This window comes from Vipera berus, assembly GCF_964194415.1.
Source record: "Vipera berus genome assembly, chromosome: 3".
NCBI classification, from domain to species: Eukaryota; Metazoa; Chordata; class Lepidosauria; order Squamata; family Viperidae; genus Vipera; species Vipera berus.
In genome coordinates, this window is record NC_138204.1 from 195,086,094 (window position 1) to 195,158,182 (window position 72,089).

General features: G+C 38.3%; 1 protein-coding gene across 1 annotated transcript; it reads right to left on the reverse strand.

Moving 5' to 3' along the window:
• Positions 1-230: 230 nt before the first annotated feature.
• LRP12 (LDL receptor related protein 12) lies at positions 231-37,120 on the reverse strand. The gene is made up of 7 exons (XM_081323518.1): positions 36,781-37,120; positions 17,609-17,665; positions 11,288-11,423; positions 8,239-8,441; positions 5,605-6,703; positions 4,701-4,833; positions 231-2,784 (listed from the first exon to the last, which is right to left on the reverse strand). Exons 1-7 carry the CDS (start codon positions 36,857-36,859, stop codon positions 1,924-1,926), a joined length of 2,568 nt encoding a protein of 855 aa, XP_081179644.1. The 5' UTR covers positions 36,860-37,120; the 3' UTR covers positions 231-1,923.
• Positions 37,121-72,089: the final 34,969 nt, after the last annotated feature.

Consider the following 72,089-nt stretch of genomic DNA (forward strand, 5'->3'; position numbering starts at 1 on the left):
ATCCACATTTTCTCAATTTTCTCATTTACTGAGAAAATATATCATTCAATCATATGATAACATCAAAATTTTCAACTTACTGAAAAATGATCGCACTTTCCAGTTTAATTTTATATACAAATCTTTCTACTTGTGTTTTCTTAAAAAACACTAGCAGAAAACAGATATTTTGGTTTTTCTTTAAAAAGTATCTCAATACATGACAAGTTATTTTTAATGTAATATATCTTAAAACATGAGGGTTGTTTTGATAGCATAACAAGAATTCCACAAGTCTTTAAACATGCTTTAAACTGACATTCAGTAATGTATGTAAAATTTAATAAATAGGACACAATCATACACAAATACATTTTTCATAATAAATCAGTAAGCCTACTTAGACTGCCCAAGTATAAATATAACAGCAATTCACAACCTTTATCTTCTCAAAAGATTCATTTCTTGGTATCATCAAGAAGTAACAACTACCAACTGACCATTAAACTGGAAACTCTTTTTTTTCTATTGCTGATATATTTTGCACTAACAATGGGATGTAATAAAATAAAAACCTAGAACTTTTTGTTGTTTTAAAGCAAGTGCTGATACTACACAAACTAGTTTTTAAATACAGTGAATAAATAGGAAGTTAGTAAAGCAAATTCAATTGTATCAACAAACCAAGGAAAGTTAGAACCCAAGAACAGAGTTATGGAAATATATATTCATTGTTGCATTAAGAGGCTAATATTTAAAGTTATAGTGCATGTGCACTAATTCCTTAGAGACCTTAATACAGGTTTAGTGCAAATCCCTTCAGACTGAACAAATTTAAACTCTATTAGGGAAAGATCCATTGAAGTTTTCTAAGGTTATGTGTACCTATTTCAGCTTCTAAAAAACACATTATATACAAGAATCAAATGCATATTTATCTGCTTTAAGTATCTATCTACAAAGATAGATGAAAATTTTCTTTGAATTTTTACACCTTATTTGGTTGTACCATTCTAGACCAACTTATTAAAGTTAATGTTACAAAACGTTAATGCTACAAAACATTTTTTTGCCATCAGTTTCTGCCATTTCAACATTTACAAGAAAAAGAAAAAATAAATACAGTGTAGTGGGGAAAATCCATCCTTTGGGGGGGGGTAGTTAACTAGAGAACATTCAGTAATTTGACAATATAAACCACAAGAGGAAAAAATAAGAATACTTTCAGCAACAATTGGCATTTAGTATATTGTATTAAATTAAATTGGCAATTTACACTGGATTTGATTTTAACATGAAATAAATATTACGTACAAAACAGTCTGACAAATGGGAATGAATGGTAGGCAGCCAAAAGTGTGGAAGAGCAGCCATGTTCCTACTGTAAATTACACAATGTTAAAACTATCTGAAACCAAGGACCACTTCCTAGATAGCTCTATTCTTCTTTCTTCCAGAAAGCATGAGTAAGGAACTGGTGATAGAGGCATGCTTTTACAACACTGAACGTGCACACGTACAGGTATGCCAGAAACTTGCATGCTGCAAAATTCCACCAAGTTCACAGGGTTGGTGATATGTTTTATAAATTTGAGACAACCTACTCTCTGTCAACTCCTTGCACAGGCTTTAAGGAGTCTAGTAGAAAAAGCAGTACTAGGAAAAGCTCTCAAGAAAAAAGACCCTTAAAGGGTAATAGTTAACAACAGCAACAACAAAACAACCATCCTAGCAACAAACATACATTATGTATGCAGACTGGTAACAATCTTTCTTTGTTGCAACAGATTCATTCAGTCATGCACAATCAAATTTGGAAGTCATGTGAGTTGCCCTGGAATCTTTTTGAAACAAAAATCTATTTTTTTTCCTTAAAGAAGAAGTACAAAAACCAATCACCATACTGCTCCAACTTGCAGACACTTCCACTCATTCAATTAATACTTAACAGAGTAACAAAGCCTCATCATCGCTACTTTCATTTTTCAACACAACTTCTAAGCACGAGTCAGGTATCTGAGCAGTGTGTACTACTCCACAGCGCTCACAGGGGCCATCTCGATTAGAGGACTGTACTCCACTATGTGTTGCACTGTATGGCTGTCGAAGCCCTTGTCCCTGATCTGAAGTGAGATCAAGCAGAGGTTGTGAAGAATCATTCACATCGAAGTCCGATGCTACATCAGAAACTGGAATTAGCATTTCAACATCGTCATCTTCATCTCTTCCTTCACCTATTCCATTATCAAGCTGTCTCAAAGGGCTTTGGTTCTGATTAACTGGACTTGATCTTCCTAAGGTGAAGCGTACCCAACGTAACCCTTGAGTCATTCGACTTAACGCACTAGAAAACTGATGGCGTCCTGGACTAGAACTCGGAGGTTCCATGCTTGCTGGTTCTCTTCCACTGTCTGTACTACTGCTAGTATTCTGTGTTGAGGAAGTTCCACAGAAAACAGTTGCTTCCACAGCTGTTGCAGGAGGGACTTTTTGAGGCAATGTAGCAGCAACACCACCAACTGCACCTGTTGTGTCTCTTCGTTCGGTTTCTGTGTCAGTATCATCGGATTCCACTGAAAAGAGGCTTCGGTGTGAACTATTTCTTTCTGCTTCTCTGTTACTGTTCTGGCTGGTAAGATCATCTCCATCTGATGACACCAATGACATGGATGCAGAATGACGGGATCTTGCAAAATTAAAGATTCGGTTCCAAATATTACTTGACCGGCCAGCAATTGGAAATCTAATAGAGGTAAATCCAAGCTGAGATCTCACTGCCAGTCTCAAATTTTCTAAGACCGAGGCCTGAAAAACAAACATAGGTAAACCTAGTGCTATAAAGAAAAAGGTAAACATGAATGTATTGGTTTTAATTTATTTTTTCTGCAAGTCACTTTCCACTAACATGGAACTAATAACTGAATCTGAGCAAAAGAGAGAAGAGGCAGCCAAGAAGCCTGCTTTTGCTAAAAATGACATGAGTACAAGTATTAAAGTCATGCTGAAGTTTGAATTTCTACTTCATCTAAGTATGGTCTTTCAAAAGAAAATATCCCCTACTTGTTAATAGGCAAACAGTCTAGAGTGGACTTCATGCTGCATTAGTTTTAGTTTCATAAGCAGCTTGAAACCCAATCCAGATTGTTTCCTGAATTGCTACATATCATCTACTTGAAAAAACAAGGCATATGTTTGAGTGAGGCGTGGACAAATAGAACTCTTAGAGCCCCACTGTGGACCTCAAAAGAGAATTTTAGACAAGGCCTCCAAGATGTCAAGTGGAATCTCAAGAGCCTTGAGACAGGCTCACCAGTATTCCAAGATACTGGGGAATCTTCAAAGTCAGAATACAGACCCACTAAACATTGTGCCAGAAAGAGGCAAGAAGATACATGGATTTGTCCAAGCCTTATTATTTCGGTTCTTTAGTTCAACACACACACAGGTTTGGTAGTGGATTTAATTAATGGTGCAACTGTTATTATTTTCCATATTTAGACATTACTGACATGGTGTTGTGATAATATTTGAAGAACTACTTAGAAATTCCGAGAAAAAATGGACATGGTAAAAATTTCTGGCATGGAGTCTAGTGCAATACTTTGTCAACAATAACATGTGTCCCAATTAAATTACAGTGATAATATAACTATTATGCATATGAAAATGTGTATAATTACATAATGACAAACAGTTCCTACTGACTTTATCTTTATTCGCTTCACATACATTGAACTGTTTACACAAGTACCGAAATCAGAAAAGTAAAGAAAAATCACTGTGCTTTAAGAATTAAGGACTTTGGCACAGAAAGATTGTTAAGCAGTAACTGTGTTGAAATATAAAACTAATGTGTGATAGATTTCTGCTTTCCATATTTTTCCCCAAAGACTCCACAGAATTTATACTGAAACTAGTAATTAGAGAAAAGAAGTTATTTCAACATACTTTCAGGACTGTATGGAATATTTTTTGAAAATGGGAAGAATTTTCAATGGAAACTGAAACACAATAAGCAAGCACTCGTGAAATGCAAGTAATCAAAAAACAACTGTTAAGTGTATAATGAGCACTATTACTCATATGTGTAGTGTATTTAGGATAGTCATTCACAAGGTAGTATCCAGGTGCAGTTTGTGAATCTGAAATAATTTTCAGGTTTATTTCAGAAATATTTCAAGAACCCATGAAATGTAACTGTTTCATATATTAAACTGAAGCAGCCTGAGTTTTATGACCAAAACTGTTTGATCAACTTTGTATCTCTGTAAAAAATCCTAATCTTGTGGCAATTAGTTTTAGCAAAAATATTCCCAAACTAATTAGTTTGAAGAGAGGGAGACAGGATAAAAGAGATGCTGGGTTGGATCTAAAGGATCCACTGTGTCAAAAATTATACATCTGACAAATTATATATCTCATTCTCTTCAAGGGAAATGGGATGTTCAGAAATCTGAAATGTAAATAAATATCATTTGAGTCTAGAGAACCCTGTTGTAGTAAGGAGCTGAACTAAATAAAATAGTGCTTGATTTTCCAGAGCAACCAATTTATAGTTACCATAGAACAGGGGTCTTCCAACTTGGCCCTTTTATGACTTGTGGACTTCAACTCCCAGAATTCCTCAGCCAGCATATATGCTGGCTGAGGAATTCTGGGAGTTGAAGTCCACAAGTCATAAAAGGGCCAAGTTGGAAGACCCCTGCCATAGAGGTTATTACCTGATTTGGTGAACAAACTGGGAAATCTTCAACGGGTGGAATTAGACCTTGTGCAATCAACTGTCCATAAGAAGGAGGTGCTTCTCTCCTCAGTAATTCTGCCTCAACTCTTGACAGTTGTGTCTCAAATGACCTGTCAAAAATAGAGTCATGCTATATGGAGTCCAACTCACTTGTTTCAATATTCATATAACAGCAACAACATTTTATGTTATACTGTGTACCTTTTGTGCTACTCTTGGACTGCAACTGCCAAGAATAAAGACCTGTCCTCTTTTAGTCTAAGACATATTTGCACACTGATGGTGCAAAAATAATTATGAGAGCAATAATAATTTCATCAAAGGAAGAACTGACTTTGTATAAGCCTATCCAGCTCAATGTCTTATTTTTTCATGTATTTCAAGCAGTCAAGTTTTTTTTACTTCTTCTTTAACAAATAACATGTAGAATTCATCAGGGATACACTATTTTATATATATACATTACAGGTAGGCCATGACTTACAACCATAATTGACCCCCAAAATGTCTGTCTTAAAGTAAGACAGCTTGAAGTGAGCTTTGCCCCATTTTATGACCCTTCTTCCCACAGTTGTTAGTAACACAGTCGTGAAGTGAATCTGGCTTCCCCCCACTGACTTTGTTTGTCAGGTCGCACAAGGTGATCCATGATCTCAGGACACTGCAACCCTCATAAATATGAACCAGTTGCCAAGCATCCGAATTTTGATCATGTGACTACGTGGATGCTGCAACGGTCATAAGTGTGAAAAATGGTCATAAGTCACTTTTTCAGTGAATGGTCACTAAATGAATGGTTGTTAAGTCAGGGACTACCTGTGTAATATTTTCAGAGAAAGAAAAAAACCCCCAGCAGTTTAAACTTTAAACAGGTTGCTTACCTTCGTTCAAACATTCTTAATGAATACAGTTTACAAGTACATCCCAATGCAATGACAAGAAGCAACCCACAGATAAGGCTTCCAATGACAGCCGCTGTAATTACTCTGGTGGGCACAATCACTGGACAGTTCTCTTCATCACTACCATCCCCACAGTCATCTTGAGAATCACACACCCAGCTTTCAAACACGCAGCGATTATTTTTGCAGTGAAAGTTGCCTGGCTGGCAAAAGAAGCAATTCTTTTCATCGGAACCATTGGGACAATGATTTTGGTAGTTGCAGCGATCAGAGCGTGGGTAACAGACACCATTTCGGGAGCACGGAAATTCTTCCTTCTGACACATGGTGCAGTTGGTTTCATCCCTTCCATTTGGGCAATGCCAGTAGCCATCACAACGCTGCTGCTCGGTGTAACATCCCCAATTTCCACCACAGGGTATTTCCCACGGCAGACAAAAACCGTCTACTTGATATGTAGCATTAAACCCTCTTGCAGCATTTACTTTGTCAGCACAAAAATGCACTCTGATTTGACCAGAAGACGAAACCACTGTAAGAGGTGCATGAGAGTCAAAGGCAGTTAAAACACGCAAGAGCTTGTGTGCATTTTCTTCTAGTCCATCGTATATTTTGACATAATCCCCATAACCAGTACCATCAAGTTTAAAGTCAGTGAAACGCAAAATAACTTTGCGGTGATCTCCTGTATCTATCAGCCAAGTGCAATTGCTCCCTGGTGGATAAAAGTCTGGATAATTAGGAGAATTGAAAGTACCATAAAAATATTTTAGTAACTGCCCACAACTTGGCATGCCACAGTCTATTTCATCTCCTAAATCAAGACAGTCAAGATTTCCATCACATCTTGAAGATTCTGGAATGCAAGTATAAACATTGAAACGTGAGAGACACTGGAACTGATTGTATGCACATGGCGGGAAGGGAGCAGCAGTTGGTGGACTAGCCTTGGGGCATATTTCTTCATCAGAATTATCTCCACATTCATCCATGTCATTACACTTCCAAGATTCCGGAACACATTTCCCATTAGCACAGTGGAACTGGTTACAGTCACAACTCAATTCACTGGATTTCCCTGAAACCGATATATTTAAGAAACGTTTAATTATTTAACCACTTTCTACCATTACTACTTTCTAATTTTACACTAGCTCCATGTGTCTATAAGGTAAACTGTAGAAAAAGGAACTGGAGTATAAAGACCTGGTTTTGTTTCTGCTTACTCACATTTCTGTGGATATCTGAGGTTTGGGAGGCCGTCCTAAAATAACTAGGTTCCCCTAAACTTTTGCATGCTTGATGTAACAAAATCAAGAATAGAATCCTTTTCATGACTCTTGGCCAGATGGAGGGGTTAGAAACTAGCATCAACTGTCAGCTCTACAAGGTATATCCAATCAGGAAACTGACTCTATGTGAAGAGTAGAATTGCACTTTATTGAATGTAAACTTTATAGCAGAGAATCTAGCACTTATGGGCTTGATTGGGTTTTCTGTCTCTCAAGTGCTCTGCTCTTCCCATCTACTGCTTAATGTATGCTTCAGCACTTGCTGTTTCCTAACCGCTTCTCCAAGGGGACTCTAAGGCTCCCCACACATTATGAGGAGATCCCAGAATGAAAAATCACTTTTGTTTCTAAATGCTTTATTCCTGTTCATATGTGAACAGTCCTGTAACTTAATTCTGACATAATTAAGAGCCATTTTGGTGTAATGGTTAAGGAATCGGTCTAAAAACCAGGAAACTGTAACTTCTAGTCCTGTCTTAGACAAAACGCTACCTGGAAGACTTTGGGCCAGTCACTCTCTCTCAGCCCTAGAAAGGAGGCAATTGCAAACTATTCCTTAAACCTTGCCAATAAAATTGCAAGGACTAGTTGAGGCAGTCATCAAGAGTCAAAACTGACATAAAGGCACAAGAAATTAAATATCCATAATTAATAAAGCTTTCACTAATTAATACAGGATGATTGATCTGGAAATTGTATTAAGCAATTTGATAGTGCTGGCTACTGATATATAACGTAAGTTCAGTTACTTTATTTTGTTTCACTTTGTTTCAGAAAGGCAGTTAAATATTTTTCAGAGAATATCTTCACAATATTGCCAAGATTAGGTACTCTTTCTGAGTTGTAGATCAACTATTAAAAATGCCTAACAATCCTCAAATGTTTTTAAAATAAAAAAGTAAAAAATAATAATTACTTGTTAGCAGATTCTCCATTTTAAACACTAGAAAAATTGCAGATTTCTATCATAAAGAGGGTCTACATATAGACTAAAGCCAATGATAACCAAATTAATTGGGTTTGGACTTAGCCATTCATGTTAACTGAACCATTTTTGTTTGTAAATCATAGTTTGTGAATTTGTATGCTGTGTAATTTGATAAATGCCATTTAAACAAAATCATGGCCTAGTGACCTGTTTGACTCTAGTCATTACACTTTCCATATAAAACTATACTGACCCCACATTCTACACAAATGGGTAACATATCGATTATACCAGGGGTAGGCAACCTTGGCTCTTTTATGACTCATGGACTTCAACTTCCAGAATTCCTGAGTCAGCTACGCTGGACTATACCATTTTTAAATTTAAACATACCTGCAAAATAAGTCAATCTGAAGCCCTTTCGTGATATGATATCATCTGAATGAAATCTGATCCAAACGTGGTCTTGTGAAGAAATATATGGAGATGGAACAGAGGATCCACATACTCTGTAATTTTCCATGTTTTTGTAGGTCCCTATTGTTAAGGAATCCGAACTGCATCGCCGTGATCCCTGAACATCAAAATCCTGAAAACTATGAAATAAAAAAGAATCTTCTTTTGTTAAGAATTACCATCGCTGTTTAAAAGGCAATTTCATACTCGTTTCTGATGAAATTTTGACATGACAGTGTTTAACAAGGCTTAAAGAAATGTTTATAACATTGTCACAAGATTATGTATGTATTTTATTAAGCAAATTTAAATAGCTGCCCACTCACATATAGGTGACTTTGGGTGGCTTACAAAATTTAATGATTTACATATATTCTATAAAATAATTAATACATTTATCTTATTCAGCCATTTGCCTAATTTTTTGAAGGGAAAGGAAAACCTTTGAAAGCCCTACCAGTTTTAAACTAAACAACTGCATACTATAATACCTAAAAAGAATCTGTATCTATCAGTTTTTTCTGTCATTATAAAAATATAGTTATTCCACTTCTCTGGTTTAATTGAAAACAGAGCTTATATGAGGGAAATTAACTTGTCAAAAAAGCAAGATAACAGGCAGTATATTCCTTTCTTTCTTTTATCCATCCTAAGCAAGCAATATGTATCTATGTCAGAGACTGGATAGCCTATAATTAAGAACCATAGCAAATTTTATATTCCTTCTTGTGCACAAGGTAGATGAATTGGAAACATTTTTCAATTTTGTTTCACCTTGTAAGTTTTGAAAACTTGTCACATCCCTTGCAGCAAGTTAAAAATTTATACAATGTTACAATAAATAAGCACAGGTAAGAATGGAAAATATATTCAGTATAATTACGATTTTTTTGCCTAATGAATGTAGTTTGTTCAAAAGATTTTGCTACTTTGAATGAAAAGACTCCTTGCCACAAAGAAACTGCTTTCAAAACAAAATTGTGATGGGACATGGAGAAAAAGCAAAAGAAGTACACAATGGCCAGCTTTGCTTGATCTTTTACAAATATTTACCTTATAAATTTTACTTCTTGGCTTATTAAACTCTGCTACAGAACCCAATACCCAGTCATGGCCGAAATTGTTGGCACCCCAGAAATTTTTCCAGAAAATCAAGTATTTCTCACAGAAAAGTATTGCAGGAACACATGTTTTGCTATACACAGGTTTATTCCCTTTGTGTGTATTGGAACACAACAAAAAAGGGAGGAAAAAAAGCAAATTGGACATAATGTCAAACAAAACTCCAAAAATGGGCTGGACAAAATTATTGGCACCCTTTCAAAATTGTGGATAAAGAAGATTGTTTCAAGCATGTGATGCTCCTTTAAATTCACCTGGGGCGAGTAACAGGTGTGGGCAATATAAAAATCACACCTGAAAGCAGATAAAAAGGAGAGAAGTTCACTTAGTCTTTGCATTGTGTGTCTGTGTGTGCCACACTAAGCATGGACAACAGAAAGAGGAGAAGAGAACTGTCTGAGGACTTGAGAACCAAAATTGTGGACAAATATCAACAATCTCAAGGTTACAAGTCCATCTCCAGAGATCTAGATTTGCCTTTGTCCACAGTGCGCAACATTATCAAGAAGTTTGCAACCCATGGCACTGTAGCTAATCTCCCTGGTCGTGGACGGAAGAGAAAAATTGATGAAAGGTTGCAACGCAGGATAGACCGGATGGCGGATAAGCAGCCCCAAACAAGTTCCAAAGGAATGCAAGCTGTCCTGCAGGCTCAGGGAGCATCAGTGTCAGCGCGAACTATCTGTCAACATTTAAATGAAATGAAACGCTATGGCAGGAGACCCACAAGGACCCCACTGCTGACACACATAAAAAAGCAAGATTACAGTTTGCCAAAATGTACTTGAGTAAGCCAAAATCCTTCTGGGAAAACATCTTGTGGACAGATGAGACCAAGATAGAGCTTTTTGGTAAAGCACATCATTCTACTGTTTACCGAAAACGAAATGAGGCCTACAAAGAAAAGAACACAGTACCTACAGTGAAATATGGTGGAGGTTCAATGATGTTTTGGGGTTGTTTTGCTGCCTCTGGCACTGGGTGCCTTGAATGTGGGCAAGGCATCATGAAATCTGAGGATTACCAAAGGATTTTGGGTCGCACTGTAGAGCCCAGTATCAGAAAGCTGGGTTTGCGTCCGAGATCTTGGGTCTTCCAGCAGGCCAATAACCCCAAACATACGTCAAAAAGCACCCAGAAATGGATGGCAAGAAAGCGCTGGAGAGTTCTGAAGTGGCCAGCAGTGAGTCCAGATCTGAATCCCATTGAACACCTGTGGAGAGATCTTAAAATTGCTGTTGGAAAAAGGCGCCCTTCCAATAAGAGAGACCTGGAGCAGTTTGCAAAGGAAGAGTGGTCCAAAATTCTGGGTGAGAGGTGTAAGAAGCTTATTGATGGTTATAGGAAGCGACTGATTTCAGTTATTTTTTCCAAAGGGTGTGCAACCAAATATTAAGTTAAGGGTGCCAATAATTTTGTCCAGCCCATTTTTGGAGTTTTGTTTGACATTATGTCCAATTTGCTTTTTTTGTTGTGTTCCAATACACACAAAGGGAATAAACCTGTGTATAGCAAAACATGTGTTCCTGCAATACTTTTCTGTGAGAAATACTTGATTTTCTGGAAAAATTTCTGGGGTGCCAACAATTTCAGCCATGACTGTATATGAAATTATAGGAAATGTTATTGGGCTTCATTTTTACTTTAGGATTCCACATTCTGTCTTAACAATGGAATGATTTGTATCTGAAAGTCTAGTATAAGGATGCTTTTTTAAAATAATCAAGCGATACTGATAAAACCTGAAGATAAGTGTAACTAATCAAAGTATTTGTAAAGCTCTTAATTTTCAGTACAGAAGCATCTAACAAACAAGTTTAATTTATACTTTTCACATTATATCCCTAAAACATATATAAGTTACCTTATTGTAATAATTTCTCCTGGATTTGCCTGGATATACCAGCTACAATTCAATCTAGCAGGATATTCAAGCGGCCAGCCTGGGCTTGTAATTATCCCACTTGGGCCTTTAATTTGTTCTGGAATATCTCCACAACCTGAAAAAATATGTAGTTGATGTTACTAGTCATAGAGTATTCTGTTACTTAAGTTTAAGTGAAAGAACATTTGGAACTGAACCCTTCTAGTAGACCATCTTGCTACCTGAAGCCAAACACATATCTCCAGATCTGTTATACAGAATTAGAGGTTACCAAAAATAACATTTCTCTACCCTGGTGGTAACTTTCCACTATTATCACAAGTGAATAAAACTCATAAATATTTAGGTGGTCATTTTTGATTTTCACAGAAATGAAGCTTTTTTTTTTTACAAAAAACATTAAAATTCAGATGAAATGTTAGCATATTATAATAATTTTAAAAGGAACACATATGTAATTATTTAAACAAAACAAAGGTGAAACATGAAAAAGAGAAAGCAAAACAACAGTAAATTATTATATTATACACTGGAGTATATTCTTGCACATATATACTGTAAATTCATATAAATGTTTTAGTTAATTTCAGTAAAAAAGTAGCTTTTATTATAATAATCCATATAATCTACAAAGGTAAGGAAATTGTTTGTAAGTCACAAATAGTATCAGATTTTCAATCCAGTATGTTAACTAATCATAGGACATTAAAACATGTTTTAATTTAATATAATTTTCATTGCATCTCCAACATGAACTATTTATAGTTTTTCCATATAAGTGTAATAGAATCTGAATAATTCTGAAATTTTATTATTTTTTGTTGCTAAATAGGCTGAATACTAAGACATACAGCACTGCTTTGACAAAAATGGGATCTCCAATATTCCATTCAGTTCTTAAAAATTTTGCATAAATTGCTTAATCATTAATAAGTACTTATAATGACTATTTGCGGATTTGTAAATATCTTATAATTACATCTACTAATTTAGGTATCATTTAAATGATTGCTTCTAATAATTTAAGTGTCTCTAAAGGTAAAAATGCCACTTGTCCAGATTAATATGTCAAGAGATATTGTTAGAAGGCAGCAACAGTTAAATGATATTTATCTTTTAAACGTCACTACAATGTATAGCTATTGTTATCGTTTAATCCCATTTATATCCCACCCTTCTCCGAAGACTCAGGGCGGCTTACAATTTAAAGCACAAATCAATGTGCTTAGCAATAGCCTTCATTCTATGTATATGCCTGCTTATTAGGGCTTTCGCCCCTCCCCCCAAGCGGCATTATTACAAAGTCAGCTTATTGCCCCCAACAATCTGGGTCCTCATTTTACCTTCCTCGGAAGGATGGAAGTCTGAGTCAACCTTGAGCCTGGTGGGATGCGAACCTGCACTAATTGCAGGCAGCTGGTGTTACTTAAGGAGGCATTAGCCCACTGCTCCACCAAGGCAAATACTTTTCAAAACTTTATACAAACTCACATACACAAGTACTCATAAATGAGATAAATATAAGGTAAAGGTAAAGGTTCCCCCGCACATGCGTGCTAGTCGTTTCCGACTCTAGGGGCCGGTGCTCATCTCCGTTTCAAAGCCGAAGAGCCAGCGCTTGTCCGAGGACGTCTCCGTGGTCATGTGGCCAGCATGACTAGACGCCAAAGGCGCACGGAACGCTGTTACCTTCCCACCGTAGTGGTCCCTATTTTTCTACTTGCATTTTTACGTGCTTTCGAACTGCTAGGTTGGCAGAAGCTGGGACGAGTAACAGGCACTCACTCTGCTACGCGGCACTCGGGATTCGACCCGCCAAACTGCCGACCTTCCGATCGACAAGCTCAGCGTCCTAACCCACTGAGCCACCGCGTCCCTTCTGAGATAAATATAGTGAAATACATTTAATATTTCATTTATTTATTCTAAAAAGAACAAGAACAGAACTACAAGACCTATATGATAAAAGAATAAAAAGAAAAAGAAAATGGAGTGAAAATTAATCTTGTTAACAAAATAAATATAAATGCAGCATCTCCCTATTACATATGAACAATGTAAGAACCAACACCGTATGATGAAAAATACAGTATGCACAAATATAATATGGTAAAGGTAGCAGGCTATAGGTAAATCTCTAGAAAATTGTTTTATTATAAAGCTGAAATAGGCACATGGTATAAAGTAAAGAGGTTTATGCTCATCAAATATGATAATTACAGGGATTTTTTTAAAAATGCAAGCCTTAAAAAATTTAAAACTCAGATTTTCGAAAAATATATAGCAATTATTTGAGTTTATATTTTTTTGTTTAACTACCCATTAGGTGGTGCTCTTATGCTACCATTTTGGGGGAACGTCTGTAGTTATTTACATATATTTAATCTTTCTTGGAATTCATGATTTGAGCTAGAACAGATGATTTCATCTCCACATTAAGTTCAACAAACCTCAAGACAAATCACTTCCCTTCCAAAGAATTTTGAAATTATAATTTAAAAACTGCAACTGTATCATTAATAGTTGTTTTTAAAAATGCAATTAATTCCTTCAAAAACAGAAGTTTCTCAAACATCATTCTCCCAACAGACCCTTAGTAATAGAAACACTGAAAAAAACCCCTCAAAATTATTTATTTTGTTTTTATCTTTTAAATGGTAAGTTACCTCTCATTTTGTAAAACCCTTAAGTCTAATTCAAGCTACTTGCTTATGAAACCCAATATGGGCAGAATATTAAATGCTTTAGATAAAACTTTTGGTAGGAAGATCTTTCTGCCTGTTGAGGGCAACAGATGGACTGTGGTTGAACTCGTCTAGACTCAGAAGCTAAATAAACCTGTTAGCTTTTGGATGGGCTTCCTATAGGAAATACCAAACATAGGCTTGAGAAAACACCCTGAGAGAAGCTAAAGGCAAATTACAAGTCCATGACATCACTAAGACCTTAAAGCAATAGAGCCTTAAAGCCATCATTATGTTTTTTCTGGTATCCAAGTCCATCTAGGGTAGCAGTGATCAGACATCTGAGCCTCCAGCTGCTATTGGAACTTACACAGGAATTCTGCCACTAAAATCTCCCTGTCTGCCTTTAAGAGTAGGCATTGTCTAGTGCCATTGAGACAGAAAAGAGGTTGCTGACTCACTTCTGCCCATCTCCTTAGAGCAGGGCTTCCCAACCGGGGGGGGGGCGAGATGATATTCCAGGGGGTGCAAAAACGTAGAAATCTCAAAATTGTAGTGTATATCCGTAATTCGTTGCCGTTATTTTGAACTTTTGTAAGGGGTGCGAGAATATATCACAAGCTTTCTAGGAGTGCGGGGTATAGAAAAGATTGGGAACCACTGCCTACAACAAGCCCTGTCAAGTGCAATATTATTGGGCACTGCACAAACTAATTTCTCATGAGATGGGTGGCTATATAAATTTGATAAAACAAAATATGGAACTGAGGATCTTGGGAACACAGAAGCAAAACAATGCAGGAAGAATTCTAAGTACAAATAGATTCAGAGCTAGAATGTGGTCTGATAGGACAGGGCTTTTCAACCTTTTCACCGATTGTACTACTTTTAGAATATGGCAACATTCGAGTACCACGTTACCTAGCAAGGTGTCAAAAACTTGATGACCAAAAAAAATGAATAAACAAATTTGGGTCAGCTGTAGATTTTGAGAGTGATTTTGAAGCAAAAAAAGCTAAACTTTTATGTGTTTAAAAGGTGATATAATTTTTTCTATGTTTGCTCACTATCTAAAAAATGTCAAAGTACAGACATAGCTCCAAAATTGTCTCCTCTAGCTTTTAACCAAGGAATTTTATTAGGCATTTTTAATTCCAATTGCAGATATGCAAGAAACACAAAAGATCTTTTGTTTTCAGAACAAAATAGTCTGACATTAAATCTTTCGTTGGAACTTTCTGAGTACAAAACCCCCAAATGGTTCAAGTGTTCCATGTTCTGACAAAACCAAAAATGAAATAGTTCAATAGTTGAAGCCACAGGAAGCAATGAGAACTTGAACAAGCCCACAGCTTCCTACTTTTGCACCTTGTTAAAAAAGGTAAAGGTTCCCCCGCACATGCGTGCTAGTCATTTCCGACTCTAGGGGCCGGTGCTCATCTCCGTTTCAAAACCGAAGTGTCAGCGCTTGTCCGAGGACGTCTCCGTGGTCATGTGGCTGGCATGACTAGACACCAAAGGCGCACGGAACACTGTTACCTTCCCACCATAGTGGTCCCTATTTTTCTACTTGCATTTTTACGTGCTTTCGAACTGCTAGGTCGGCAGAAGCTGGGACGAGTAACAAGCGCTCACTCTGCTATGCGGCACTCGGGATTTGACCCACCAAACTGCTGACCTTCTGATCGACAAGCTCAGCGTCCTAACCCACTGAGCCACCTTGTTACCTACTATCTAATTTGTCTAAAATCAGCTAAGGTGTATTTTATTGTTTCCTATGAGTGATTTACCATGCCACAGTATTCTGTTTACAAAAGTACAAGAAGTTTAAAAAATGATTAATACTTCCTCAAAATTCAATTAGTTAGCTTACAGTGTTCCATTTTATTATGGTGAACCTTGCCCCTCACAACATTGTTCAATTATCTTACTGAGAAAACTATTTGCAGACATTTATATATTTAAAATCTTATAGAGTCACTGGGACTAAGGCAACATATACATTTGATAAGGTATTATTAATTATTATTATACACAAAATTTAAATGTAGGAAGTTTGGACAAATCATTCATCAGCCCTTTTCCAGCACTCTCTACTCTGTTTCCTCTTGAAGATTTATGTTACATCTTCCTGCTGATGTCCAGGGAACATGTCCTTGCACAATTGTTTTTGCTTCATCCTCAATATTTATGCTTTCTTTTAAAGACACTTGGATTGCCACAACCAAAGGTTTATTTTTAAGTTTGTCATTATTTCACTTTATACATATAATAGCATTTGGTTTTGTACTTTCAAGTCAGTTTTTCACTCCTGGCGACTACTGGGACAAATTCTTGCAGGTTTCCTTGGCAAGGTCTTTCAGAAATAAGTTTGCCAATGTGTACTTCCTAGAGTTGATAGCTTGCAACTGGACCAAGGCCACCTAGCAGGCTTTGTTCCAAAGGCAGCATTAGAACTCATGTCTACTGGTTTCTAGCCTGGCACCTTATCCACTACACCAAATCCACTGACTCTCTTAGAATTTAGGTGAAATTGATTCACTATGCAAGATTAGTCTTAATTCAGATTTTATTCAGAGCAACCCGACTATGCTTGTACCATTAGTATAAAGCTGAAGCTGCAGATGTCCACACTATTTATCTATCAGGTAGACAAGCAAGAAAAGTCAAAGAAAAAAAAATGTGACTTCAGAAATGTTTTGAAAACATGTTCTGATTGGTTTTAAAGCAAATTATTTCAATGATTGTTTTCACTCTGTTTATACTGTTTGTGTTTTATGTTCAACAGTAGAGGTCCTTCTTGCTTGTCTACATTCTGAGAAAACTAAAATAACAAGTGTAAAGAAGATGGCCTTTTCTGTAGTCATAGCCTAGCTGTGCAACAGTTTCCCACTTGAAGTCCATTAAAGCCAATCATTATAGGTTTTCAAAAAATCTTTGAATACCCTTCTATTTTTTTTTCTTTTCTTTTGCTGTGTTTTATTTGGCAATGGAAATTTTCTTCAATTATTTAATTATGAATAGGAATGTTTATTACTGCTCTTTTAATATACTTTATTAATTTTGCTCTTTAGGATGCAAGAAGCCTGGATGGCTTTTACTATTTTAAATACACATGTACATGTCCAGAACAATACAATCAAGCATCAGGAATTCTTTGTATTTTTTCCTTTTGGGCTACAAAGGAGTAGACAAACCTTAAGGACCTCACCCTATTAATCTGTAGAGAAGATAGTAGTGCAGTCAAATGAACAGCATCCTCAGATGTTGCATCCTGTTTTAAGATGTGTAATACACACTTTAAAAAGACTCAAAACATTTAATTGTACAAAACTTTGATATAAGAAATCAAATTAGCTAACTTTTCTTTTTAATGTTTCTATGGAAATATAATTAAACAGAGAAGAATAATCTGTTCGTGACCATGGTACTGGTATCAAATTTATCTTATGAAAATTTTTTCCATGTTCCAGTTGCTTCACTCCTTATTACATGCTGCAAAAGGCAGTAATAATTTTTATAGCCAAATATCTCTTCATAAGATACCAGGTGGCTTTCAATATTTACTATTTAAGTCATGCATGAAATTTAAACATTACAAAAAAGAGAGACTTACCAGTTGAGCTTCCTGAAATATGCACATTTTCAGAACGTTCTGCAAGAGCACTGTTTCCTAAAATTAAACATAATGAATAAACTAATTTTCAAGATAAAATTTGTAAAAAAAATTCAGATACAGTATTACAGAAAAGAACAAAAAAGTGAACTACTTTAATATTCTAATTTAATACTACATTAACATTTAATTTTCAAATACTGCAAATCCTAGGTCTCTTGTGCTGTGTTTTTAAAAGAAAAAGAAATGATGGGTGGGAATAAAATGGTGATATAATTAAAGAACCAAAGGAATCTGTGTTATACAATGTATAAGTTATGCAAAGAACCAAGTTAGCTTGCAACAGACAAGGGATTTGAGCTATTTAGTTTAGTTTAGTCTTCCAGTGCTCTTTCACTCTTTTTATACTTCCCTTCCTGCTTTTAAGGGAAGAATATAATGAGACATGTAAAGATAATACAAGGAAAAACCTCAATGGCTGAAGTTTTTCCAGATTTTTTTTTCTTATAGGGAGCCAGCATATGAACCCTGACCAAGCAGATACTAATTGCTTTTGAAATAAGCTAGCATCTACCAAGTTTAAAAAAAAACGTTGCCAGGTGCTTTAACAGAATCATCTGTATGATGCTGAGGTGCACACTGCATCTCAGTTCCATTTATTAGATGGGCAGCTACACATATCACGCTGCAATGGCTGACAACAAGCGGAGTGGTTTGTTTCAGTAACCAAAAACATAAATCACGTCACCATTGATAATCAGGCAGCATACTGTATAAGTTTAATTGGTAAGTAAATAATATTTATTACATAAAAACAGTAAGAATATGAATTCCTGCCCCAGACAGAATTTAAAGTAGCATTTTCTATTGCCTAATGCACTGTGTTCCCATGGCCATGGATTCTAAATATTGTCAGAACCGTCCCCTTTGTCTATGGCGATTCTTAATCATCCGGTCATGGTTGTCCGAAAAGTACTTTCCCCCCCCCCTCAAAAGGCTACTACACATAGTTGGGTTTTTTTCCTTTGAAAATGTTTCACTTCTCATCCAAGAAGCTTCTTTAGTTTTTCAGGAAGAATTTCAAAAAGCTTCTTGGATAAGAAGCAAAATGTTTTCAAAGTTGCCTTTTAAAAAAAACACCAAAAAAACTATTTTGGGGTCCCCCCCCCTTTGTTAATGTTATTTTATTATTACATACATGAATGTGAGGGGATGTTCTTGTGAACATGATTTTTGTCCAGCAAGACAACGGCTACCCTAGGAATGATATATTTATTACAGTTAAGGAGAAAACATTTGCTTCAACCTTTTCATCCTATGCCAGAAAAGTACCCCACAGCACACTCCAAATATTGATGGATTTCTGTATTCTGTCTGAAACTGCAGACTGAAACCTCTGGCAAACTGGACTTCAACATTGGTCCTTCTTCCCAACATTATTGCACAGTACATTATGTAAATCTTAAAAAAATCTAAAATCTAAAAAAGGAGGCATAAAGAAAGCACTTCTTAGTGAAGCAGATGAAATCTAATACCCTTCTAAACCTCTTGAGAACTTTTGGTCTTTTAAACCCAATAGCGACTGCTTGGGAGACTTACAACCTTCCCAGAGAAGAATTATTTCGGGGAAGAAGGAAAGGGCATAAGATGAATGATGAAAACACTGAGTTGGATTAAACCTGTCCTCATTTCCTGCGACTACATGGTGAGAGATTTTGAGCAGCTGTTGGAGGATAATAGTGGTTCCTCACTCAAAGTACTATGCTGGGAAAATCAGATATAGGAGGAAAAAACATGATAATTTGGCTAAAAACCTGGTTCAAATCTAAAAGAATCTGAGGTGTTTTAGTTAAACAAATGTTAATTCTCAGTTAACTTTCAACAATTTTCAAATCTAACAGAAAAAACATTATAATGTTAGCTGCTCATAAATAAATCATGACAAACCGTAACAAAATAGCAGCTTTTTAGATAAGTGATATAAAGGGAAAAACTCTGAGCTAGCAATGAACAATAATATTTGGAAGGATAATATAGAATTGACGCAATTACTCAAAATGATCACTAACATCAGAAGAGATGCTAGAAGGAAAACAAATAATCCTCACCGAGTCCATTAGAGAATGCTATATTATCTTTGGCTTACATAAACAAGGTCTCATAAACAGGATGTACTGCACAATATTGTACTGAAAGTTATTCAATATACCGTAACTGAACAGAAGCTTTAAAAATACTGCAAAAGTATTATAAAAGAAATACAACTCATTCACCATTGGTTGACTCTAAACCTACAGAAAACTAGCTATCTTTCTTAGCATTATATCCTTGACTCAGTAAACGCTTACTTAAAATTGAACATTTTATATATTGTAATACCTTTTTTTAAAGTTGTCAACAACTACTCAATACAATTCACAAGCTACATTAAGTATTATGCTGAGTAATGTATAATGTAGGCAACTTCAACCTAAATGTAATGAAATGTATTTATTAGCTTCATGCATTTATTAGCATAACTGATACAATGTTTTTGTTACAATGTTTCTATTTGAAAAAGCAAAACTGCTACTTCAGAAATATTTAGCTACATAATCGAATCCCAGACCTAGATTGAAAAGACTGTACAATATTATGATTGCTTTCCTAAAATATACCTCTTCTCCATAAAACACTTCCATTTTCCATAAATACCAGTAACATAAAGCTGATGGAGAGGTGGACTGGGGGAAAAGCTTCTTTTTTATATTTTGCCAATGAATTCTAGCTGCTGTGCAATTAGTTTGTGTCTGTGTGTGAGGGTGTATGCGCATGCATGCATGGCTTTTAGTCAGTGTTGACTCTTGAGGCTACTTGAACAAGACCCTGTCAAAAGTTTCTTGGCAAGGTTTTTTCAGAAATGGTTTGCCATTGCTTCCTTCCCAAGTCTGAGAGAGAGAGAGAGAGAGAGAGAGAGAGAGAGAGAGAGAGAGAGAGAGAGAGAGAGGGAGAGAGATGGTGAGTGAACTTGCAAAAAATGTATATTAAAATTATGCTTTTTCCCCTAAAAAATTTCATTCCTATAAATATACAATAAAGCTTACAGGCACAGTGGATTAGGGGGAAAAAAATAATGATTTAGTTAGTCAGGATAGGAATTGGGGTTTGTACTACAGCGCAATCTGAAAAATCTACATATTAAAGGAAGGGGAAAGAAATAGAAACAATCATTCAAATTGCCTTAAAATCTTTTTAAGTACTGATCCATTTTCCTTTTATGAACAATCTTAATATTTTGGAACAATGTAGTTGTTTCTTGCCTGCTAAGTAATAAAAATCATATAAGCTTCTAATTATAACAATAGAAATGAAGACAAATCCTTTATTGTATTTTGTGAAATCGAAGGTTTCTGCTAAACGTAACAGCAGGCACAGGCAATTCTGTTATTGGGGGCAGACAATAGTACAAGCTAGGACAGGCTCTGTAAGGAGATTTCTTTATTATTTTCCTTTCTTTTTGGAGAGGGAGGCAATTCTCTCTCTCTCTTGGTTAATTTACCTATATTGCCTATATTTTATTGTTGTGAACTCCCCAGAGTCATGAAAGTTTGATAAATAAATTATTATTTGTAATAAACCTATTTTAGCATTTACTTTTGCCTTATGACCTGCAGTCACAACGGCCCAAAAAACACTTCTGGCAAATTGTAAAACATCACTGCCACTTTCTTCAATGATCACGTCATGTGCTTGGCAATCTGTTTGTATTTTCCATCAATTGTCAAGTGCCCTGCAATCGTGTGATCACCATTTGCATCTTTGTCTGCTGGCTTCTCCAGAAAGTCAATGGGAAAATGGCAGGGAAAATTGCAAGGCAGGGAAAAATCTTCCCACACACTGAAGGAATAGACTTCAAATTTGGCCACCGGGACACGTGAAGGGATGGCCAGTGCATGCGTGTGTACATGCACTCACCCCCCCCACTCATGTTAGTGCGGCTCAACCATCCTGCCAGTCCTAGCGCCGCGCTGCCCCCAAGCGTCACGCCAGCACTAGTGCTGCTCTGAGCATCCCGCTGGCACTAGAACCTCCCTGCCCCAAAGTGTCCTGCCAGCGCTAGTGCCTCCCCGAGCATCCCGCTGGTGCTAGCACCACCCCATTTGCAGCACTCGCACAGCCGTTTGTGTGTGCACATGTGCTCACGTGTGGTCTGTTTGCACATGCATGTGTGCTCATGCACAGCCCCTTTGTGTGTGCATGCACGTGCATAATGGTGCCTGCCTCCCATTCCGGGCCACCAAACCAAAAAGGTTGGTGACCTCTGCTTTAGCAAATGCTATTGTTTCTGCCTCTTCAGAGGGGAAAATACTAGTGAACAACAATGTGAGGAGCCTTTCCGAAGGTTGGTATTCGCTAGCATTTTAGTGCATGCCACTGTTTCCATACGGAGGGGAAAACATTAGTGAACACCAGTGTTCTGATCCTTCCAGTGGTATTAGCTAGTGTTTTTCACCAGATTTGTGATCTACTTCTCCTGTGCACTGAGGAATTAAAGAAATCCCTCAGCTTACTAGATGAACGGACCTCAAATTGGCAAAGCACTAGCAGATGCCATTGTTCTCACAATCATTATCCTGGTGGGGCTTCAGAGGGCCTAGGGAAGAAGTCTGGGCCCTCTCCCTGCCACAGAATACTCAGGAATCCCATGCCCTCTTTGCAGTACTCCGCTGATTCACATGGTCGCTTAATGACCGCAACTGGGTAAACTGGGATTGTGGTTGTTTCACAAAGTGAATAAGTGGCATCTTGCTTAATAATTGTTTGGCTCAACAACTGAGATTTTAGGCCCAACTGTGGTTGTAAGTGGAGGACTACCTGTACATTATTGAATTTGTGCTTTTATATGAAAATACCAGCAAACATAACCACCAGTATTCCATTATGGTGATCTAAGAAAGTTCTGGATTCTTATTTGAATCCAGTATAACAATTCACTGCTGCTTTACATCAGAAGTATTTACCCAGCTGCTTTTCTATTCATTATTCAATGTTATTCCAAATCAGATAATGCATTCCAAATAAATATTTATACAGATAATTCCTCACTTAAGTCAGATTTTCAAACACTGACATTTGGCTTCTAGAATTGTAAACTAGATAGATTGAAGAAGGCTCAATCCTTTCCAACAGATTTTTGTTTTCTCCTGCCACACAGAGAAGATTACATACTGTAAAGTTATAATTGTGGGTTTTGTCAACTTAAAAATCTATCCTTTCTTCCACATGTATCACACTATGTGATATCAAATGATGACTGGTTAGTTCTGCATTATATATGTATAATAATGATGAACCACAAAGTTCCTCATAAAATCAGAATGATGGCCTTCTTAACTAGAGGAATTCTGGTAATTTAAAGCCATAAATCTTATAGTTGCCAAGTTTGAAAAACTGAACTAAATGCTTCCAAGTTATTTTACTGGTATGGCTGGAATTTATTGATAGATTTTATGTTGTATTTTTTCTAAATCACTAAATTTTAAATATCTAATCCAAAAGAAAAGGAAAAAAACTGGTTCCCTCCTGATGTTCTGAAGTTTAACTTTTAACAGCCTTAATATAGGGAAATACAGTCCAAAGAAAATGGAAGACTCAGTTCCCTATCCTTATTCTACTGCACCGGACAATACTATAAAATCTAAATATCTGCCAAGTAGGAAAAAAGGAGATTTTCTAATGTTTATAATTTTCTTAAAAATGTATTTGAATTAGGTTCTGTGTATGTTAGATATTTTTATTGTTTTAGTGATTATAGTTTTTATAAATAAGGCTGTAGTGCTTTTTCAGCTGTAATATGTAAGTAAATATGTATAACCATTAGTTGTCATCAATATTCTGATGTTTTAACTGTTTTCTGAATTGTTTATTATGTGCTTTGCTGAAAGATGTACGGTAAATAAGAAACCTGAACTGTGATTTGATAGACTACCTGATAACCCTATGTAAACCCTATATAGACTACTCTCATATTTCTAAAGAATGAACAAAATTAGATATGAAAATAATAGCTGCTACTTGCGGATCAGCAAAAGTCCATCTTATAAGAATAATGTGAGACAAACTGTTTGTTTCTCATGGTCCATATATGGACAACTCAGGAAGATTTAACCTTGATCTTGGTCTAATTTTTTCAATATGAAAATGTGCACCTGATTTTGTCACTTGATCCTTGATATGCATGTGCCGAAACTATATCTTGGTTAGGCAAGCCTGCATTGAATTATTCATAAAATGTATGCGCAAAAATAAGCATACTAAAATTATTATGGAATAATTATTCTTTTTGTACAAAACTTTAATCCCACAAAGCTTTATCTAATCCAATTGTCTATGACTAACTCATACAGTTTGTTCAAGCTGACTGATTTTTCTGTTTCAGTTTAAAACTCATTAAAACACATGTAACAACTTTACTTTAGCTTGTAGCCCTTGTTCATTCATATATCTTTATAAGACTCTTATTTTGAGTTAAAACCAGAAGGTTGAGAGGGGAGGGGATGTTGAAAAATGTTACCCCATTCCAGGTCTTTTCATGGTCAAAAGGCAGCTGAGCCCCACAGACTTATTAAAAAGTCTGTTTCCTGGCTGAGCATGAAGTTGGACTAGACCTCCAAGGTCCCTTCCAATTCTATTATTATTATTAAATTATATATAAAAATTCCCAAAATATAAATCCATAGATTGTATGGAATAATTATTCTTTTTGTACAAAACTTTAATCCCACAAAGCTTTATCTAATCCAATTGTCTATGACTAACTCATACAGTTTGTTAATGAGTTTCAATGCTAAAAGGGAACTGGTCCTCCATTATGTTATTGTCTCTGTATAGCAGACATGTCAAACACAAGGCCCGGGGGCCAGATCCGGCCCGTGAAGTGGTTTCATGCGGCCCGCGAAGCCGTCCTGGAAACAGTGAGGGAATGGCCCCCACTGCCTTGGCCCTGGCCCAGAGACCCTCCTCCTGCCAGAGACCCTCAGATCTGTCCCACTCCTGCCCAGGCCCCCATAGGCACCTTTGATGCGAACGATGTAGAGCTGGCTATGCCCACCCAGTAGGCCATATGCACTTTAGCCATGCCCACCCAGTAGGCCACACCCACCCAGACCACACCCACCTGGCCCCGAGGGCAACCGCAATGCTGATGCAGCCCTCAATGAAATTGAGTTTGACACCCCTGTGAATCTAAGCTGTCTTTTAGACCTGTATAGGTTGATAATCTGACTGTGATGGCATGGATGAACGTTTGCCATCTCTACCTGTTTCCAGTAATGATTTGCAGCTCTTTCAAAAATATTTCAGTAATTGTCTGTTGTTTTCTTCCTTTCTTTTCTACTACCATCCAACTTGGCAAGCACAATCATCGGCTTGCATTACATACTTAGCATATGAGTTTCTATTTATTCATCAGCATCTCAAGAGATTAGTTGGTCTTTATTTGGATCAGGATTGAGGAACTGGTTCTTCTTGCTACCCATCTTATTTTTCTTTTTAAGTGTCTACCTTCCACATCCATGCATTATCATTGTTTCAGCTATTCTGAGGTTTGCTCTCACTGAACTGTCCTAATCCTTTGTAAACTTTGTAAACTTGTCTACATTTGCATATTCTCTTCCTTTTTTCTTTACTTCTCCAGGAACCTCATGTTTGTTCTAAAAAAAAGGAAATCTATCTGCCACATTCATTTCTTTGTTATCAAATTCACTAAGCAAGAAGGCTGATGTTATCTTTGTCTTAATATTTAAGAAGATATTCAACCCATCTTAAGCTTCCATAATGAGCTCTTCTAAGCTTTGCTTTCTGCAGGGTTGCCATCTTTATATTTCAGACTGTTATTGTTTTGATTCCAGCGGTCATCTTTTCCAATTTTGCCATTCTTACAATACTACTATTCTTAACAGATAACAGAACCCTTCAAACTGCTGTTATTATAGAAAGAAATCCATAAAACTTTGGATATCATATTTGACCCAATTTCATAATATAAACCATACTATACTATTTCAAAAGTTGACTTCCCTTCAATTTACTAAATAAACAAAGAAATAAGGAATATTTTAGTACACTCCTTCTACAATTTCTCCAATTCAATTTAAGTTTGTTAAAAATTCTAGTCTTTGCAATGCTTTTAATGCTTAAAAATCTGCACGTTAAATTCACTGCAAATAATTATGCAGTTCATTTTAAAATGTTTGTTCAGTATGTTAAATTTCCAATATACCATGCTATGCAATATTTGTATATACTCTCTGCATATAATATTGATTTGGTATCTGTATTTAGGTATTAAAGTTAGAACACATATTGGCATCTATATCAGACAGACACAGCTGATGAATTCTAGATCCCAGAATAACTATTTCTTTTCCTTTCAGAAATTCAGTGTAATTTATAAGAAAACATCTGAAAATGTAAGATTTAGTCATGGCTGGATATGATGAATATTTGCAATGTAGCATTATCGTGCATTACAAGGATATTCTCTAAAAGAAATCTTGGTTTTGCTTTACCCATTTCATTCAGGTGAATATAGAAGATGACTGTTAATTCTTATTATCTTCTACTGCTATTCTAGTATTTAAAAATCTGAACTACGGTATGTTTTTTTTAATTTTCCACACATGGACAAACTTATTTTATTTCTAAAGTTACTAATGTTTTTCTAGTGCATCCATTCAAGTAAACTATATATTAGGTACACTATACAATGAGGCACTACTCTTAAATAAATTATGTATACTTGAATTGATATCTAAGACTGTCTATCAGGACAAAGATGCATTTCAGTGAAATCTTTATCCACACACCTTGCCACACATAATTATCAAACTCAAACCGCAGTACACCGACTGTCAAGCACGCCCCAATTTTTCCTTTCAGAAAGAACAATAAATCACGTATGTGCTACTATTAACCTCTACTAAAGCAGCTCCTTTTGTTAAGGAGGGAAGAACTGAAATACGTCTCTTCTATTACAGTGCAGGATGAAAATTATTATTATTGAATTTAACACCAAATTATCCTGTTTGTTATCCTCAGAGGTATTATATTTTAAAGTCTGAAATAAAAAAAAATCAGATTCTGTCCACAGATATTAGCTTTTAGACCTAGAGAATACTTTATATATTAGCATGCAAACTATGTGTACCAAAATAAGAACTCTGATGAACACTTAGAAAAAGTGGGAAATGTTTCTGGTTTTCAGTTTAGGATTGTATTTACCGGTATTTATTTATTTATATAATTTCTATACCGCCCTTCTCCCAAAGGACTCAGGGCGGTGTACAGGGCAATAAAAGCATTACTTACAAAAGTTAAAATAAAATAAAATTAATTAAGCCCTAACAATAAATAATTAAAAATACCCCAAACCCTTAAACCAGGCCAGCCTGTTCAAATAAATAGGTTTTCAGATCACGGCGGAAAGAGCGAAGGTCGGGAGCCATCCGGAGCTCAACCGGTAATTGATTCCAAAGGGCTGGCGCGCCCACAGAGAATGCTCTCCCACTGGGGCCACAAGCCAACAGTCTCTGACCGACGGCACCCTGAGGAGGCCCTCTCTGTGGGAGCGCACAGGATGAAGGGAAGATGACAACGGCAGCAGGTGCTCCCATAAGTAATCCATTTATCCAAATGCTTAACACTAATCACAGCTACAAGGAAAAACTGAGGTTTCTACAAGAAAGGTAGCCTAGATTCTTCTGTATGCTAGTTTTAGATAATGGAAGTAGAGGCATTCCATGCCTAAAATTATACAAAGTCTTATATAGAAAATGAGTGTTGCCAAACGGTAGAAAGATGAAAAAGAAATCTGCAAGCCACTTAAGATGTTTTCTTTTTTTAAGGGAGAAATTAGCAATAGCTTCATTACTAATCACTTGTGATGCATACGCCAAGGCAGGTTGGCAACCTATATTTGCAACTTCTAGAGATGGGCAGAAAACAGAAAATTATGTTTTGTTCCACGCACAAAGAAGCAGAGGTTCACCAGACCTGTTCCAGACAAGTCATTATCCAGCTGAACTGCCTCTAGGAAACTTTGAATACAGCAAATCTGATGTGCCTCATGTCTCTCTCCTCCTCCATTTGGTCTCTGGATCAATGCACCCACCAATTTTTGCAGAATGTTCCTTCCCCAAATTGTGTCAAATCCAATTGGTCCATGCCCACTTGTCTCTTCCCAGGAATTTGCCTTTATTCTGCTACTGAGCTTGATTTTAAATAGGGTATAAGCCAACCAGCCCACCTGCCCTTTACTTAAATTATTCTACTACCTTCCTTATATTTGCTGGCTTCTCTTTATTGCTCCTATGCCCAGAACATGAATGTTCCAGGTCTCTGCTCCAGGCAAACATGGTACAGGTGGAACAAGAGGCATGGAACACCCAAAGCTTACACATCCTGCATATCCTTAGCAGCTCTGCTAGGTTGGAGCCGATCTTTCTTAGTTCAAGAGTAATAAATGGCTATATCCCCAAGAGAGCAATACATTAGGAAAATGCAAGCTATCTTGAAATGGTGCCTTCAGTTGAAATTTTGATTAGCTAGGGCAACAAGCATGAAGAGGCATAGAGTGAACAGGAAGAGGGTTTAAATGAGGAAGAAACAAAAGTATAGAATGGGGGGAAAAGACAAAAGTATAAAAAAGGAGGACACTGAGGAAGGGAAGTAAAGAAAGGGGTAGTAGTGGAAAAAAATATGGAACCCAAACATGGGAACAATACTGCTGCTCTTATTTTTCCAGGCTTTAAGAGAAAACATGGCAATTTTATATTCATTTTTCTCCAAATAAATCAGAATGTTCATATTTACATGGTTATATAGAAAGATGTTTTTGTATGCACATACTCATTTGTGCCCTGGCAGATGTATTCCGAAGGCCTGAGAGATGATTGATGTACAGCATCCCTTTGTCCCCAAAGTTGCTTACTACTTTTGTGAGTAATTTAAAAATACTGGCTATTTGTGAACAGCAAGAAGTTTTATATCTTGATCTTTTATTTATGACAGGCAACCATGCAAGCTCTAACATAAATGTGATCTAAAATAGAAAGCCTTAAAAGAAATAACCTTTCGTACAGTTTTACTGAGGTTTTTGAGGATAATTTTCATGTTAACTGTGTTATAGCTAGGCTCACAGTCTTTATAGCAGGTTTTCATGGCCAAAAGGAACTGATAAAGCATGACAGACTCACAGTTCATTATTTGAAAGAGGTACAGTGCATATTAAGTATTGTGAAATAGAGGAGGACAAAGAACATTAAAGAAAGGGAACACTAGGCCCATATAGCCATGCCTGAATTATGCCATCATGCTGTTCCATTGTTTAGCATCCAGAACACCAGCACTGAAAGCAGTAAGGCAAGACAACTTGAAAAGGCATTTAATGCAATCTCTACCACACTGCATGACATAATTAGAATTGCCATGGAGCAAAAGCAGCTGTTGAGCTTTTCTTCAACCTACCCATCCACCTTCCCCATAATGTGTGACAAGTGGCATATGTCATTTATAATGCTGGTGACTAAAACATTTGAAAAGTGTGACTCAGAATTAGCTTTAATCATTGTTAGACTATCTAATACATTAAATAAATTGGAATTATTATTACAAAAGCAATATAGGTTTATAAAGATAACTGGGAGGTATCTCACTTCTTTAGCTTAAGGATTCATAGCAAACCTTTTAATAAAAGCATAGAATAGAATCTTCCAGCAAAAAAATTAAATTATTGAATATTTAGCAAAGAACACTATAGTTAAATCTTGTTATAGGAGGGGATGTTATTTATTCACAATATGTTAAACTGGAGAGACCACCACCATAGTAATTTATGTTGTCTGGGTAATGTTGCCATCATGCATCATTTTATGATGTTTCACTGCTTGTGAAGTTCACCATGTTGAACTCCATAAACAAGGTTTCATTGTATTAAGGAATGTTTGGATCAATAAAAAGAGAAAGCAGCCTAGATAGTAAGATTTTGAAAGAATGACCTGTAAACTTATCAGATGTACTAGTAGTATAAAATTGGGAAATCTTGGACAATTTTACCTACATTCTAGACCAGGGGTCCCCAACCCCCAGTGCGTGCACCAGTACCGGGCAGCGGCATGCTAGCGACCGGTCCACACAAACAAGGAAAGCCCCATCCACAGGATGAAGGCAGCACACAAAGCCATGCCTCCTTCGGTCCACGGAAAAACCTTTCTCCAAGTAACCGGTCCCTGGTGCCCAAAAGGTTGGAGACCTCTGTTCTAGACATCAGAATAATAACTTCTGGGTAAGATCATGTGAAACAATAAATACATGTCAATGTGTCAGTAGTCATTCTCCTAGCTTATTCAGAGTTAAAATGAATCACAGCTCAACAACAATGCCATTATATACTGCTTGTATTCAATGCTGCAGAGAACCTAAAACTTTCATTACTTACTTCCAGAAAGACAATAGTTGATAACTTACTTATTGATGATCTCTACATTAAGATTATGGTCTTCGTAATTGGTCAACATAGATATGTGTTTTGGGCTAATGTTGCTTCCCTATCTTTTCTAATTTCTAATCTATTTTGTCCCATGCAATTATTCCCACTTTGGCAATTTATTTACATGTTTGGGGTCTTAATTTGGAGATTTGGTATTATTAGTAGGCTACAATGTTTCTCTACCCAAATATTACTCCTACAATTCCCCCCTCCCACAATTCTAATCATATGGTTTATGGTTCACTCATTATTTGAACAACATAGTACAGTTGTTGTATTTCTTTTGATCTGCCAATTACATTAATTATTTTGTGGAGAATAAGTTTAAGTTTTAAGTTTAAGTTTAAGTTTTATTAAATTTTTATACCGCCCTTCTCCCGAAGGACTCAGGGCGGTGAACAGGGCATATCATAAAACTACAAAAATACAAAAGTTAAAAAAAGAATTAAATTATTGCCCACAGTAAAAACAATAGAAAATATATATAAATATTAAAACCCTAAGTAACTCCCCATCAGGCCAGGCCAGCTTGTTCAAATAAATGGGTCTTTAACCCGCGCCGGAATGAGCGGAGATCCGGTGCCATCCGGAGCTCAACCGGCAGCTGATTCCACAAAGCCGGAGCGCCCACAGAGAAGGCCCTCCCCCTGGGGGCCACCAGCCAACATTCTCTGACTGGAGGCACCCTGAGGAGGCCCTCTCTGTGGGAACGCACAGGGTGGAGGGGAGTCGACGACGGCAGCAGGTGGTCCCCGAGGTATTCCGGACCCATGCCATGTAAGGACTTAAAAACCATCACTAAGACCTTGAACCTCACCCGGAAGACAACTGGTAACCAATGCAGCTTGCGGAGCAAAGGTGTAACATGGGAGTACCGGGAAACCCCCAAGACAACTCTCGCGGCCGCATTCTGTACCAGTTGGAGCCTCCGAGTGGTCTTCAAGGGAAGCCCCATGTAGAGAGCATTGCAATAGTCAAGACGAGAGGTCACGAGCGCATGAGTGACCGTACACAGGGCATCCCGGTCCAGATAGGGCCGCAACTGACGCACCAGGCGAACCTGTGCGAAAGCCCCCCTAGTCACGGCTACTACATGATCTTCTAAGGTAAGCCGTGCATCTAGGAGGACTCCCAAGTTGCGAGCCCTATCTACGGGGGGTAAAGACTCACCCCCCATAGAAAGTGATGGAACATTTTGAATGTCCCGGGATGCCGGAATGTACAGCCACTCAGTCTTGTCAGGGTTGAGTTGAAATCTGTTCCTCCCCATCCAGACCCGAACCGCCTCCAGGCAACGGGACATCACAGCGAGGGCATCACTGGGGTGGTTTGGGGTTGAAATGAAAAGTTGGGTATCATCAGCATATTGATGATACCCAACTCCAAAACCACGAATGATCTCACCCAGCGGTTTCATGTAGATGTTGAACAGGAGAGGCGAGAGAACCGAACCCTGAGGAACTCCACAAACGAGAGACCTAGGGGCCGATCTCTGCCCCCCTGCCAACACCGACTGCGAACGTCCCAGGAGATAGGAGGAGAACCACCGAAGAACTGTGCCTCCCACTCCCAATCCCCTGAGACGCCGCAGCAGGATACCATGGTCGATGGTATCGAAAGCCGCCGAGAGGTCTAATAGGACTAGGACAGAGGAATATCCCCTATCCCGGGCCCTCCATAGATCATTCACCAGAGCGACAAATGCCGTCTCCGTGCTGTACCCGGGCCTGAAACCCGATTGGTACGGGTCCAGATAATCCGCTTCATCCAGGACCAGAGGGAGCTGATGCGCCACCACACTCTCAACAACCTTCGCAAGAAAGCGAAGGTTGGAGACTGGACGAAAGTTGTTCAAGACAGCTGGGTCCAGGGCAGGCTTCTTGAGGAGAGGTCTCACCACCGCCTCCTTCAAGACGGTGGGGAAATTACCCTCACTCAAAGAAGCAGATATCACCACCTGGAACCAGCCTCGTGTCCTCTCCCTGGCTGCATAAACCAGCCAGGAAGGGCACGGATCCAATAAACATGTGGTGGAGCTCAACCTCCCCATAATCCTGTCCACTTCATCAGGGGTCACAGAATCAAACTCCTCCCAGATAACATTGACAAGACTGCCCGTGTCCTGATCGTCAGACTCTGCCCAGCTGGAGTCCAAACCGGTCCGAATCCGAGCGATTTTATCCGACAGATGTTGACCAAACTCCTCGGCACGACCCTGCAAGGGATCCTCCCTCACCTCCTGATTAAGGAAGGAGCGAGTCACCCTAAACAGGGCGGCCGGGCGATTATCTGCGGACGCGATGAGGGCAGAGAAGTAATTGCACCTCGCTGCCCTCATCGCTGCGAGATAAGACCTAATATAGGTTCTTAACCGCAACCGGTCGGATTCGGATCGGCTGGACCTCCAGCAGCTCTCTAGGCCCCGTTTCCGACGCTTCATCTCCCGGAGCTCCGCGGAGAACCATGGAGCTCAATGGGATCTGCACCGGGTCAGGGGCCGCAAGGGTACAACTCGGTCCAGTGCCTCAGTGGCTGCCCTTTCCCAGGCTTCCACTAAGGCATCCGCCGAGTTGTGAGCAACGGAGGCAGGTGGGGATCCCAGCGCTGCCTGGAACCCGTCAGGGTCCATTAAGCGTCTGGGGCGGTACCATCTAGTTGGTTCCGCATCCCCACGGTGGGGGGTGGCAAGACAGAAGACCAGCCGCAGGAGGTGATGATCGGTCCATGACAGGGGCATAATAAATGGAGAGCCCCCACCAAGATCATCCAACCACCGTCCAGATAAAAAAACCAAGTCAAGGGTGTGGCCTCCCTCATGAGTTGGTTCAGAAATTACCTGCGTCAGGTCCATGGCCGCCATGGAAGCCATGAACTCCCGGGCTAACTCAGATGACCCTCCCAGGGATGGTAGATTGAAGTCACCCAAAACTAGAAGTTTGGGGAACTCAATCACCAAACCGGAGAGGACATCGAGTAGCTTGGGCAGGGCTGCCGCTGTGTGACTAGGCGAAACGTACACCAGCAGCAAGCCCAACTGCGCCCCCAAACCAAACCTCAAAAAGAGAGACTCACACCCGACTATCTGAGGAACGGTGGTCTCCCGCAGACATAAGGTCTCCCTAATAACTACTGCCACTCCCCCGCCCCTACCTTGAGCCCGAGGCCGGTGTAGCGCTCGGAAACCTGGTGGGCAAAGGTCAACCAAAGGGACCCCACCCTCTGGACCCAACCAGGTCTCGGTGATACAAGCCAGGTCCGCATGCTCACCCTCCACCAGATCCCGCACAAGGGGAGCCTTATTAACCACGGACCTGGCATTCAGGTACACCAGGCGGAGCTCAGGAGGCTGCACATCCTCACTCCCGGCACCTCGGGGAAGAACCAGAGGGTCGGAGCGCCTCACCGCTTGCAAACAGCAGAGACGGCCCTCCCGGTAACAATACGGCCCTCTGTCCATACGCCTGCTGCCATACCCCAGTGTCGTGGGAATCGGTAATCCCACGACCCGCTCCCGAGCCCCAGATGTAACCACAACCCGCTCCCCCCGAATGCCGTCGGACCCAGGCCTGGCCTGCAACACGGTTGTATGGCCACCCCCCATAGTCAGACAACCATTACCCCCCACCCCTCTCCCTAACCCCCTAAAAATAAACCAAGGTTTCACAAAAAGTTCCCTGCAGGGAAAAAAATCATTTGCAGAAATATGCAAGATTGGATTTAACAGTAAGAATGCTTTCAATTTTTTTGATAAATAGAAACAAAGAGGTTAAGAGATACTTACAGCCTTGCCCTTTAGAGAGCTTACTATAAACATGAGTGTTTTCTGAGAAGTAGTAATTACTATTAAGCCAATTTAGGCATGTAAATACACAAGATCTTTTGCAAATGTGTAAACAAGAGGCCCACTATTTCCACTTCCCCAGACTTTGGCACTCCTAAGAAGCAGAGGGCAAAGCCAACCACATACAATACACCCTTTACTTTTAATCATTTGGTAAACTACAGTAACAGAAATATTTACATACTGCATAAAAATGTTTTAAAGAAGTCAAAAACTTCACATTTATGAGTAAAAGCACAGAAAAAGTTCACCCTCCATAATCTGAAAGCAGAAATATTGGAATTTAAGAACATTAAAATATTAATAATCATCCTTCTTTGAGAATGAAATAAATGACTTTTAAACCCCAACCTTATTGTGCATTGAGCCTTGGTGGAGCAGTGGGCTAATGCCTCCTTAAGTAATACCAGCTGCCTGCAATTAGTGCAGGTTCGCATCCCACCAGGCTCAAGGTTGACTCAGCCTTCCATCCTTCCGAGGTAGGTAAAAATGAGGACCCAGATTGTTGGGGGCAATTAAGCTGACTTTGTAATAATGCCGCTTGGGGGGTGTATGAAAGCCCTAATAAGCAGGCATATACATAGAATGAAGGCTACTGCTAAGCTTGTAAGCCGCCCTGAGTCTTCGGAGAAGGGCGGGATATAAATGGAATTAAAATAAAATAAATAAAATAAAACAGAATTTTGACAGTTCAAAGCACATTAAAGGATGCTGATGTAAAATCTATAGCATTAAAATAAAGGTAAGAATAAATATTATAGTTCAATATATGTTTTAGCTGTAATGAGACAGCATGAACAGTTTTCAACTAATCAAAGAACACTAATTCTATATTTAGCGTATACTTCAAATTGTATAAGCAGTAGTCTTACTCAAAATTCTGGGCCAGATCTCCCCAATTTACTGCCTAGGAATTAACAGGATTGAATTCAATGGAACTGATTTGTACCATTTTGAGGAAGCTGATTTTATGTATTTGGCCGCAATCCACCAATTAAATGTATTGGTCTGTGGCTTCTGGCTTCAAGAAAATGATAGACAAGATTGAATCCATGTACACATTAATCCATAATGTGGTGAGCTTACTTTTTTGGCTTAATACAGTAAGTGAACTCTTCTATTGCAACAGAACATGTTTAAAACTAACCATGGCTAACTGTGATGTATAGACCCGGGGAAATATCTCTTCCTTTTCAGTTTCTATCCATATCTTGCACTCAAGGTTGTTTGTCTTATCATCTTGATGTAATTAAGTTGCAAAACAAAAGAAAACATCACAGGATTTAGATTACATTCCCTGGAAGGATACAGATTTTATGCAATGGAAAACTAACATGTTAACTGTTATAGCAACCAATTAATATACAGTTCTATTTTGTAAAAGCACAAAAGACACCCTGGAAACCCAAGATTTAAATTATTTATTATTCATAAAGAGAAACACACAGGATGTCCAAAAACTCAGATAAGAGTAGTTTCTAATTATTCAGTCACGTCATCTTTTACCTCAGATCTACTGGGTGAAAACAGTATTGACAGAAAGGCCATGCTTTGAAACCTATTTCCTTTGACTTCCTAATATCAGAAATCAATTCCTTCAATGGTTCAAGCTATAACTGCTGTCACCTGCTACAATCTATTAAACCAGGGGGTCCCAACTGGTGTGAGACAATATTCCAGGGGGTGCGAAAACTTATGTTTTCAAAATTATAGTGTATATGCATAATTCGTGGCCGTTATTTTGAACTTTTGCAATATATAGGAAGCTTTCTAGGGGTGTGGGGTACAGAAAACGTTGGGAGCCGCTGCATTAGATTGTAGTGTTTCTTTAAAACTGCAATTCAACATTTAGGAAAGTTGTGTCAACAGCCTCTTTCCTTGAGACCACCCTCAAAAATATAGTATCAACTTTCTTCCACATGCAATGCTGAAAATTTTACTGAGCTTCCTGTTGCAGAACCTGTAAAACAACCAAGTCTATTCCTGCCAAATACCGGTACCAATAACCTATTTCAGAACCAAGTGAAGATGCAGGACCAGATATTTTAAGAGATCATTTACACACCTCCCAGGCAAAATTCTAAACTAAAAACAGCTATTCTATTAAGGATGCAAACAAATGATTTGACATTTAGCACCCCCCACCCCACCCCCGCAGAATATAAAAATCTGAGGAAATTCGGCCACTCAGAGAAGGAATTATATATAATGATCTTAAAATAGGCTGCAAAGGCTGGCGCCCTAGATATACTTCTAGATTTAAACTTCCATTGAACTTAACCGGCATCAGAGAGACAGTTCCGGTACTGCATTGTAATTGCTGACAGAAATGGGATGAAAGCGCTTACGGATAATGAAAATCAGCTCAGAAAACAGAGGTCTAGGGGGGAGCACCAAGACCCCTGCTAAGTTTAGGGGGTCCTCCCATTGTCTTAGCACTAACAATGGATGGCTTGCATCTCAAGACAGCCGGATCCCCCTATTTCAAGAGGGAGAAGAAGGGAAGTCTTCCAGCGCGGCCAGGCCCTGCTTTAACCCAGCGAAAACCATCGTTCCCGGGAAAGTCGGGGACGGCCCGCGACTCCTGTGCCCGGCAACACCGGGAGAGCCGGGCACGACAAGGCAGGGCAGCCGCCGCCGCCGCCGCCGTCCCAGACTTCCTCGGAAACAAAAGCCGGGCCAGGAAGTCTCGTCCCGCCGGCTTGGAAGGTGGGGGGGGGGGGTCGCCGAAAGAGAAGCGGCGCTTCCTCCGGCGACAGCCCAGCAGGCCGGCTTCCCGGGCGGACACAAAAGGACATCACCTACCGCAACAGGAGGCGACGAGGAGCAGGAGTTGCGCTGACCTCCAAGCAAGGGACCCTTCCGCGCCCCAGCAAGAGGCCATAACACCGCCGCGCGGGGGAGGGGGGAGGAGGAGGAGAAGGGAGGAGGAAACCAGCCGGAGTTGCGTCGCGAGCCCCGCAGCGGGAGGGCCTCGCCGTCGCCTGGCCGGGGAAGAGCCCCCCCGCCGCCGCCGCCGCCGCCGCGCGCGCCCGCCCCGCCTTCCTCCTCCTCCTCCTCCTCCTCCTCCTCCCCCTCCGCCTCAGCCTCCTGCCGCTCCGGGAGCCATGAGCCGCTCGCCGTTGCCGCTACTGCCGCTCCCCCCGCCGGCTTCTTCGGCTTCTTCTCCTTCTCCTCGCCAGTCTCAAGAGCGCTCTCCTCCGACGGACAGGAGGGGCTCCGCCGGCGCAGCTGCGCATGACAAAGCCGAGCCGCTGCCTCCCGAAGGGCTGGCCGGGGCGGGGAAACCCCGCTTTTCCCTGGAGGAGGAGGAGGGAGGAGCGGCAGCACCAGCTGCAGAAAAGCTTCGGCCGCCGAGCCGGGCGCGCGTCTGGATGTCTGGGTTCTCAGTTCAGCTGCCTCGCTGTGTGGAGTGGTGGTGGTGGTAGTAGTAGTCTGTCTTGCTGCCCGAGGTGCCAGCCTGGCCCTGCCCTTCCACCCGGAGGTGCGTTGTGGAGGGCAGGCATGCCATGCTGCCCCCGCGCCTGTGCACTCGGGCTCTGCTCCTTCGAAGGGAGCCCTTTTCTTTCTGTTCTGCGGCAGCCTTTCGCCTCCTGGTTCCTTCCAGATGGCTTGGAGTTCAGCGTCGGTCACCCTTCCCCCCCCTCTATTGTGCCCAGGTCGTAGGAATTGCTTTGAAGTAACTTCCCAAAAGCTAAAGCAGGGGTCTTCAAACTTGGCCCTTTTGTGACTTGTGGACTTCAACTCCCAGAATTCCTCAGCCAGCATGGCTGGCTGAGGAATTCTGGGAGTTGAAGTCCACAAGTCACAAAAGGGCCAAGTTTGAAGACCCCTGAGCTAAAGAATGGCTCACGGAGGCAGATGGGCGGTCTCCAAATTTTCTATATTAAATACAGGTGATTCTCGACTTAGGACCACAATCGAGCCAGACGTTTTGGTTGCTAAGTGAGACGTTAAGTGATTTTTTTACGACCTTTCTTGCCACAGTTGTTAAGTGAATCGCTGCAGTTATTAAGTTGGTGACATGGTTCTTAAGTGAATGTGGTTTCTCTATTGACTTTGCTAGTGAGAAGATTGCAAAGGGTGGTCACATGACCCCAGGGCACTGAGATCTGTCAGGAGTCAGTTGCCAAGCGGCCAAATTTTGATCATGTGACCATGAGGATGCTGCAATGGTTGTAAGGGTGAAAAAACGGTCGTAAATTGCTTTTTTCAGTGCCATTGTAACTTTGAACAGTTACTAAACTGTTGTGAGTCGACTACCTGTATAAGTAAATACATAACATCCTTACAGTTAACTTCCCTGACTTAGTTTTTCATTTCTGTGTAAAGCATTCTTGGGGAGTGGGGGGTGTAAAATACTTAAGTATGGGCAGTCCTCAAGTTACAATAATTCATTTAGTGGCCATTCAAAGTTACAACAACCTGGAAAAATGCGACTTATGACTGTTTTTTACATAACCATTACAGCATCCCCATGGTCATATGCTCAAAATTCAGATACTTGGCAACTGTCTCGTATGACGGTTGTAGTGTCCTAGGGTCATGTGATATAGCCTTTTGTGATCATCTGGTAAGCAAAATCTGGGGAAGCCAGGTTCACTTAACCGTGTTACAAACTTCACAGCTGCAGTGATTCACTTAACTGTGGAAAGAAAGATTGTAAAATGGGGCAAAAGTCTCACTTAGCAAATATCTCACTTAGCAACAGAAATTTTGAGCTTAACTGTAATCGTAAGTTTAGGCCTACCTGTATAAGCTATACAGGTCAAACACCCTGTGCTAGAATTAAATTTTGCTTACTGTGACAGCTTGTCAGTTGCCACACTCGCCATTCACCTACTTCATATAGCAATGCTGATTCATTGTTGCTGTATTCTCTGACTTTCACTATACAATATTAAGAGAACTCAGTAAATAATAAGCTTTTCTTTTTCTTTTAAAAAAACAAACACTTTGTATGGAGTTAGTTAACCAGAGGAGTCCTACTGATATCCAGAACTTCTTAGCTGATAAGGAACATCCAGTCACTGCAAGGTGATTTCATGCAAGTTTTTTAAAAAAGTATTTTGGATGTTGCCTGCTCTTTTAATATATATATTTACTACCATTATTATTATTATTTAAATCCGTTTGCTGCCTGACTCACAACAACTATATAAGTGGCTTACAACAATCAAAGAAATCACAATAAAATCAACCATAAATAATAAAGGTAAAAGATGGCAAGACTAATAAAATGACTCAGTTTCTTTCCTCCTTACCAAAGGCCTATAAGCAAATATATGAATCAGTTTTGCAGGGAAGTTTTTTTTTAATGTCCAGTCCATCTGGAGCAATCTGATTAGGTTTTAAGTTAACCTTGTCTCCTGGTTTGGATGACCAGCACATCCATTAAGTATCCAAGATTAATTATTAGGTAACAGAAGTGATGATGGTGGTGAAGAGGAAAATCTTTATCTAGATTTCTGGCTTCATCAGATCAGTTCAATGTAATCGGGAAGAATCCTTTGATTTAAGCAGTTTCTGCCTATACTTTGATTCAAGTGCTTCAAAAACTACTACCGGTGCTTTCACCATTAATTCAGAGAAGGCTTTCTTTTCTCTTAAGCCATCTGCATCAGGGCAAAAAATATTTATCTGATAAGGAAAATAAATATAAGTGTTATGGCCCTGCAGTATTTTGCAAATTGCCTCTCTCATTCCTGTGCTCACAGAATTCAACAGTAAGGCTGTTGACATTCAACAGTTTCTTTACAATAACAAAAAAATGCACTGGGTATTTAGAAAGCCTTTAGGACCTCCATGTCAGTCTCCAAGAAATAGGACACAAGAGGTCTCAAGCTGCCTTGAGGAAACCTTGAGGATGTAGCTTTCACAACATTTTTTGTATCTTGTCTGTATTAGAAATAAAGTAATTTGCTGAAAGATATTTCTCCTTCTAGCACTATAGAATTAAATTGTTCTTATATATCACTGAGTGCAAGATCTTTGCCTTAGATTTTCCAGGCAAGGATTTATGTTGATAAAGAGGAGGTTTTAGTTAATTATATAAGAGACACGGCTAGTTCCAGAGTTCTCAAAATAGAATCAAATGATAAAGTCATGCTTAAAATCTGTGCAATATTTTAAAATTAAATAGGAATACATAGTTTATTGGTTAATTAGCCTTACAACCATATTAAAAAAATGAAGGTAAAATGCAAGATCTATTTCCAGGATAAAAGAGGTAAAAGAAAATGCAATACATACATGCTAAACACAATCAACATTCAGATAAATACATTGCCTTTATATGATAACTTGATCTGTTCGATATAATGGTTTCTCACCTTATCTATAAACTTAGCAGTTCTGGTAACAATGTATATGTTAGAGCCCAGGATGAAATAAAACAATCTGCTATTTTGATCCCAAATGTAGAGATCTGCAATGTAGATCTACACATCTCCACTGGGAAAACAAAACAACTACTTCATCTACACTGGGGACACAAAACGACTTCACAAATGCATCACACAACATAGGAGAACAAACCCATCAGAACAAGATTCAGCAGTCCATCTGCATCTGAAAAACAAAGGTAATTTTTTTGAAGACAGCAAAGTCCACATTCTGAACAGAGAGGACCACTGGTTTGAAAGAGGAATCAAAAAAGCCATCTGTGTTAAAATTCAACTGAGAGGGAGGAATATGACACCACCTATCTCCTGTCTACAACACAGTCCTTTCAGCAGTCCTAAGAAGGTTCCACACCCATCTGCACTCTGATTCAGATGAACTTGAGGGTACAGATAAATTCCCAAGTGGCCACAACAACTCTCAGAGTGCTAACAACCAGGTGACTGGAAAGAATATACCTGTAAATCCTTCTCTTCTTCATCATTCAGTCAGAACTGAAGAAGCTTCTTGGATGAGAACCGAATGTTTTTAAAAGAAAAATAAAACTCCAGTTGCCTTTTGAAAAGCACCTTTGGGACAACCATGACCAGGATGATGGAGAATCTCCATAAACATTCTTAAATATGTATTGTTGGAAATCTGCATAAGTATTGTATGAACTTAGGAAAAGGCATGGCTCCTTCAGGGAACCTCAAAACATACAGTGAGGATTCCCATTTTGGATGTGAAGCATTTTTGCTTTGTTCGTATCCAAATACTGGCTTAGCTGATTTGTACTGAATTATTTTGGTCTGTGGCTGCTTGGGATGGAAACATCCCAAAGACGATAGATAGTGGTAGGTTTTTCTTTATGGTTTTTGGAACCAAGAACAAGATGGGGGAAAGATCAATCTTCTACCTTGGATTTTACCCAAAGACTAGGAAGTGAGTTATCTGTTTCTGTACAAAAGACTGCCAACAGGAGATTGTAAGTCCTTTTCACTCTTTGTTTCTAAAAATAAAATAATGTAAGAGAGAACACCTATGAAGAATGTTGTTTATTAGTTAAAACATTTTCTTTTAAAAATAAGAATGGGCTTTTATTTACATGTATGTAGCTAATTTAGTCTGACAGAAAGAACACAAATAACCAAAATGAAAAGGAGTTTAATAATGGTGAATAGTTAGAGAAGCAATCAAGCTGAACAATCCTCAATAGAAATGCTAAGAACAGCAAAGGAAGGTTCTTGCTGAGTCAGCACAGTTCAGGAGAGTTTTCACTTATGATATCGATTAAACAACTACCCAAATGCAATAAAAGAAGTTATTTATTTATTTATTTATTATTTTAATTCCATTTATATCCCGCCCTTCTCAGAAGACTCAGGGCGGCTTACAAGCTTAGCAGTAGCCTTCATCCTATGTATATGCCTGCTTATTAGGGCTTTCACACACACCCCAAGTGGCATTATTACAAAGTCAGCTTAATTGCCCCCAACAATCTGGGTCCTCTATTCATTTAGAATAGAGGTAAAGACAGGAAAATCTATTCGTAAAAATTCTTGGAAAGTTGAAGAAACTTGGAAGCCATTACAGGTAGTCCTTAACTTACAACCACAATTGAACCCAAAGTTTATGTTGCTGAGAAATTTTTTAAGTGAGTTTGCTCCATTTTACAACTTTTCTTGCCACATTTGTTAAGTGAATCATTGCAGTTGTTAAATTAGTAATATGGTTAAGTGAATCTGGTTTCCCCATTGACTTTGCTGGTCAGAAGGTCGTAGAAGGTGATCACATGACTGGGATGCTGCAACCATCATAAATGTGAGTCAGTTGTCAAACATCCAAATGTAAATCACGTTACCACAGGGATGCTATAATGGTCGTATGAAAAATGGTCATAAGTCACTTTTTTCAGTGCCGCTGTAACTTTGAATGGTAATTAAATGAACTGTTGTAAGTTGAGGAGTACCTATACTAAAGATAGGATAAGAGTTGGTATCAATCCAGACCACAGTTACAGTTGTCTTTGAACTTAGGTTGAACAAAAGGTCTAAGTATCATTTATAGATCTTGTGTCTATATATTCTAAATGTGAGTTTGATTTTATGAAGTAATATAAACCTTTATTCTTTTTTTGTAATTTTGACAGATCAGGTGGACCAAAAATTCAGCTATTTGTTCACTGTAATCTTTGGTATCACAATAGTGGGGCATAATTAAACATCTTTGTCTCTAAATGCCACTCCCACACTACATTTCTCAAGTTTTCACATGCATATATCACTTGATTAAGCCCAAATCTTCAGGTCTGGGTTAATGATGCAAACAACTTTAATGATTCACAGGTGCTGTACAGAACGGAAGGAAATAAAGTCTGCTCATTAAATGAACGTGGTATGCAGATTTGCAATGTGACCACAACAAATTATTTTTATGGAAACATAGGCAAAATGAGAGACCTTGGTTTAATTGGTTTCAGCTGAATTTCTTAGGGCTTATATTGTAAACCTGGTTCTGTTCCTGCTGCAAATCTAATCCTGAAATTGTTGCTTGATCAGAATTAGCATTTTCATATTGTACTAATAGCAGCTCTTCTGTGGGTGACTCAGCTTCTTGGTAAATTTTTAATATTTTTGGAAACTGTGGTATCCAATATACTAGCAGAGTTAAGTTTGATGGAAAATAGATTACTTTTGGCTGCAAAATTTAGATGATATACTAACTGTCTTTTAATCTTAAAGTGGAATTAAAAGACAGAGGAATTACTAAAATGGATCACAAAATCTTCTCTTCTCTTCTCTTCTCTTCTCTTCTCTTCTCTTCTCTTCTCTTCTCTTCTCTTCTCTTCTCTTCTCTTCTCTTCTCCTCTCCCCTCCCCTCCCCTCCCCTCCCCTCCCCTCCTTTTCACTCCACTCCACTCCATTCCATTCCATTCCATTCCATGATAATTCCGATTAAAAAGTTACAAATTACAGGCTAGAACCCATGATTCATTCTATGTGATAATGTAGATGTAGAAATGAAAAAAAAGTCACTGAGATAGATTGGGGATTCTATTACAGAAGCTTTCTTAGTGAAGGGTTCCCTAGTGCTGTAAAGATCCAGGGAGATTGCTATGGATTCTGCATGAAGTCAACAATAAACACAACCAAATTATTGTTTTTGAAACTTTGTGCACTGCACATTACTAACACAATAGTGAATTTTTTTATGCATCACAGCTACCTGCCACTTGGCTGTTATTATTTATTTTTTTTAATTTTAATTCCATTTATATCCCGCCCTTCTCCGAAGACTCAGGGCGGGTTACAAGCTTAGCAGTATAAATATTGAAAAGCACAGATTGTGTAAGTTAGTGTCAGAATCCATTTATATCACATTTCATAAATGTATGGGTAGAATATTGTGTTTATTCTGGGGATTCTGCCATCTCTCCAAGGGGGGGGGGAAGAGGATGGATACTCAGATTGCAGTGGGCTCTGTTTCGAAGACCAGGGGGGCTTTTGATCTGGGGGGAACGGGGGGGGGGAGAGAGAGATCTGGGCTGCATCTCCATTTACAACTGAGAGGAAGAAGCAATAACAATAAAAACAAGGAGAGTTCCCTTTCCCACGGAAGGGCCTGACACCTAAGTGGATGATGTGAGCCCGACCAAATGGATAAGGGGAGGGGGCTGAAATGGGAATGCTTTATATAGGATTGAAATGTAACTCTGTTAGATCCCGTCTTGTATTGCCACAATCGATCTCATCCTAGTAAACTTTTCCTTTTGGACAAACATGCATCCAAGAGTTCTTATTTCCTAAGATGTGGATTGAGGTGGGTCCTGACAGTTAGAAGAGACTTTTATCACAATATTTTGGTGTATGTGTGTGTGTCTGTGTGTGCAATTTTTATGCAGATGGTCCCTGAGACCTGCAAATTATTTCAAGGATTCCTCAGGTTGATAAAGACTATATTATGCTAATCTAATCCCTGGATGTGCAAATAATCAAGAGGTCTATCAGTGGATCCCATTCTATTTTCTATGGTTATCTGGATATTACTGAAATCAAGAAAATTAGTGTTGAAGAACAACTGTTTTATTTGATGATACTGATGAAGAAGTAAAAGAGAAATAAAATCTTGTGATGGACAGAGTATAAATAAGTAGCAGTTTGTGTTTGGTTTCCTTTTTAATTTTTGTATCCGGTTTTTATTATGTATTGCCCTGTTCACCGCCCTGAGTCCTTCGGGAGAAGGGCGGTATACAAATTAAATTATTAAATTAAATTATACTTGGACTCTGTCCCTGTACAATCCAAACAATAGCATCTTTTTGAAATTCATGGCCATTTGGTACTAAATGAACAGTATTATAGATGCTTTTGATGATAAAATCATTTCATGTCTCATTTTCTTGGAAAGCTATTTCTGAATTTTCATTATACATATAGACAATTTAAACAGGGAGGAATATATTGCTAAGAGGCTCTGAGGCATGCACTCACTTGGTATATATGCTTTCTTGCTTTGAGTTCTGTATAGTTATTTTTAAACATCACTTTTGTTAGTCTGGTGAGCGCATGGGAGGACAGGAATTGAAGCATGCAATTTTCATTACTGTAATAATATACAAAATATGAAATGTGGCATCTGTATTATTTAAGCAATAACAAATGTGATGACAGTTATAGACTTTGTATAATAGAAATCAGGAGAAATTCATTTAATTTAAATTTAATGGGAATCTCATTAATTTTATATTTTCAAGCCAATTCATAAGCAAGACACACAGTCCTTTAGATTTTTCAATGCAATTCACTAACAATTAAAAAGGGTTATGTTAGGGGAAAATGTATACAAAAATAGCCAAATTCATGCAGTTTCCCAGCAGCAGGCCTCCTGAAGAAGCAAACCAAATGAACAGGACTTTGGTGACAGAATTCAATGGGAAGAAGAGTCAAGAAGCCAAATGAATGACTAGGGAATTGTGTTCTGAACAACTGAGCTCAGTTGTGTGGGAAGAAAAGGTTATATTTTGAAGAGCTCTGTTTGCAGTGGGTGGGTGTCCTGAGAGTTGACAATTACGATTGTCTTCAGTAGAAGAAAAAGACACATTTGTTGAACAGGGGAAAGAATAGAGAAGATGGAGCTATACTGTGCAAGAAGACAATAAAGCTGTGGCAATTAGTGACTCCCTACTATGAGGAACTTCAACAAATTGTACCAGCCAGAATCACTGGCATGTGAAATGTATTTACTAGGTATGGATCAGGGAAGTAGCAAAAGAACACACAAGGTTTATTAAGTCCACTGACAATTATTCTTCCCAAGTGGGGACATCTAATACTGGAGAAGCAACTATATAGTTAGTTCTTGACTTACAACCATTTGTTTAGTGACCATTCAAAGTACAGCAGCACTGAAAAAAGTGACTTATGATCGGTCTTCGCACTTATGACCATTGCAGCATCCCCACAGTCAAGTGATCAAAATTCGGGCACTTGGCAATCAGCATGTATTTACAACAATTGCAGCATCCTGGGTTCATGCGATCACCATTCCCAAAGGGATGTCCAACCAGCAAAATCAATGGGGGACGCTGGATTTTCACATCCATGTGATTCACTTAACAACCAGAGTGATTTGCTTAATGTTGTGGCACAAAAGGTCATAAAATTGGGTGCAACTCCCTTAAGAACCACCTTGAAATTCTGGTTCCAATTGTGGTCATAAGGTGAAGATTATTTGCACAGTAATATCGCTATATATGGGTATTGAAGATCTAGGGAGGAAGCTGAAGATCCTGGGAGTTCACTTGGTATTCTCCTGCATTGCCTAACAGAGGACTGGAAAGGGTAAAAAAAAACACTGCAGGTAAATGACTGGCTATGCAGGTTGTGTTGGATAGGAAAGATTTGTTTCTGGATCTGTGGTCTGACAGAACTGGATAATGGATTGCTGGGGTAAACGAACTGATCTTCATAAGGTCTGGCACAAAATCTGTTGGCTTTGATTTTGAGTTTGTTTTTTTTAAACTGAATCCTATGGAGGTTGGACATCAAAGCTCTGATGTAAGATTTGTGTGCTATAGAAAGAAAGAGCAGTATTGCCATAGAGGAGCTTATTAAGCCATTGCTATTAATAGGTTTCTGAAATCTACTCTTTGTGATTTATATACTAATCTTCAGAGTATGGGAACTCAGAAACAGGAGAGTAAAGAAGAGGTAGGCAAATACAATGAATATAAAATCACAAGAGGAAACAGCTGTCCTTTACTGATACCAATTAATACACAGAAGTAACAAACGGGGAAAATTACCATGTCATGGCAGAATTCTTGATTTTAAGACATACAAAACTAAATGTAATTGAACGTAATTTTAGTTACAAAAAAAAGCAGATTGTAATTAACTCAATGTCATGATAAATAGAATCAAAGTGATGCCTTGAACATTTTATCCTAGTGTCTGGCATCTATGAGTTTCAGCTGAGTCCTGGCAAGACTGAGTGGCTTTAGATCTGATGGCCTACTGGTTCCATAGCTATGCCATTTTTGGTGTTAGATGGGGTTGCACTGCTTTTTAAACTTTAAAGCCCTTCATAGCATGGGACTGGGCTACCTGAAGGACTGCCTCTCCCCAGTTACATCAGCCCTTACCTTCTCTGCTGTGGTGCCCATTATGGAACATTCTTTCCCATGAAATTAAATTAGTTCCATCCCTTTTGATATTCCTGAAGGTCCTCAAGACCTGGTCATAACATTAGGCTTGAGGCTTCCGAGATGCATTTAGATGATCCAGTGTTGAGATGGCCATTCTTATGCTCTCTTTGCCTAGGGTTTGTATACTTGCTTTTATAATATTTATTAATTAATGTAGATTTTCATATTTTTTGTATACCTGTATTTTCTCCTGTGGTCTTCACTTTATGGAACATGCTTCCCCGCCCCCCGCCCCCCAAAGTGATGCTGGGTTCATCCCTTTTAACTTTCTGGAAGTCCCTTAAGACCTTGTTATGTGATCCAGCCTGGAGACACTAAGGGATGGGCAAAATATTGGGATGGCTTCTAGTATAATTAACATCTGCTCTTTGTCCAATCTGATTTTATCTTGATTTGTCCCTTTTATAATTTTAAAGTTTTTATGTATTGTTTTCAACTTTGTAGTATACTGCCCAGAATAATTTGACGGCGGCCATATAAGATTACCTGTACTAAATAAATAAATATTGTCTTATATCTCTATTCAGTAATTCAAGAAGCAAAATAAAAGAGGAGACAGTGAGCATTACTATCTTGTTCCTTTTTGTATCTCATGGGGTTTTGTTATATCTCCATTAACAATTATTTGTGCTTTCTGTGAAGTGTAAATCAATCTTTCCCATTGTATAAACTTCTTTCCAAAATCCATATTTTCCAAAACCTTGAACAAGAAAGCCCAGTTCAAATTGTCAAAGGTCTTCTCTGAATCTAAGAAGATCAATACAGTGTGTTTTCCATTATGTTGCTCCAAATATTCTTAAATGTCCGACTTATTTCTAACATTGCCCTTTAATTGTATTTTAGGTAAAAACCCACATTGATCCTTGTGAATAAATTCTTGCAAAATTATTTTCAATCTATTAACTAGAATAATTGTGAACAACTTGTAGTGATTATTCAATAATGATATTGGTCTATGGTTTCTTGTTAAAGTCAGATCTAGTCCCTCTGAGTATTAATGCTACTGGCTTTCTTCCAGCTCTCTGATATATTTCCTCCCTGTAGGATTGTGTTCATAGTTTTTGTAAAGTATGCAAAGGTTCACCTTCAAAACATTTATAATAAGACCCTGATACTTCATCTGGCCTAGGAACTTGTCTAGTTTAATTTTTATAGCTTCAGAAACCTAGTTAGTGTTATACATGAGTCCTTGACTTACAACCTTAATTGGGACCAGAATTTTGATCACTAAGTGACATAAAGAGAGACATCACATGACTACACTATTTAGCAACTGCAATCCCAGGAGTCCTGGCTACTTTTGTTAACCAAGAAAATTGTGGGTCATTAAGCAGAAAGAGTCCTATGTAAGGAGCTTGGGGGGGGGCGCTGTGGGTGGTGGGGAAGTCCCTGGGAGAATGAGGTGTTCCAAAGTACTGCAAGATCAGGGCTCTTGCTGTTCTCCAAATTGCAGTCCTATTTTTGTGAGACCTGGGGAGGAAAGTTTCTGAAGGATTATGAGAATGGGATGCAAGGTTTGGAGAAGTATGCAGGTGTGAGGCAACGAAGATCAGTAGGGTGTAACAGATCCTTGGGAATGCAGGGCAACGGGGTTTGCACAATGGTGCTGGCATGGCTGGCCTGCAGTGTGGGCTTGAGGTGGCATTTTTCAGTGGCGGCAGCAGCAGTGCTGGAACTGAAGTAGAGGCTTAAGGACAGAAAACCTTGTACCTCCACTTTAGCCCTGACCCCTTCTTGCTACCAAGTGCCGCTGTCAGGGTGGCCAAAAGGGCAAAGATCATTGGAGATAGGTGGATGGGGAAGTTGTTGTGCCCCTGTGATTGGAACTGCAGATGGGCTGCAAAGTGTCCAATTTTTGATTGTATCTCTGCAGGTATGCTGCAATGGCCATAACTTCAGGCATGGGTCATAAGTCCTTTTTTTCAGCATCATTGTAATTTCAAATGGTAGCTGAACGAATGGTTGTAAATCAAGGATTACTTGTTAGTCCATCTATATTCTGTCTCTCTTCCTCTGTAATTCTCGATAAATTTTGTTTCTTTAGATATTTGGGGCATAAATTCCCATTATCAAAACCTTAATCCCATGTACAGTATATTAGTTTCCACCCCAACAAATCTACCATGTTCATCATTCAGTACAATTTCTGGTTTTATTTGGGGGTTTATATACAAAATAACTCCATTTCTTTATTTCTTTTTGTACCTGTTGAAATAAATTATTCAAAATTATTGTATGATTCAAATATTTCATGCCCTTTTTTCTAATACAGTATGTGCCTCTTATAGGTGAATTATGTTTTCATTTTTTTAAAAGAATGTTTTTTTCTGTTTTGGGGAGCATTTGCTCCATTTATATTTTATGTTAAAAAATTGTAATCCATAATTCAGTCCAAAATTTAGAAAAGTCAATACCTGTAGTGCCTAATTCAGTATCATTCCTTTCTGTTTCCTGTTGTACCTGTTGCAGTTAATAATAATAATAATAATAATAATAATAATAATAATAATAATAATAATAATAATAATAATAATAATAATAATAATAATAATAATAATAATAATAATAATAATTTAATTTTTATACCGCCCTTCTCCCGAAGGACTCAGGGTGGTGTACAGGGCAATACAATAAAATACAATATATAAAAATTAAAAGAAATATTAAATACAGTAGCCCAATTAAATAAATTAATACAAAATGTTAAAATACCCCTTAACCCATCAGACCAGGCCGGCTTGTTCAAATAAATATGTTTTTAGGTCACATCGGAAGGAGCAAAGGTTGGGAGCCATCCGGAGCTCCACCGGTAAATGGTTCCAAAGGTCTGGCGCGCCCACAGAGAACGCCCTCCCCCTGGGGGCCGCCAGTCGACACTCTTTGACCGACGGCACCCTGAGGAGGCCCTCTCTGTGGGAGCGCACTGGATGAAGGGAAGGTATCTCCTCTGATACCTCCATTTAAATCTCCTTCAATTCCTCTTTGAATTTTTCTAGAAATTCCCTTGCATTCTGTACAGTATTCAGTCAAAACCCCTGCTGTTTAAAAGTAAAAATCACACTTTCCAATTTCTCCCATCAAAATAGGATCTTTCTGCTCAACCTCTCAGTCAAAAAAGAAACTATTTTCTTTTATGCAAAATTCTAATAGGATTTTTTAAGAATAATTATATCTGTATTAACAATCTTAAGACTTGTAGTAAATTGCTGATCCCTTGCTTTTTTCCTGGCAAAGCATACCAAAACATCCCTTGGAACATTTTCTATTCTTATATTTTATCTTATATTTATTCTATATGTCAGTTTATGCCTATATATTCTCTCACCCCAATCCAAGAAGAATTTGCTAAGAATTACCATATTTTCCAGCGTATAAGATGACTTTTTAACCCATGAAAATCTTCTCAAAAGTCAGGGGTCGTCTTATACGCCGGGTGCTGAAACTTTAGGGACAGGGCTGGCTGGAAAACCTGGAGCGGATCTCCCATTTAGTCTGCGCAGGGAAAGTGGGACCAATTGGAGTAGAAGCTGCAGTCTGTGATTTTTTACAGGGTGGGGTCTGGGCGTCTTTCCTTCTAAAGTTGAAGAGCAGCTGTAGTCTATCCCAACTTGAAAGGCAGGTGGGGAATGCCGCAGCCAGAGCAGCTGCTTAGCTCTAAGGACACATTTGACTCAGGAACTGAGCGGGCGGGCTGGAAAACCTGGAGCGGATCTCCCATTTGGTCTTTTTTTTAAAATCCGATTTATATCCCGCCCTTCTCCGAAGACTCAGGGCGGCTTACAATTTAAAGCACAAATCAATGTGTTTAGCAATAGCCTTCATTCTATGTATATGCCTGCTTATTAGAGCTTTCACCCGCCCCCAAGCGGCATTATTACAAAGTCAGCTTATTGCTCCCAACAATCTGGGTCCTCATTTTACCTACCTCGGAAGGATGGAAGCCTGAGTCAACCTTGAGTCTGGTGGGATGTGAACCTGCACTAATTGCAGGCAGCTGGTGTTACTTAAGGCTCTGCGCAGGGAAAGCTTTATAGTGAATTAGGAAAAGTGAAAAAGTGAATTAGGAAAATAGGAAACGGTTGCTGGAATTGGGTATGTGTAGTTTAACAAAGAGAAGGGTGAGGGGTGACATGATAACAGTGATCCAATATCTCAGGGGCTGCCACAAAGAAGAGGGAGCCAAGCTATTCTCCAAAGCACCTGAAAGCAGGACAAGAAGCAATGGATGGAAACTAGTCAAGAAGAGAAGCAACCTGGAACTAAGGAGAAACTTCCTGACAGTTAGAACAATTAACCAGTGGAACAACCTGCCTCCAGAAGTGGTGAATGCTCCAACACTGGAAGTTTTTAAGAAGAGACTGGACAGCCATTTGTCTGAAATGGTATAGGGTTTCCTGCCTTAGCAGGGGGTTGGACTAGATGACCTCCAAGGTCCCCTCCAACTTCTTCTTCTTCTTCTTCTTCTTCTTCTTCTTCTTATTATTATTATTATTATTATTATTATTATTATTATTATTATTATTATTATTAAGTTTAATCCACTTGCACTGTTTTATGTTTACATGTTTGATGACAAACAGCCTTATGTTTATAAGTGACAGTTTTCCTACTAAGTACCTGCATGTCATAAGCATTTGAATTAAAATTACCATATTAAAATCAAATCTGATGTTTTTTAATTTTTATTTGGTGTGCGTTGGAAGAGGGGTAGTCTTATACGGCGAGTATAGCCCAAACCCTATAATTTAACAGGAAATGTGGGGGCCGTCTTATACGCCCAGTCGTCTTATACGCCGGAAAATACGGTAAGGCAAATTTGCTAAGACTTTAATAATCTCTTGTCTATTATTTTCACCAGAATCCTCTGGGATTTCTTTAATTCTCAAACAAAAATCATTCTCCCTCAATTCAAGCAGAGTCAGAGAATCTAGTTCTTTTTCTAATTCTGTGGCTTTAAGTTCTGTCTTACTCTCCAAAATTTCCCACTTTGTCATTAATTTGTTTTACATCTCCGGACTTTAGTTTTACAGAGCTTCCCATCTTCTTAATTTCCTTCATCTTCACTTTCATCTTTACAAGTCTTTCATCCATCTTTTTCAAAAGCTGTCAAGTTAGTATCAAGTGATTCATCTAACTTACCGCCCAGTTGCTCAGAGATTTTCTGAAGCAAAGCTGGTGTGATTCTTCCTCTCCTGCCCTCCATTCTTGCCACATTTCTGGTGGTTGCCATTAAGCTATAATCCAAAATTGAAAGTGTGTCAAATAAGAGGGGAAAACAGGGAATCTTCACTCTTTACTTTGTCTTCCTATGCCCTTAATTCTTTAATCAGAAATGAAACTTCATAGTTATATAATCAGCATCACAATCTGGCTCGCATTACCTTTATTTTTTTGTCTCTGTGTTTATAAAATCCAATATTGTCTGCACTCTTTAACAGTAAACAAAAACATTTCCATGAAGATTCAGTTTGCTTGTCTAATTTAATTTCAATTTTTCAAAAGCACTTTCACCAAAAATAAATTTCAAATTAACTGTCCCCTTTATCTGTTTTAAGCTTTTTTACATTGACTTTTTGTTAAGCTTTTTCACAAAAGTTTTTAAAAACTTTTTTCTTTATTTCCTTTGTAATCCAGGAAAAAAAAACACCTCACAAAGTGGAATTTTCTTATCCTTTTGCTCAGAAAAATCTGTTTAGCTGTAAATTAGTTATATCTAAAAGTGGTTAAGAAATGAAGTTTGTGTAAGCCTTATAGGCTGAATTATGGCTACATTAAAATGCCTCAACTGTCAGTTGCTCAACTCATGAGTCAACTGCAAAAACTTTAGTCTACTCATGAGGAGCAGCTGTCTGGAGTGCAAGTGGGTGATCTCAAGATCTCTCTCTTTTATAGAGAGACTTTGCTAACCAGAATTCACAATTTGCCTCCCATCTCTGCTGCAGTGCTGTTCCTCTTCTTCAGGGACATCTAGTTCACCATGAATCTTCACCAACAGCTCACCTTATCTCCTTTTTTCGTTAGGCATTTTCTTTAGACTATTATGAGAATGCTTAGGACATTTTTATTTTTAGCAAAGCATTTCTCCAAAAATACATGACATTTGGTCAATCTGCTGCACTGTACTTAGATGTGGGTTGGATGGCATGACAACTAATCAAATAGTATTCATCAGGGTTTTTTTCTCATCAAACTGCACCAAATTTCTGGATCTTTTATTCTTTGACACTTTAATTATTTAAATGACAAGACAGAAGAAATGTTTCAAAATGGCATGTGGAAAAAAATCAGGTGGATATCTAATCCTCTAGAAGAAAAAAAATATTAATAGACTGAAGTGACAGGATGGAGTAGAATCTAAATACAATCTAAATTGTTAAATTACTGTTATACTAAACTACAAAAATACTAGAAAACTACTGCGCCTATTCTCTACAGCAGTCATCTTTCATTTACTTTTATCATGCCTTCTATGCAGCGGTCTCACTAAATTTTGCCAGTTGTGATATAATATTATGATCTTGTTTTTCAGTATTTGACATAAAAATTATCAGAATTTTAATGAATTTAGAAATTATACTGTAGGAATTAATGTCCTCACAACTATCCATAACAGAAAAGGAGGAGGGAACCTGTCTTGCTATGGTCCAGGGCAGGGGTCTTCAAACTTGACCCTTTTATGACTTGTGGACTTCAACTCCCAGAAGTCCTCAGCCAGCCTGTCTCCACAAGTCATAAAAGGGCCAAGTTTGAAGACCCCTGGTCCAGGGCATCACAAAATCAGACACAATTTAGCAACTGAACAACAAATTACAGAGACCACCATTCTTAGTCCACAGAAGAATTTTTTTTTTAGTTTTTACAAAAGGAAATTGATTTTTCCTGCATCTGAATATTAGGGACCAAGATTTTAAGTGCTAGTAGAGAAGGCTTAGACAGCTTAGATCTCTCCCTTTGGTAGATCTAATTCTAACCAGAGTGCAGCACTTGGAACAATACAACACTTTAAAAACTTTGCATAGGAACTTGGTCTGAATGACCTCCAAGACACAGACCTACTTTCTAGGCTAAGTTCCATCACAAGAGAGTTATGCCAAAGATCTGGCAACAAAAACCTTTATGACAGCTGGAAAATAATGGGCTCTCCTGGTGTGAAAGAAGGACAACGCAGCAAGTAAGATCCTTTGTGAATTCTGAGCAGCGTATAAAAATGAGCCTTGCAGTTGCAGAAGGACATTAGGTAAGTCATTTAATTAATGCAGAGCAACGCATTACCTCTGCAAAATTACTGTAATTAGGACCCTCATGCCAGTTAATCAACAATTTTATTTAAATTCAAATTAACACTGGATTTTAAAGGAAATTTTCCGGATCTTTTAATTTTCGTGATTTATGCCCAATAGTGTGGAGCTGTTTTTGCCTAAGTAGAATGTTGGTTGGAGACAGGGAAATTCAGGTGTACATAACATCACAAACCAGAATGACTTTAAGTCTAGGGCACAAAAAAAAACATTTGTAATTTCCATCAATAGTAAGGTTAGCATTAATTCTGAATATACACAAATTTTGAAAATTTGACAGGAAGAATCTTTATAAATTACTCTATGTACAGCAGGCTAGAATTAGAAGTATAAAGTAGAAGTTTTGACTATGAGAGCCAATCTAGCAGCTGGCATTTCTAGTTTCAGACTTAATTAAGCAGCTCCTAGATTACAGCAGCTTTAATCCATCATTAAAACAAAATTATCAGTCTTTTAAAAACCAGCAAAAGAAAAGTACAAAAGAAGCCCCAAACAATTAGCAAACAAAATGAAGCAACAGAATCAAAACATGTGTAAAATTAAAGATATATTCACTTGTGGGTGGAACACAATATAGAAGATTATGTAACCCTTTGGGCAAATAATTTCCCAAAGAAAAGCTTTTTTCTCATATATTGTCATATCAGAATAAATGGTGCAAATACCAGAGGTCTACAGAAAGTGCTCTTAAGGATAAGTTTAAAGTTGTAAGTAGCATCTTAAAGTATTTCAACTACATTGTGGTTACCTAATTTTCATTTAAACACAAGGAAAATGTTCCTGATGGTCAATTCAGTTTCAATTTATTATGGCCATTTGCTAGCAACTAAATGCAAAAACATGGAAAGATCAAAGCAAAAAAAAGCAAACAATAAAATACACTGTACATTTATACACATTTAGGCTTATTAGGGACGCGGTGGCTCAGTGGGTTAGGACGCTGAGCTTGTCGATCAGAAGGTCGGCAGTTTGGCGGGTCAAATCCCGAGTGCCGCGTAACAGAGTGAGCGCCTGTTACTCGTCCCAGCTTCTGCCAACCTAGCAGTTCGAAAGCACGTAAAAGTGCAAGTAGAAAAATAGGGACCACTACGGTGGGAAGGTAACAGCGTTCCGTGCGCCTTTGGCGTCTAGTCATGCCGGCCACATGACCACGGAGACGTCCTTGGACAAGCGCTGGCTCTTTGGCTTTGAAACGGAGATGAGCACCGGCCCCTAGAGTCGGAAACGACTAGCACGCATGTGCGGGGGAACCTTTACCTTTACCTTTACCTAGGCTTATTATTCAGTGCAGATGCCCTGATGCAGTCTTGAAGTTACACATTATGCATACAAAATCTTGTCTGCAAGAAATGAATCAACATAGAATGGTTGGAGATTGCTGTTGAAGATGGATAAGATGATATTAACGCCTTCTCCAACAAAATCTACAGTAAAAAAAGGGGTATTCAACCTCATCTGTCTCACAGGGATAAAAACAATATGCTATACGAAGACCAAAGGTGGTTTTCCAAAAGGCAACTGGACTTTCTTGGGTTTTTTCCTTGAAAACATTTTGATTCTCATCCAAGAGATGGATGAGAAGACGACATCAAACTGACAGGAATAGCCAACATTCCAGAAGATAGGATTAAGATACAGAAGGACCTTGACAGACTTGAACATTGGTTGCCATTTAACAAAATGAAATTCAGTGGTGAAAAAAGTTCTACATTTAGGCAAGAAAAACCAACTGCACAGGTATAGTATAGGTCAGGGGTAGGCAACCTCGGCTCTTTTATGACTTATGGACTTCAACTCCCAGAATTCCTGAGCCAGCTTGGCTGGCTCAGGAATTCTGGGAGTTGAAGTCCATAAGTCATAAAAGAGCCGAGGTTGCCTACCCCTGGTACAGGTGGTACCTGGCTCAATAACTTTGAAAGGGATCTTAGAGTCCTAGTGGACAATCACTTAAATGTGAACAATGTACTGCAGCTGCCAAAAAAGCCAACACAGTTTTAGGCTGCATTAACAGAGGGATAGAATCAAGATCATGTAAAGTGTTAATACCACTTTATAATGCCTTGGTAAGACCACACCTGGAATGCTGCATCCAGTTTTGGTCGGTTGCTGGAATTAGTTATGTCTAGTTTAATGAAAAGAAGGATTAGGGGTGAAATGATAGCAGTGGTCCAATATCTCAGGGGTTGCCACAAAGAAGAGGGAGTAAAGCAATTCTCCAAAGCACCTGAAAGCAGGATAAAAAACAAGGAGAGAAGCAACCTAGAACTAAGGAGAAATTTCCTGACAGTTAGAACAATTAATCAGTGTGAATGCTCCAACATTTAAGAAGACTGTCGTTCTGATAGATGAAAGACATTGGACAACCATTTGTCTGAAATGGTATAGGGTTTCCTGCCTGAGTGGGGGTTGAACTAGAAGACCTCCAAGGTCCCTTCCAACTCTGTTATTCTGTTATTAAGAAGCTGAAGGAGAACTGAAGAAGCTTCTTAAATGAGAAGCAAAGTGTTTTCAAGGAAAAAAGAACAAGAAAGTCCAGTTGCCTTTTGGAAAAACACCTTGGAAACAATCATGACCTGTATGATTGAAAATCTCCATAGACATCCTATAGGAAGAATATTACAATATCTGCTCCATATACAAAGCACTGAGGAGAACATTGTGATATCCCCTAGTAATAGTACGTTATTTTTGATATTATTAGAGTAGGAAGATAAGGAAACCATAGCTCTCCCACTAAATATTTTTGGTATCTTGCAGTATTTGGTTCAAATTATACAGTACTATAATTCAGTTTGTAGGACTATCTTTGCTTGGGACCTGCCAAGGTTACATAAAGCAACCAATTCCTGCTTCAGGGACTTCTTCCAGTAGACTGAAATGTGTCAAACAAGTAGAACAACTGATTAATGAGCTTGAGCCGATAATTAAATACAATTATCCAAACTCTTTTTTCCCAAATCTAATCAGCAGAGATTCTAGCCTAAGGACTACATTAGAAGCATGTTTAGGAGTGCAAAATATATAACTGAGAAACCTAGACTGTACACATTGAAGTGGTCTAAAGTTAGAATATCAGCTGGATGCTGTCCAGAATAATATATAGTTGTGTTAAGGCTGTTGCCTGGGAAGGTTTTACAGCCACAGGCAATGCCTATCACAGTGTTTCTCAATGTTGGCAATTGTAAGGTATCTAGACGTCAATGCCCAGAATTCCTCAGCTGCCATGTGACTAATTATGCTGCAAAAGTTATAGAATAGTTCTTTTGGCTAAATTGGAGACATAAACAGCATGAGAGCGCCTTCTTCCAAGATTCTTGAACATTTAACATTTTCTAACCTGTGACCATTAAGGATCTATCTAAAGTTTTTAAGTACAGTTGGAAAAAATGACCTTGGTTCTTTGGGAATTAGCTGTAACATGCTTTTCATGACAAGGCTGATTTAGGGCAGAAATAGCTTTCTTTATTCCAATGCAGGCCTAGGATAACAATAGCACTAGCACTTTATATACCACTTCATAGTGCTATACAGCCCTCTGAAAGCAGTTTACAGAGTAGCATGTTGTTCCAAACAATTTGGATCCTCATTTTACTGACCTCAGAAGGATAGAAGGCTGAGTCAACTTTGAGCCTGCCAGGATCGAACTCCTGCCAATGGGCAGAGTTAGCTTGCAATACTCCATTCTAACCACTGTGCTACCAGGGTGCCACCAGGATAAAATAGCAGTAGCAGTCACTTACAACTGAATGGAAAGATATACAGTATTATTCCCAATTTGGGAGCAAAGCTTGTACATAGATTTTTTTTAATCCCATTTATATCCCGCCCTTCTCCGAAGACTCAGGGCGGCTTACAATCTAAGCACAAATCAATGTGCTTAGCAATAGCCTTCATTCTATGTAAATGCCTGCTTATTAGGGCTTTCGCCCCCCCCCCAAGCGGCATTATTACAAAGTCAGATTTAAACTGCTGTATGAAGGAATTAATGCAATAGTGAAATAGGGTGGGTGCTTATATGAAGGCCAAACTAGATTTGGATGGAAGACCTGCATTGTTATATCAGACTCACACAGAAAGCCTTTTATGTAACCTATGAAGACAAAATAGAAGGTATTTAACAATCGAAATTGTTTCTCAGTTTAGATCATAGTTACCTGTATGACATAGAATCAAACATCATACCAAAATCATTAATAGTGGCCAGCAATTTGCTCTTGGGTCTAGAAGCATGCTTATCAATAAGGTGCTGCAAGACCAGACAACAGTCCATGATCAAACTGCCCAATCTATATCTAGCTAGTTCCTTCTCCAAATCTTTCTTTTGGCTAATCCAGTTTTCTATTTGATTGCTAGTGGTTGCTAGATGCACAACTTGCATCTTATTGATGACACTGAGAAAAACTATCAGAGTAATCTATATATAATAATATATAACTATATATAATAATATAGTTTAAAAAAGAAGAAAAAACAACCACTATCACACACTTCTCCCAGAAGAACGAAGCTGAAGCCACCAGCCTGAGGATGATGGATGAGATTTCGTCGAAACGTTTCCCTGATACCTCCAATTCTACGTGGGGAAAAACCCGAATGACCAAAGATCTACATACAAACACCCACGAAAACCTCAGAAAACACACACACACACACACACACACACACACACCACTAAGCTGGGCTTAGGTTGCATGGATGCAGCTTCCATCTTGACTTTTTTGATACATGCTGTCCCTCTCCATGGACACACACACCCCACCCCAGGACGTGCCTTTTATGTCGTTTGGAGATTATATATATATGTCACTCATCTCTTTTTTTAGTTCTAATTTCTTACTTTAAAGTTTTAAAGGTCCCCCAGTGTGGTTTATTGTTAAGGTCCCCAGTTTTTAACTCATGTTGCTGCTTTGCCAGCAGTAACATCTCTCTCTTCTTCTTACCTGTTACTTCCTAAATACTCTGTCTGTATTTCCTCTGTATGTTTTCAGAATTAGATGCTTTTGCAATTCCTAATTGCTTGCTACAGATCCCCTTTGAGTCAATCTTTAATTCTACAAGTCACTCCAAGTACTAATTGCAGCTGGGTTCCTACTGTATGTACATTAACATTCATATAGCTCAGCAAAAGTTTTAAATTAATGTTTCAAAAATTATAAAATAACATATTGGAGAAACTTATTGTGCTCGGTAAGTTGTGACACAGTTGGAACCATCAAAAAAATAAGTTCAGAAAAATAATTAAGCATGAGCTGGTAGTCTGTTTTTGAGAGGAAATGAATCAATTCCCAGTAAGTCCTTTCAATGAATCATCTCTGTAAGTGGATCTATCCCTCTCTGTATTTGCAGAAAACTGATGTGACATAGAAGTTAAGGTCTGAAATGTGGAGATACGGGTTCAGATCAACCATGAGTCGTGAAACTGTCTGAATTATTTTGGGCTGTTCTCTATTTATCAGCCCAACAAGCCACACAGAATTGTTGTGGGGAAATCTGAAGGAGGAAATATTCACTCTCTTGATTTCCTGAAGAAAAGGTAGGATGATGTAGGAGAAGAGCAGACAGAGCTGGGGGGACAAAGTTAAGTGAGTCATCAGCCTAGAATTGTTACATTCTCACAAACGGTCCAAGTCCAATCCTTCTTGAATTCCATTGACCCTTATCTGGCACCAATTTAGTACTGAAATTTAATCAACTAGATTCTTGTGTATAGGCTTGAGCAATAAATCTTAACTGTAACTTAAAAGTATGGCCTTCCTTCTTTGTGCCTGATAGACAGAAATCTAACAAATACAGCTGTTTAGTAAATACCTTACTAATGCTGTTTTGTCTAGTATGGATTACACTTATGAACTAATATGCTCTGTCTGATTTTAATACAGCAAGTTACAGGAGTAAACATCTCTAAAAATGGTTGAATACCTTCCTTGATGAGATGGCAAAAGAATTGTGCTTTCTCTCCTTGGATCAATATGATTCATTTTCAGATACTCTTTCCAACACCATCAAGTAAACAAGTTTTCACTTCTACTTGCTCCATTTCAGCCACCAATTGCTCTCTGCAACCTTTAGTAATCAGAATCATGATCTCCTTCTGCCCATTAGAAGGATGCCTCCAATTTATATTTTGATGATAACAATGCCCCCACCAAATATTTGCTGTAGTACCTTTTATGAAGCATTTGGAGGCCAAATGGATGTCTATAAAACTTTATCTTCCAAAGCCATATTAAAAATACATAGCCTTGAAGCTTTATTATCTAGGTGAAATTGCTAAAATCCTGCATCAAGAATTAAAAATATTTTTCATTAGCCTGTTCACTAAGTACCTAATATTGTGTGGAAAGAAAATACTGAACTTTCAAACTAATTATTAGTCTCATTTGGATTTACTCCCTCCCCCCATTTTTTATGTTGACAAATCAATAAATTATTGTAATATATTTATTTGTCTTGATAATCTGTACTTTTCAGGGCATTGCTGCCAGCAGAACTAATAATCAGATCCAAAATATAGAAAAATAGCAATTTGCATCAGAGGCAGCAAATGAATTAAGGCAGTGTTTTTCAAATTTGGCAACTTTAAGATCTGTGGACTTCAACTCCCAGAATTCCTGGCTGGGGATTTCTGGGAGTTGAAGTCCATGCACCTTAAAGTGTCTAAGTTTGAAAAACATTGATATGATAGATTGGAAGGCACATGAGGAGGTTCATATACATTTCATGTTTGACTAATATAAGATTTATGACTATTAGTTGTTGTTGTTAGTTGCGAAGTCGTGTCTGACCCATCGCGACCCTATGGACAACGTTCCTCCAGGCCTTCCTGTCCTCTACCATCTTCTGGAGTCCATTTAAGCTCACGCCTACTGCTTCAGTGACTCCATCCAGCCACCTCATTCTCTGTTGTCCCTTTCTTCTATTGCCCTCGATCTTTCCCAGCAACTATTAGTTACCATAATGTAATTCTGACAGATTTCAGTAGAGTATCCCATGTATACTTCTGGAATAGCTGGGTAGGACTAGAATCTATCTCATTATTCATAGCAAATCTATTAATATTTTAAAATCAGATTCAAAAGTACTCAACCCCACCTTGCATTGAAAAAGACTGTACAGGTATTCCTTGAGTTACTGCCATAATTGAGCCTGGCAATTACAGTCATAAACTGTGACCATCCTGCATCAAGAATTAAAAATATTTTTCACTAGCCTGTTTACTAAGTACCTAAGTTGTAGAATGCTATTCTAAGTTGTAGAATACAACTTTTTTATGACAGTTGTTAAGCAAATTACTATGGTTGTTAAGGGAATCTGTGTTTTTTTAAGCAAAAGCTGCAGTCATTAAATGAATCCAGTGTTCGCTATGGGGCGTTTTTGCCAAAAAAAATAGATGTAAACACCAATTTTCAGCAAAAAGTTGTAAATCAGTCATATGATCATGGAACACTGCAAATAGTTATAAATGCGAGTCAATTGTTGAGCGCCCAAAATGAGGTTACATAACCACAGAAGATCGTTGTAACTCCTGAGTCATATCTTTTTTGTATGTCTGTTATAACTTTGAACAGTCACTAAGTGACCTGTCGCAAATCGAGGACTACCACAGTCATTTATCCATGCAGAAGTTCCAACAACTTTTGTAACTTGTCACAGTAGGAAAACAATTATTCCCTTTTCTCAATAAAGATGAGAAGATGCAGGTGTTAGCCTGGAGATGACTGAAACTTAGCATATTACACAGAGACCAAAAGAAAAAGAAAAAAACAACTTGCAAAACCACAAAAAGCCTTAGCAGGATTATAAAATATCAGTCTTTCTGGTCTTTGAATACCTAATCCATTCATTTTGGATTCTTCTAATCGCGCTTTCTCTCTCCCTTCCTCTCCTTTTTCCTTTGAACTGACCCTCTGCCTTGCCTATCTGTGTTTTTCAATAAAAGCTAGTTTTTATAGACATTTAAAGAAGTAGTGATTATTAGCTCTACTTAGAATGATTCTCAAGAATTCCAAATCACTTTTAAATCCTATAAGACAATGATTCAAAAATAAAAAGACTATAAATGTATTATTTTCCTGGTAGCAAGAAAGAAAAGGATTTAATTTATTTACAAAAAGCTATTTCATTTTTTCATTCTATCTGGTTCCCGGATTAATCATTATCACCATGGTGATATCAAGAAATGTATGTTACTAAAGACTTCCATTAGGTAAAAAGATTTATTTTTCTTTTACTGATTGTCCTTTGGAATATTTGTACACGTTAAGTAATTTACTCAGGAGCTGATGTCCGGACTAAAGAGAAGGCAATGATTTTCATTGTTATAGGACAGATGGGATAATTTCTCACTTGATTTTCTTATAGTATGAGCACTGAGAACTATATACCACTTCACAGTGATTTACAGTCCTTTCTAAGTGGTTTACAGAGTCAGCATTTCACCCCCAACAACCTGGGTCCTCATTTTACCAACCTTGAAAGGATGGAAGGCTGAGTCAACATTGAGCCTGTCAGGATTGAACTGCCGTCTGTGAGCAGAGTTAGCCTGCAATACTGCATTCTAACCACTGCACCACCACAGTTCTGTGAGATAAATTAAATTATAGATAATTTAATTTTGATTTATATTTTAATACAATTAAATTAAAGCCCAATTTTCTTTCCTGTAAAACTAAAGGCAGCACACTTAGAATTGCTAATTATCTTTCATCTGGAAACCATGTAGATCTAAACTTAGTTGATTTTAACAATATAAACATTTGGCATATCTAACATTTTTCTTCCATGATGTTACTTAGATCAGCTGTTCCAAATCTTGTATGTCAAGATGGGCTAGACTTCAGTTCTCTATAACCTTCAGTTTCCCTGCATGGAACTTTTTGAAATCACCCAACTTAGATCATCCCAGAATTACATTGACAACAGAAATATAATATAGTTAATTATCATTTCACAAATCCTGGGAATTTTATTCATATTATAGCTTGTGAAGTTTTTGAAATCATATAGAAGCAGAACAAGACCATCAAAAACCTAGAAGAGCAATTTGTTAAAAGAAGAGGAAGGAACATACATTTTGATCCAGTCTAATTTGAACTATTAGTCTGGGTTATGCACTCAACCTGATCTGAACTGTCAGTTTGATTTGGATCTCTGAACTTATTTACATTTAGAAACTGGATTATCAAATTCAGTTTTAAAAGTGGATTTAGTTCATGGTAAAAGACCATTGAATTTTTGAACTGATTCAGAAGCTTCTAATTTAGCTTGACAGTTTGGTTCAAGCTGGCAACCTCATTCCAAATCTTGATCTGGAGATCCAGCTGAATTGCTTTCAAATCCAGTATCAAAATTATTTGCATCAGTCTTCTTTTGGCTCTGGAAACAAAGAAGCAAAACTATATTCTGATTTTCTCTGCTTACAAATCAGCACCCTCTAGTGGAAAGAAAATGATTTTTTAAAAAAATAATTTGCCAATACTTTATTAGGAGTACCTTTATTAGCAGCCATAAAAAAGATCAGCTTTTGTATTAACTTCTGTAATTCCAATACCTATTGATGATTAATTCATCTAATTTATCCATCTTGATGAGAGTGATTGCCTTCTGTAGCACAACAATGTTTTGTGTTATTTGATTCTTACTAATACAGTTTTCCTAGTTGTGGACTTGTTTTGTTCTGCTCAGTTTTACTTTTAAATTTCTCAAGAAACAGCATATATTTAGAAGACTATTTTATTTTCTACAAGTGGTGGGAAAAAAAGCTATTAAAACTGTACTATTCTGATTTATTATTTCTAGTGCAAATGCAGACTGATCACGACAGGATACACATTGTATCACTGTGTGTTACATTCTTAACATTAATGCAAATGCATTTTTAAAAATAAATTGGGAGGAACTTAATGATAAATGTGTTAATATGAAAACTTTATTGTTTTAACACATTGAAAACAAAACAAAATACTATTCTGAAATGTTAAGTGTAACAAAATAAAATTCTATTAAAACAACAACAGCTCATTAGATTGCCTAAACTGAATTCTTTAAAGGAGTTATTTCCATGTACAATGTGTATTTTATAACCATTTACTTGAGATGGTTGTATCATCCATCTGGAATTTGGGAGGCCCTATTTTTGAGAAATATATAGCGGTCTGTTCTTGTATCGACAGATTTTGCACATATCTCTGTCTGCTTTTACGCCCTTGTCTCTCTTAGAAAAGATTTACCCTTATCCTAAGTCCTGCCTTAGGCATGAAAACTGGAGGATGACTTTGAACCAGTCACTCTCTCTTAGCTCAACCCATCTTTCAATGTTGCTCTTGTGGGGAAATAGGAGGAGGAAAGAGTGTTAAATATGTTCACTACCTTGAGTTATTTATAAAAATAAAGGCAGGAAAAAAATAAAATAAACAAATGCAGTATAGTGGAGTTGAGTGGAGTTGCATTCACACTTCACAGTTTGTGCTCCCTCTTTAGCAGATGACACTACATAATGTTTTGGATTAAGACATTTTTAATAATTTTAATCATGCTTACCATATTTTAACGACCTGTTTTTCTTTGGAGACTTTGAGTACCCTTTGTGCAGAAAGGCTATAATTTGTGTCTATGTTTATGTGAGTGTGTGTATAAAATCTTCTTTGGTCCTATTCTTGATTTTAAGAATATAATTGAGCTGGGCAGATTTAGATTGGGCAGTGTAGGTATAAATCAGACTGCCATCATTTTTATAGATAGTAATTTTATTAAATATTGTTACAATAGTAAAAACTAATACAAGCTAAAAAAGAAGAATAAAAGGAAAGAGTAAAAAGTACGTACTGAAAAGTGAAACAAGCAAAAAGAGAAAATAAAGGAAGGCAAGAATATATTAAAAAAGAGAAAAGAAACAAATGCATTTCCCCATAGGAAGGATTATTTATAATTAATTCCAAAGTGTTATTTCAAATTTATCTGGACACTTGTACCATTTATAACTTTCTAAAATAAAAGTTTTCATCATCCTTTTGCTGTTTATTCCCTCCTCAATTTCTAAGTCCTCAAACTTGTAGTTAAAACTTTATTTTCACTAAGGTTTGAATAAAACTCACCTGGTGCTGTCAAACTCCTCAGTCTAAAGGTTCCTAACAGCTGAAGTGAGGGAAGAAATGGTGGACTAAAAATGAGTCCATGAAAAATGTGGAATGAAAAGGCTGGGAGTAAATGCGCTCTTCAAAACTCTTGTGGTCAAGGAGAGAACTTGGGGTCACCCACAAGTACTCCAGACAGTTGCTCATCACGAGGAGACTGCAAGATAACAGTTCCTGGTGGGTTTGGAATTTTGGCAGACAGGGCAATAGTCATCTTGTTCAAACCACAGTCAGTGTGTTTGAAAGGGCATCAAGTTTGCATGCTTCCTTTTCTAATCACTTTCAGAAACTGCTTGTTCAGATTGCAAATCAGACCAACATCTTAATATGGACTTTATCTAGAAGTATGGTGGTGTTTTTATTGAGCGTTACATTCATGTTCTGCACAAATAGTCAGCATATGGAAATATGAACAAGTAAATCTGGACCAGCTGCTGATGTATAAATATTGTATTAGTTGAATTCTCTACCAGACATTTCTTTCCTGAATATAAACAAACATGCATGGGAAGGGTTACAAAGAAACTCTTTTCTACAGCATCCACCTTTTTTTTTCCAAAGGTCTGGGCAATACTGCAGCCACTGCCCCAAGTTGTCTCCGTTGACATGGTACTTTTTGTAAAGTATCTTTTTTCTAAAGGATTTTTTCACCCCTCCACTAGGGTATTAACTCAGTTGAGCATTGAGCTGCATTTGCAATGTGGCTAACTGAACACCCCAAACTCTGTAGTTCTGTTTGTTTATTGATAGACCATTGAATCTTGTGACTCATGGTGGTTTACAGAAAATTAAAGCATAAAAAATGATAATACAATGGAAATCAGGTAATAAAATAAGCCAGCAAAGTACTGAAAGCCAAATGATAAGCAACGCAATACAATACACTTTAGATGAAAATTCCATGGAGCTCAGAATGGCTTGTTTCGAATTTCCAGGGCTACTTAGAAGATCAGAAGAATCCTACTAGGTCAGACAAAAACTTATCTATTCCAGCACTCTGTTCCAATAATAACCATTAGGTGTTTAAAGAAGCCTGGATGGTATCATTCTGTGATCCATGTTAAATGATAATCAGATATCCCTTAAATGTTGATTGTGACCTACCCAGAATTTATTGATTGGGAGTTACCAAGAGTTTATTGATTGCGAGCTGGCCAGAGTTTGATATATGATGTGTGGCTATATAAGTATTTGAAATAAAATAAATAAATAAAGAAGGCATTTCCTTTTCAAGCCATCCAAATTAGACATCTTAGCATCTTGTGAACAACATGACCTATTCTCAGTTTACTGCTTACTGGGATTTTATCTGTAGATTGCTAGGATTCCATACAGTAGTGTATACAAAGTCAAGAATGAATGAATGAATGAATGAATGAATGAATGAATACAGTGATGTCAGACACTTGTTTTCTAATTTTAGTGAAGTAGAGCAATTCTTTTGTTTGCTGTCATATATTTGCCTAAACATAAAATATGTTTTTGGTTGTAAATTCTCACCTGGAGTTCAACAGAAATGGTTCTTGAATGTCTCTGCTCTCCTGGTGATTGAATTGTATGCCGTTAATTGTTTAATTGCTTTAAATGTTTGTATTTTTGTATGGTTTTTTTTTATTCTTTGGTACTAGTTATGTTTTAATTGTAAGCCACCAGAGTCATGAATATGAGATAAGCAGTTATGTAAATTGAATAAATTGAATAAACATACTGGATAAATAAATAAACAGGAAAGTATTCCTTAATGGAAATAAGAGAAGAAAAAATAATCCTAGAAGCAAAGTGAAAAGAGTGAAATAATAAACAATAATTATTTCTCCATGTTGTGGCTGTGTTTGTATGATTGTGTGGGGAGGGTATGTGTCTGTTACAATATACTAATGAAAAATGAAAGTGCAGGATATTGTCAATAACCCCCCCAAGTTATAATTTTGCAAACTAAAAGGAAAATGTTCTTAGATGCTATTTCTATCAGAACAATGCTCTGTGGGATTCTGACAATGTTCCAGGCCTCCCGAGATATCCACTTTACCCTTTTTCCATTATTCTTCCATAATCTCAGGCAGCAGGAGCAGAGAGGTCTGTTTGCCATTCTTCTGGCATAGTGACCAGGAGAACATGACTCCCCTTTCACATAGACTGCAGAGGCGTTAGTGGGAAGGGTTGAATGGCTGGAAGTGGTAGTTCTTCTCAGGAGCTGTTTGATGGAAAGAGACAGCCATAGATGTAGTGACCCTTGTAAGAGGGTGGCAGCAGTAGCAGTGGCCAAAGAGTCATCAGTTGCAACAAATGACTCTTTGAGCCTCTCTTTCCACTTGCTCTGAGGGTGGTAAAGGAAACCAGAGTTCTTGTTTTTGGCCAGTAAAGCAGTGGAAGAACAGGATACGGGATTGCTTTGGCCTTACACTCATCCTATATTACCTTTTGGAATGGCAGAAGAGATACATGCAGGGGAAAATAAGGTGGACATTGAACAACCTCAAGGAAAAATATCGTACCAGTTTATGATCCAGAGGTAGAGGAATAGGTTGGCAGGTGTAAGTAGATAGTCTAAAACTCTTCTTATGACAATTTTTCACATTTATGACCCTTACAGCATCTCCATGGCCATGTGAATGAAATTCAGATGCTCGGCAACTGACTTATATTTGACAGTTGCAGTGTCCTGGAGTCATGTCATCTCCTTATGAGACCTTCTGACAAGCAAAGTCAATGTGGAAGCCAGATTCATTTAACAACCATATTACTAACGTAACAACTGCAGCAATTCCCCTGACAACTGTGGCAAGAAAAATTCTAAAATGGGGCAAAATGCACTTAACTATCTCACTTTTAGGGCTCAGTTTTGGTCATAAGTCGAGGACTACCTCTATGATAGCATCAACCATCAGAATAAATATAAAATCATGTTTGTTTCCTGAGGCGTCGTTTGCCCTAATCAAGATCCTACAGCTCAATCCTATACTTTTTTACATAAAGTCTCTTTATCTTCAAAACAGGAAACTGCCTTTGGGTATAGCTTAAGCCAAGTTTCCCCCCCCCCCCTGTCTTTTCCTTTAACAACATATTGTTTTCATAAAGCATCCAATGCAAACTGCCTCATTTAAAAATATAATTAAAACTGAATAGAATTAAAATTTATCCTGTGGTCATGAAAGGTATAATTCTGAAACAGGATTCAGGCATCTTTAGGAAGGACATGGAAACAAATGGTGCTAGGTGTGTCGTGATGTCCTGATACAAATAACATGGCTTATATACCTGTGGCAAATACTTGATGCAATTACTAAGTATGGTCCTTTGACTATCTTGAGATCTATATTTGTCATTATTTGCACATGTCATTATTTAGATGATCATTGTGAGTAGTTATGAATACCCCTAGAAAAGGGGTAGGCACTTGGATGCTCGCTAGACATTTTGGATTGTGGTTTTCACAATTTCTTTTCATTCGTTCTTCTAGCTCAGTGGCCTTTTGGGCACCAGGGACTGGTTCTGTGGAGAGAGGTTTTTCCTCAGATCAGAGGGGGCGTGGTTTCTTATGCTGCCTGCATCCCATGGATGGGGCTTCACTTGTTTGTGCAGACCGGTTTCTGACATGCCATGGACTGGTGCCGGTCCACAGACACAAGACCCAGAACATCTGGAGGGCCTCAAGTTGCCTATCTCCATGTAAAACATTTAAATGTATTATAATCCACCATCCTGCAATACTATGCACCACACTTGGAAAAACCTTTTGTTTCCAATTTAGGTGACAGCAGATGGTAAAAGACAGCATTAAAAACTGATTTATTTATAACTCCAGACAATTTATCCAACTGAAGCCTTAATCTCTGCCAACAAATCGTCTCCTAAAATGAAAGGGTCCTAATGATAGGAGATGCGGATTCAAAATGACCAGAATTTTATCTCTGTGTCCCCTGTTAATGTAGCCATTACAGCATAATGCTTCACTTTGTGAATCATGGTTTACCTGAAGAATTGAAATCTGATAAAAATGGGCCCAGGTCTGTATCTCAAATAATGAGGAACCTTTGCCATTGCGATAATATTTGACATGTTTTTATCTGCTCTCTGCCATCAGAGTAAGTGCAAATGGGAAACCAAATGTGTTTAGAACTTTTAAAACTGCCATGAAAACTGTGAAGGCAGATATCCTATCTGTAAATCAGAAAATAGCTTCCTTCCTGCTATCTTATCAAGCAGCACTGCATAGTTCTACAAAATGTATGCCCACTGAACTAATGGGAAGAGAGTTCCTGGCCTAGGAATAAGAACACCCAATTTTTAGTAACTTGGGGAGCAATGCTCAAACCACACAGCTCACAACCATCTGGGGATATTTATGGAAGAAAGGAGATATAGGCAACATCTTATAGAAAAGCACAATGCAAAAGGTAGGACGGCTTTCTCCAACCTTCCTGGATGCATTGAACCTTCCATTACATCAGCCAGATCAGAGAAGCCTGTAATAAATGAGGGATGATGAATTGTCTAGATATAACTAGAGTCTGTACATATTAGAGCCAGATATTGGGCTTGCTAATATTGTTAATATTGGTAGAACAAACAGATACTTCATGTTTTCTGAATTGATCAAACATGATATGAAGAGCACTCTTAAGTGCATTAACCCAGCAGTTAAGACTCACCAATGGTATTTCCCACCTAAGCTAACGTTTAGGTTGCAGCGTTGAATTTGTTTCTGAGCAGGCGTGAATAGACTTGCATTTTAGGAGTATGCCCTGTTGCCTAAAACTCAGCTTACTTTAACATATGCAAGAAAGTGACATGCAAACACCATGCTCACCTATAGCATATAAAGAAACAACATTTCTTGATTCAAAAGCTAAGCTTTATTTTTACTTGAGAGCTATGAAGCTCTTCTAGAGGCTGAACACATGCCGAGGTGGTTCCTTTGAGGAGGCATCTGATGGATGAGACAGCAACAAGTATAGTGAAGGCTGCTGAGGAGAAGGAAAGAAGAGGAAGAAGAATCTCTCTCTGATGCCTCCCTTGTTTTTATCATGGTCTTTCAAATTCTGCTGAGTTCAGTGAGACTTATTCCCAGGAAAGTAAATATCTGAATACAATCTTGGAGGCGAATTCTGGTTTGAGTTCAGTGCTCTTTCAGTGTTCTTCAATTGTAGAAGACTAAGCTTTAGTTTCAAGATGTCAGCCACTGGAGTGAAATAGCAGTCTGCCTCATCCTCTAGTTAGTCTCCAAAACCTAGGTTTAGGAACAAGGTTTAGGAACATTTCCTAAATTTAAGCAATTTGTTATTCTAGATCCAAGTGTCCACAATTTAGGAACATTTCCTAAATTTAAGCAATTTGTTATTCTAGATCCAAGTGTCCACAATTTGGGTCTTCCAGATATGTGCACGTCTGATAACAGAATTGTCCACCCAATACTGAGAATTCTAGAAGTCCATACATCTATATAGAGCATCTGGATCGGGAAAGTTCCTCTAGGGCACGGGTGTCAAACTCGCCACATCATGTGATGTGTCACGACGTATCGTAACTCTTTTTACATTGCCGGCAATGGGTGGGCGTGTCTTCAGTATGATGCATCTGGCCCATGGGCAGGCAATTTGACACCCCTGCTCTAGGGCATGAATTGATTAGTTTCTGCTGCCTTTCTTCTGATTCTCAAAACAGAGATCCCAGGAGCCCGGAATGTTTTCAAATGAACTAGCTTGTATATCCTGTGAATATGGAAAAAGACTGTCCCTGGACTTCCGGTGGCTCCGCAGCGCCGGAGACAGCCTTCCCGGGCTGCCCGCGGCTCAGCTGTGTGATTTTTCGCCCGAAACAGCGCCGATCAGCTGTTCGGGCGAATTTGAAGCCCCCTCCTCGGGAGAAGAGGAGGGGGTGAGCCCCCAGGTAGGGGTTGAGTTCTCCGGGGCCGCCTGAGCTTGGAGCTTGGGCGGCTGAAGGATTGAACTCCCCCGTAGCCTGGGCTGCTCCCAGCTGGCTAGCGTCTCTGCTCCGGATTTCATGGAGCAGAGCCAAGCGTCTGCGACCATCCCTGCTTGAAGGAGAGACTATGAAAGGAAAAGAGCAGGCAGAGCAGTACAAGAGGGAAAGATGAAGAGATGAAGAGGATTATTTTATTTTACTCTCGAGCTTGATGGACTTTGCTTAAAACTTAAAGTGAAAGTGCGTCACAATTGTAAGTAAAAGATGGCGGCTAAACCTCCCCCTAGAACTTTTCGGAGTGCTGGAAATTCTCCGGTGCAACAACAATCATTACTGCAGGCGTTGCATTCTCCAGATGTATTGACATCGAAGGACCTTGAAAAACATACCCAGTTAATTTTGGAGTCAATGGGTGTTAAATTTGTACAGATGGAGGAGAAATTGGAGAAATTGGAGCAGAGAATGGAAGAAAGGATGGAACAGAAATTCAGAGAGATGAAGGTAGACATTTTGTCCTCAGTGCATAAAGTAGCTAAATGTGTGGAGGTGCTGGATGACAAAGTGGAAGATTTGACTCAAAAGAATGCTATATTAGAAGCAAAAGTACTGGAAATTGAAGATTTAAAAGATAAAATGGATAGTGAACTGAGTCTGGCTCAATTTTACCAG

Excerpts from the sequence above, each read along its gene's own strand:
- LRP12 (XM_081323518.1), bottom strand. The coding sequence starts at position 36,859 with ATGGCCTCTTGCTGGGGCGCGGAAGGGTCCCTTGCTTGGAGGTCAGCG. Across the intron at positions 17,666-36,780 it reads CCTCGTCGCCTCCTGTTGCG|GAAACAGTGCTCTTGCAGAA; the intron begins GTAGGTGATGTC and ends GTTTAATTTTAG. Across the intron at positions 11,424-17,608 it reads TATTTCAGGAAGCTCAACTG|GTTGTGGAGATATTCCAGAA; the intron begins GTAAGTCTCTCT and ends ATATTTTTTCAG.